This window comes from Pinus tabuliformis, chromosome 1_2, assembly GCF_031772625.1.
Source record: "Pinus tabuliformis cultivar Carrire ecotype Pingquan chromosome 1_2, CPIR1, whole genome shotgun sequence".
Taxonomy (NCBI): Eukaryota; Viridiplantae; Streptophyta; class Pinopsida; order Pinales; family Pinaceae; genus Pinus; species Pinus tabuliformis.
In genome coordinates this window covers 801,558,736-801,630,824 of record NC_142298.1, presented here as the reverse complement: position 1 = coordinate 801,630,824, position 72,089 = coordinate 801,558,736, and the positions used below count along the sequence as shown (strand labels likewise).

General features: G+C 38.6%; 1 protein-coding gene and 1 long non-coding RNA gene across 2 annotated transcripts; one reads left to right on the top strand and one right to left on the bottom strand.

The window, feature by feature from the left end:
* Positions 1 to 42,799: 42,799 nt before the first annotated feature.
* Positions 42,800 to 44,695, top strand: LOC149208323 (phospholipase D alpha 1-like). The gene is made up of 2 exons (XM_089394053.1): positions 42,800 to 43,205; positions 43,313 to 44,695. Exons 1-2 carry the CDS (start codon positions 43,098 to 43,100, stop codon positions 43,403 to 43,405), a joined length of 201 nt encoding a protein of 66 aa, XP_089250179.1. The 5' UTR covers positions 42,800 to 43,097; the 3' UTR covers positions 43,406 to 44,695.
* A 26,294-nt stretch (positions 44,696 to 70,989) lies between these two features.
* Positions 70,990 to 71,949, bottom strand: LOC149208322 (uncharacterized). Its single transcript, XR_016252083.1, has 3 exons — positions 71,586 to 71,949; positions 71,187 to 71,260; positions 70,990 to 71,020 (listed from the first exon to the last, which is right to left on the bottom strand). It is a non-coding gene; the product is annotated as an uncharacterized LOC149208322 (long non-coding RNA).
* Positions 71,950 to 72,089: the final 140 nt, after the last annotated feature.

The following is a 72,089-nucleotide window of genomic DNA, read 5'->3' as shown; positions in this document are numbered from 1 at the left end:
TGAAAATTGTGCTAAAAAGGACGTTGAGAAAATGTATCATTGTTATGCCTCCTTCATTGTCATCCCTTCAAAATCGGTCTTTTGTTGTCGCTCCTTCCTTCTCGGGTATCCTCTTGAAATTTGTTGATAATGAAACCATCAATTCTTTAGTTGTCAGAAATGATGATTTCGCTGATGGGCCAAATGTCAACACTTTCTTTCAAACTATTTTCCAAAATAAACTAACAATGAGATTGTTAGCACTCCTATGCGCTCTTTTGCGTTAAAATGCTGGCAAGCGCTTTATTAGTGACAAATCAAAATTTCACTTTGATAGTGAAAGATCAAAAGTTCAAAAAGATGGCAACTAGGTCTCAGCTAAGGTTACTGGTTGATTCCAGCAGAACGTCCACCTTAGCCAGCCTTTGTATTTTTCTCTAGCTAGTCTCCATGGGGATTTTCTCCTTGGTTTCCTTTGTTTTCTTTGACCCTTTTGAACTTGTAGCTTTACCCTTGTTTATGATTTGGTAGTTTAGTGGAACATTATCCACATATATGACCTCTTTAGCAAGGTGAGGGTTTTGTTTCAACTTTATATTCAGTCTCAATTTGTGTAAGGGCCTAGTGTGAGGGTTTTTACCTCGTTCAAACATATCAAACAATGTGGGCTCTTTTTCAACTAGAACCCCTTCAACATGGGGTTCAACTCTCTTTCTTTTGGTTTGCTCTGATAGTTGGATTTCTGTAGGGGGATTTTCATTAGGTGGACCTTCACCATGAGGATTTTCAGTAGGAGAAATATTTGTGGTAGGAGGAGGGTTTATAGTAGGATGTGCTCTTCTAAGCCTGTCACTTCTTCTAGAATACACTTTGGGTATTTTAGGAACATAAGGTGAGGGTTTATATTCCTTCTTTCAGTTTCTGGTTTTCTCAGTGGGAGTGCCCTGAGAGGAGGTTCTTGCCTGAGGCTTCTTGGTTTGTTGTGTTCCATTTTTCATTTATTGTTTAGCCTTAGGAGTTTGGGGTTAAAACCCTCCCCATAACAAAAAATGACCCCATGTTCTTCCAACCTTTGCTACTTGATGGTCAATTAATAATTTAATCAGAGCCTTGTGATAAATGAAGTGTGGAGATGGGTCGGCCCTAGCCCGAACTCAAGAAACCATATGTTTCATGCTTTCTAATAAAAAAGAGCATGCATTCATTCTCAATTGTCTTGCCAGATGATCTAAGAAATGAAAATGGTACAAGTTTAACCGGTTATAGCGACCTTCACATGTGAAATACGATTGGGTAATTCGTAGTAGCCAATTCCATTTGTCTTCCAGCCAAGATCTTTGAATCCTTGTCTTGCAATTTATTTCTTTGAATTTGGCCTTTAGGAAGAAAGCCACGTTGATCCCAGCTAACACATGGCTCCTAAAATCTCTTTCTCCATCTGTAGGAAAAGTTGTGACCTCTAAAATCAAGTCCTCTATTACCTGGAACGAAACCCCTCCAACTTCCAAACATTGGCCATGGAAACCTTGGGAAAATTGTCATGCAACCTCGTCGTGGAAGCTGGTGTTTCATTTGAAAAAATCCTCCCATCCAGCCTATTGAAACTGTTGCTAAATGTTAGGGTAAATATCAAGAAGATTGTGCACCTTTGGTTCAGTTTTGTTTAACCTCCTTCTTTTCTCCATTGTCTTTACAGTTTGGTGATCACGCAAAAGAAAGGATTTGGATTCGATCCTGAATATCGGCCAAGTAACTTCAACTGAATGGGTTTCTAGTTATTAAAGTTAACAAAAATAACAATTGGAAAGGGATAATTACCATATGGGAAAACAATGGTTTTCAGGCATGTGTTAGATAATTGATTGACGGGTAAAACAAAGATTTAACCCTTTAATGATTACAAAATAACAGCATACCTCTTCGGCAGTGGAAAACACTCTTTCATCATGTACCTTTCACCTTTTGGATTTAACATGACATGATTGAATGATACTCGTCTTTTTGGTCATTATCATTTCTAGATGGAATCAGATGCACATTGGGAGTGTGCCTTGGAACAATGAGCTGGTACCTATTCACTGAGATGATAAGTGGCATAGGATTGTAGCATTGGGCATTGGATGTAGGTTTGACTTTGGAAGTGGATTCTGGACTTCCTAGGAAGGAAGTGAATCCTACTACTGCTTTTGAGGGTGGAGGTGTGAGCCTCTGGATTCCATTGTTGCGGATGCAAGAACTGTATCATTTTATTCGTTATTTGAGAAAATGTACATATGTGTATATGTGTATATTATTGTAAATACTGTATCAAGTTGGATTTATAAATCTCAGTAAAAAGTATCATTATTTGTCGATTGAAGCAAATGTGCATAAGTATATGTGGTTGTCATTCTAAATATTGTAATGAATTGTGTTATAAATCTATAGAAAATGGTATGATTGTCATCTTTTCAGCAAGATGTCATTATAAATGCTACAACACATTGTCTTATAAATCTCTATGGGAAGTATGTTTTGTTTTTCAGTGGTCTTGTTGATTATAGGTGTCATCTAACACCGAGGATGGTATTCCTCTAAGGGGGATGGTTCTATAATAACCCCGGGTTAAAAATCCATGCAATAAAGTTGACAAAGGAAAAATAATACCATGGTCATAGGACACGTATTCCAAGTTGAATGTTGGGAAAAACATCCTAGTGTGGGTGTTCATTTGGTTTATTATGGCGAAGGGAAATTGGCAAAGGCAATGGAAAAGGCTTTGAAAAGGAAAGAGGCATTAATTGGAATTTTATTTATGAAAATAATGGAAATTAGGAGAAAAGGAAGGTGAAAGGTCACAGGTTGCATGTGAGAAGGAAAATGATGGGAAATAAAGAAAATAGAGGCCTCATTGATAGAAAAGCTTCTGAGGATCAGTTCATAACCTTTGTCAGCTTTAGTTTGGAGCTCTCTTTATTTCTCTCTATCATACTCTTGCACACTTAGAGTTTTCTTGGAGCACTCGAGCATTGGATCAAGGAAAGAAAAAGAAGGAAAAAGAAGGCAAAGGGAAGCAATGATCAAGCAAGGAAGAGTTTGATCAAGCGGCTACAATGGGATTACTTGCAGATATCAAGTTGCATGTATGATTTCCTTGCTATTTTTGGCATGCATGGTACATGCATGTGTGTATTTGGTTCTATTGTTGTCATTGGCATGGGTTTTTCTAGGTGTGATAGTGGTTTTTAACCTTGCCTTGCCATTTCCTGATAGACATGATGAGATGGGGTTCTTTTACTTAGTTGAGCTAGATTGCTGGATGGTTTCGAAACTGAGTGGGTTGATCTCAAATCCAAGGAATCCCTTAACCAGTAATGGCAGGATACATGGTAAAGCTTGGTTGTGAATATCCTCGTAGGCCCATGAATCCCTTGGCTGGTAATGGTGGGATACATAGTAAATCCTAGAGGGTGGAGATTGCGACTCGTCTCAGAAAATTGGTGTTTTTCTGCGACAGTCTCGAATATTGGGTGTTTATCTGCGACTAGTCTAAAAAAATTGGTTTATTTCTGCGACGGTTGCAACTAGTCTCAGAAAATTGGTGTATATCTACGACGATCGTGTAAATCAAAGAAATTGCAAAGGGAGCCAAGAACAAGGCTGTAGTTGTCAAAGAAGCTGAGTGGGGAAGCCAAGAACAAGGCTGTAGCTAACAACAGGAGGTTGTCTGGAGGCTGGGAAGAAAGCCACGGAGATCTGCGCGTGTGTTGCAAGATCAAACAACAATGATCTGTCTCTGTCACAGATCTGGGGTAAATTTAACATCTTTTACCTGTCAAAATTTTTTTGCTAAATCGCCAAGATGAATAAAAATATTTTTAAAGCATGCATGAACGAGCATAACAAGCTCAATGGTTCTAATTATAATTGGAAGTTTAAGATGCAGACTCTGCTAGAAGCGTGGAGTGCTTGGATGATTGTGAATGGGGATGAGCCAAGACCCGCGACTGGATCAGCATCGGTCCCAGATTGGGAGAAAGGAGAAAGCAGAGTAAGGAAAATGTTAAAGATGTCAGTGAAATATTGCATTGTACCGCACATCAGAGAAGGTAAGTTAGCTAACGAGATTTGGGGAATTATGAAGGAACTATACGAGATCAGAAATTCAAATCGTCTTATGTTTCTCAAGAGTAAGATTATGTCCATGAAGATGGAGGAGAATGAAACAATTGCTTCATTCGTAGCAAGGATCAAGGATCTAAAAACCAAATTATCAGCTATTGGTCATACAATGGACGATATAGATCTTGTGACCATTACAATGAATGGTGTCACTGACGATTATCAGATGTTCATCATAGGGATAAATGCCAGAGAAAAGATCCCGCATTTTGAAGAGTTGACAGGTATATTGATGCAGGAAGAAGAGAGGAGATCGACTCTAAAGCCCTAGAGTGTCGATCTTGCATTGATGGCGAGGAAAAACTTCCACAAAGGGAAAGGAGGTCCACAACAGCAAAACGGAGCAAGTTCACATAAATGGCCAAATCTAACCCAAGGTATGCATCTGAATAAAAACTACTCTGAAACTAAATGTTTTTATTGCGGAAAATTGGGTCATATTGCCAGGGAATGTAGGAAAAAGAAGTATCATGAAGAACAGCAGAAGCCAAAGAGACATGCAGGTCATCTTGTGAATAGTGATTAGGTGCAGAATTTGAGATTGTTCATGGCAGATCATGATGAAAATGTTGATGCAAACATTTGGTATGTAGACTCAGGAGCATCAACACGCATGACAGGGAACAATCACTGGCTGGAGGATTTTAAAGAGATCAATGAAGGTGCACAAATTTACCTAGGAGATGACAGAAGTCATCAAATCAAAGGATGTGGAAAGTTTCTGTCATTCTACCTGATGGTAATATCAAACAAATTTATAATGTGATGTATGTGCCTGGCATAACAAAGAACTTGATTTCTATATCTATGATTACAGATAAAGATTTGAAAGTTGAATTTTTAAAATCTAACTGTTACATTAGAGATCTGCTAGATGGAATGAAGACAATTGCTATAGGAGTCCGAACAGGAGGACTGTACAAGTTTTTTGTGAGACCGCCACCGGTTCGAGCATTGACAGCAGCAAGCCTGACTATAGAAGAGCTTTGGCACCAAAGATTCGGCCACATCAATTACAATGATTTGTTGTTACTACAGAGGAAAGAAATGGTAAGAGATCTTCCTATGCTAAAGCAAGTACATAATGATTGTGAGGCTTTTACTTTAGGAAAAATGCATAGAGAAGAATTCCCTGTTAGAGTAGAAAAGAAACAGAGGGATATACCGGAGTTAGTGCACACAGACCTTTGTGGTCCCATGCAGATAAAATCATTACGAGGTGCAGTGTATTTCCTACTGTTTATTGATGACTGTACGAAGTTTTCTTGGGTGTATTTCTTAAGTAAGAAGAGTCATACATTCAAATACTTTAAGCAGTTTTAAAATATGATTGAAAGACAAACAGGGAAACAGATAAAAATTCTCCATTCTGATCAAGGGGGAGAATATAGGAAAGATGAGCTGATCAAATATTGTAAAGATCATGGAATTTTGCAGCAGTTTACAGTACCCCATACTCCACAGCAGAATGGAGTAACATAAAGGAAGAACAAAACTCTGGTGGAATGTGCGAGAAGTATGTTGAAAGGTAAGAATCTTTCAAATGGCTTTTGGGCTGAAGTAGTGAGTACTGCGATTTATTTAAAAAATAGGAGTCCTACAAGAAGTCTTGAGTTTAAAACTCCTTTTGAAGCTTTGTATGGATATAAGCCTGCAGTAAAACACTTAAGAATATTTGGATGTAAATCATTTGCCCACATACCCAAGGAAGATAGAAAGAAATTAGACTCAAAAGCCATCAGATGCACTTTTATAGGGTATTGTTCGTCATATAAAGCATACAAATTATTTAATCCCTCTACTCACAAGATCTTTGTTAGTAGAGATGTTAAATTCCATGAGCAGGATAGTGAAGAAACTGATGAGCACTATGATGGATGGGACATTCCGTACTTTGAAGAAGAGGATGCAGAGAACAATCAGGATCAGCAGCAAACAAAGGCAGAGGATGAACAACAACAACAGCAACAACAGCAGTAGCAGGAAGAAATAAGGTTTGAAACCACCACCCCACCACTCAGGAGATCAGGTAGGAAAGCTCAAATGCCTGCAAGATATAGGGAAAATGCATTTATAACTAGTATGATGAATGTTGTTGAACCATCTAGTTATAAAGAAGCAAATGAAAGTAATGAATGGAAAATAGCCATGGAACAGGAATATGATTCAATAATCAGAAACAACACTTGGGAATTGGTAGAACTCCCTAGAGGAAAACAGGTCATAGGTTGCAAATGGTTATATAAACCGAAAATTAATGCAGATGGAACTATAGAAAAACTAAAAGCTAGGTTGGTTGCAAAGGGGTACACACAAAAAGAGGGGATAGATTATGAAGAAACCTTCACCCCTATAGCTAAATTGAATACCATTAGAATGTTAGTTGCTTTAAATACCAAGAAGCATTGGATGATGCACCAACTAGATGTAAATTCTGCATTTCTGAATGGAGAACTGAAAGAAGAGGTTTATTTAGAGCAACTGGAAGGGTTTGTCCAGAAGGGAAAAGAACATTTAGTCTGTAGGTTGAAGAAAGCACTCTATGGACTAAAACAAGCTCCCAAGTCATGGTATGAGAAAATTGATTCATTTTTTCTACAAGTTGGCTACAATAGAAGTAAGAATGACCCTAATCTTTACACCATGAAAGATGAATAAGGGTGTCTAGTGTTGATTTCATTATATGTAGATGATTTGATAATTATAGGTGATGCTATATATCTAATTGATGAAATCAAGTAGCAGATGTCAGAGATGTTTGAGATGAAGCATCTCGGTGAACTCAGATACTGTTTAGGTCTTGAGATCTAGAGAGATTCAGGTCAAACATTTATGTCTCAAGCAAAGTATGTCAAAGGCCTATTAGAGAAGTTTAGAATGGATCAGTGCAAGCTGACACTGGTACCATTGCAGCAGAACATCAAATTGCAGTGTGAGGATGGCTCAAAAGTGGCGGATGCAACACTTTACAGACAGCTGGTTGGGAGTCTGATCTACCTAACCACCACTAGACCTGATTTGGCTTATGCAGTCAGCGTGTTAAGCCAATTTATGTCTAAGCCACTTGAAATCCATTGGAATGCAGCGAAGAATGTTTTGAGGTATCTACAAGGTACTATAGATTATGGAATTATTTACACTGACTCTTTTGATGTTAGACTGGTAGGATTTGCAGATTCAGATTGGGCAGGAAATGTAGATGATCGCAGATCTATAACAGGTTATGCATTCAGTCTTGGATCCGGGGTGATCACTTGGAGCAATAAGAAGCAGAACACGGTATTCTTATCCTCAACAAAAGCAGAGTATCAAGCCATTTGTGCAGCAACGTGCGAGGCAGTTTGGTTGCGGAGACTTCTCCAGGATGTTGGGGAAGAACAGACAGTCGCAACAACAATCAGATGCGACAATCAAAGTTCAATCAAGCTGGCCAACAATCCGGTGTTTCACAAAAAAACGAAACATATTGATACTCAATTCCATTCTGTAAGGAAGAAAGTGCAATCTAAAGAAATTCATCTGGAATATTGTAATACATGTGATAATGTTGCGGACATTTTCACTAAACCCCTTGGAAAAGTAAAATTTCAAATGTTTAGGGAGATGTTAGGCATATATGTGAACCCATTATCCATTAAGGGGGAGTGTTGAAGATAATGGAGAATATCCTAGAATAGGTAGAGTTGGTTCACATAGCCTCAGGATAGGAATTAGTTTCTATTTCTTATGATGTTGTTCTAACTTCCCTAAAACCATGTATTCTATTTAATGTGTAATTTTGATGGACAATGCAGAGCCAGACTCTCCTAGTTCAGACTCTCTTTCGTGGAGCTGACCAGTGGGTTTTATTTTCATTAATACAAACATTGCCATTTTTATCAGGCATCCATGCTTGTTTAAGGCCTAACGATCCTTTCATCGGTATATGGTAGGATTGCAGCAAAGCCTGTAGTGTTTTGAAATATGGCAACAAGAATATTCCAATTTAATTTGTCCTTGAATTAGCTTGTGAATTAAAATCGAATTTGGTCTTAACAGCTACTTGGAAATAATTAATTTATTTATTTTAAATTAATTAGTTGGAGAAATTCAAGTTAGAAGTCTTTCTGAAGTCATGCAAGAGTTATCCCTTAAATTAAGGAGATAAGATTAAGTTATATTTGAGTTGTAATTAGTTAAATTAATTTACTGAGTTAAGTCCTGTTAAATTAATTCCAAACTGTTTGAGGAACTAATAGTGTGTTGGAAATAATACTGAGAGGGGGGTGAATCAGTATTATCAAGCAATTTACCAAATCTTCCTTATTTGATCTTTTGAATTATTCTTGCATATCAGTACCATAAAATAATGAGCATGAATAAAGAAAATAGACAGTCACACCAAAGAACACAAGATGTAAGGTGGAAACCCAATGCGGGAGAAAACCACCTGCTGCAATATGTCTCTATCTTCTTTCAAGAAATTCTTTTTACAATGATTTTGTACTGGTGCAGTCCTTTACCAGCACGCAGGCTGCAACCTGCAGAGAGCTACAACTCTCTCTCGTTTTCCAGTCTCTCCTGGAAGGGAGCTACAACCCCCTACTTCTTTTCATGAAGAATCAAATGATCAACAAGTATACAACAGATACAGTCCACTACAGATATCAGATCAGTAATTACAGAAATAACCCAGAACACCTTATGAACAGAAATATACAGTCAACAGATCATCTTAAGACAGGGACGCATATTTTCTTTCTGTGACCTGCGACTGGACGCAGTCTACCTTCCACTGTTCTGCGTGCTGACGCACTGTTCATCTATGCTTTGCTGCGACCGGCGCACTCAGAAACACTATCGCGCCGCGTCTTTTGCTTCAGAGACGCACCCAATAACACAGTCGCGCCGCGTTCTTTGCCTCAGAGACGCACCTGCGCCTTTACTGTACTGCGTCCCGGCGCACTTTCCCTTCACTGAACCTGCGTCCCTTCAGATATAAAAGATATGAGGACTTCAGAACCAACCCAAACACTCAGATCCACAGATCTGATCATGCGCCATAGAGATCACAGTCCATTAGAAGATTCGCCCTCATAGATCTGGACTAGATCTCACCAAAAGATATTCAACCAAGATGATGCCTAATCCAAATGAACTCCTTTGCTTTATATAGGCGAGCTTCTCCCCAAAACATGGAACAAAACCACGAGCCGACACCATAGAAACACAAAACCGTCGGCTAGATACCACACAAGAAACCCCCACGTGCTTTTCTTTGCCTTGAAATGTGTGCACTGGGCGGACGCACCTCCTGAACGGCTGGCCTGCGTCCCTGGACGCGGGTTCTGTATGGTATACCTGCGGGGACGCACGCGCTGAACATATTTCCTGCGTCCTTCTTGATTTATCACCTGAATGGGTTTGCCATCAAGGACAACACCTGAATCATAATGCCAACAATCTCCCCCTTTGGACTTGATGGCGACCACATAATCTTCAGCTTCATTCTCCCCCTTTGACATCAAGGGCAAAGGGTATGCTCCCCCTATGCTCATGCATCTCCAGATTTGTAACCAGAAATCCATCATGAAGGAGATAGAGACATATTGCAGCTATTTCCAAGATCTCCTTCTCCATAATGCCAACAATGCATTATGTGCTCCCCCTGAGCCTATACCACCAATAGGAAGATGATCAACAGTAAGATGATGCATCAACAACCCCCAGCTTTTGCCTGAGGTATTCAAAAGTGTCCCTGGGCAACGGTTTGGTGAAAATATCAGCAACTTGTTCCTTAGAGGGAACATACTCCAACTTGACCTTCTGTTCAAGTACTTGTTCCCGGAGAAAATGGTACTTGATTGGTATGTGCTTGGTTTTTGAATGCATAACCGGATTCTTTGAGATGCTGATTGCACTTGTGTTGTCACATAAGATAGGAATAGGAGGTGTACAAGTGATGTGATAATCCTGCAAAGTCTGCATCATCCAAAGAAGTTGGGTGCAACAAGATGCAGCAGCAACATATTCCGCTTCAGCTGTAGACAAGGCAATTGAACTCTGTTTCTTGCTGAACCAAGATACCAGTCTGGAGCCCATAAAGAATGCACCGCCACTTGTGCTTTTCCTGTCATCCACGCTTCCGGCCCAATCTGCATCTGTGTAAGCATGAAGAGTGAGATATGTATCTCTAGGATACCATAAGCCATAATTTTGAGTCCCTTGAAGATATTTGAAGATTCTCTTCACTGCTTGAAGATGAGTCTCCTTTGGATTTGCCTGAAATCTTCCAACTATTCCAACTGCATGCATGATGTCTGGTCGGGTACCTGTCAAATATAGTAAACTTCCAATCATAGATCTGTAGGTTGGTTGATGTACTGCTGCAGATTCATCATTTGCACTGAGACTACATCCTGTGACCATGGGTGTACATACTGGTTTTGCATCTTCCATGCCATATTTTTTCAAAATCTGCTTGAGATACTTGGTTTGAGATAAAAAGATTCCTCCTTCCTTCTGTTGGATTTGCAAACCAAGGAAATATGTCAGTTCTCCTAGCAAGGACATTTCAAATTCTTTCTGCATGACTGAGGCAAAGCTTTGACTCATAGCTTCTTCATTGCTGCCAAAAATAATGTCATCTACATACACAACAAGTATTAGCAATTTGTCATTTTCAACTTTTATATACAGATTGCTATCTGCTGAACCTTTTAAGAAACCTTGTTGATGAAGATATTTGTCCAACCGGTAGTACCAAGCCCTTGGAGCTTGTTTGAGACCATAGAGAGCCTTTTTCAATCGGCATACAAGATTTGTATCATTTCCAAGAATGAACCCATCTGGCTGTTCAATGTACACTTCTTCTTCCAAGTCTCCATTCAAAAAGGCTGATTTCACATCCATTTGAAATACTTTGAAGTTCTGAAAACTTGAGAGAGCAAGGAACATTCGGATGGCCTCAAGTCTTGCAACAGGAGCAAAAGTTTCTTCAAAGTCTATTCCTTCTTGCTGCGCATACCCTTTACAAACGAGTCTGGCTTTGTTTCTAATTACTTCTCCATTTTCATTCAATTTATTTTTGAAGACCCATTTTGTTCCAATAACATTCTTATCTTTTGGTCTAGGAACCAGCTCCCAAGTGTTGTTCTTTTCGATTTGCTCAAGTTCTTCATCCATTGCTTTCACCCAACATTCATCTTTGCATGCCTCTTTCACATTTTGTGGTTCGGTGGAGGAAAGTAATGCCAAATAGCTTGAAGCTTCTGCAACTGTTCTTCTAGTTTGTATACCTGCTTCTTTTTGTCCCATGATCTGAGATTCTGGATGGTTCTTCTGAACATATCTGGATGGAGTCTTTTCTTCTATTCTTGTCCGTTCTTCTGCTTCTTCGTGAGGTTCTTCTTGAGATTCTTCTTGAGGTTCTTCTTCTTCATCATTCTGTCTTTGAGGGTAGCTCTCATCTTCTTCGATGTCTTCACGATGTATTTGCCTAGGAATATATCCCTTTTCATCAACCACTACATCAATGCTGTCAACAATTCTGCCAAGTCTTTTATTGTAGCATTTGTATGCTTTGCTATGTGGAGAATAGCCAAGAAGAATGCCTTCATCTGCTCTAGGATCAAGTTTGCCAAGCTGCTCCTCAGTATTCTTGATATAGCATTTGCTCCCAAAGATTTTGAAGTGCTTTACCGAAGGAGTTTTACCACTCCAGAGCTCATGAGGGGTTTGAGTGCTGTTCACCCGGACATTTGTCTTGTTGAGAATAATAACCGCAGTATGTGCAGCCTCACCCCAGAAGGTTGCGGGGGTTCCTGATTCATCAAGCATAGCACGAGCCATTTGTTGGATTGTTCTGTTCATTCTTTCAACAACTCCATTTTGCTGAGGCGTTCTAGCTGTAGAGAATTCTCTCCTTATCCCATGTTCATCACAGAAATCGAAAAATTCATTTGAAGTAAATTCCCCACCTCTGTCAGATCTGAGGCACTTAATTTTGTGACCTGATTCATTTTCAGCCAAGGCTTTGAAGGTTTTGAATTTTTCGAATGCTTCATCTTTGTGCTTCATAAGTCCTAACCAAACAAACCTGGAGAAATCGTCAATAAATAATATCAAGTATTCCTCTCCTCTAGGTGTTCTTTTTCTGAATGGTCCACATACATCTGTATGTACTAGCTCAAGAGGCATGCTGGCTGATCCTTCTTTCTCTGGAAAGTTAGTTCTGGTTTGTTTTCCAAACTGACATGATCTGCATATGGTGTTGTCAGGAATTTTGATATCTGGAAGATCGCGAACTGCCTGATATTTGCAAGCTTTCCTTATTTGTGAGAAGCTTAGATGTCCCAACCTTCGATGCCATAACCAGTGCTCTTCATTCTTGCTTAGATAGCATTGTTGTTGTCCTTCATCAAATATGTATAGATTATTTGGAGTTCTCTTTCCTTTGAGAACTGTTTTACCTGTATCAAGATCACGAACAAGGCATCCATTTGATCTGAATATAACCTCGGTTCTTTGATCACACATCTGGCTGACACTTAGTAGATTATGCTTCAATCCATCAACAAACAAAACATTTCCAGCCTTAACATCTTCTTTTAAAGGAGCAATACCTTTTCCTTTTATAGTTGCAGGAGTATCATTTCCAAAAGAGACTTTCTTTCCCTTTTCTAAATTAGAATAAGACTCAAGTTTTTCTTTATCACCTGTCATATGCTTCGAACATCCACTGTCAATGTACCATAGATTTTCTTGTCCTTCTGCATAAAATGCTATCCCACATCTTTCTGTTTGAGGTTCCTTTATTCTCCATGTTTTGGCGCCTGAGGCTTGTTCCTTTTTCTGCTCTTGTACCTTTCTTTCCGGAAACCTGCTTCTGCATTCAAAGTCTTTATGTCCAAAATTATTGCAAATAGAACATTCAACTTCATTTTCAAGAGCTAAAAAGTTGTTATAGGTCCTTTTTGTAATCCCTGTCATACTTCTTTGTTTTTGAGCTTCCCTAGTCATGATTGTTTTATACGCAACACATTGAGCTGCTTTGTGACCAAAGTTATGGCAAGAAAAGCATTGTCCATTGAAGAAGCTTCTGCGATTATTGGATCTACCAGCCAACTGATTGTAATTTCTATTTTCATCTATTCTTGAACCAAATTGAGAAGATTTTACCTGTGGCTGGTTGTGGCTTTTGTTCACCCTTAAGCTGGATTGCCCCTGATAGTTTCTGCTTGACATTTGTCCCTGCTTTACCTGATGATCTTCCTTGTGCTCTTGCTCATTTCTTCTTGCTGCATCAAGATAACTTTTTGAAGTGGATGCTTGAGAAGTTTCTCCATTATAGCCAAAACCTGTCTTATTTAGTGGAGACCGCTGCACACTGATAATCTCATCCAAAGTTTCAGATCCTTTGACAAACTTGAGATTAATAGTTTTTGTTTTCTCAATTTCTTTTCTAAGACCAACAATTTCACCTTCTAATTTTTCAAGATGTTTTTCCTTTTCATCAATTTGGAATTGTAGAGTATCAATAATCATGTTCTTTTCTTCTATGCATCTCTTGAGTCTAGTAATTTCATCATAAAGGTTATCCACATCTACAGCATCCTCATAATCATCATCTTCAAATGCCATTAACAACCTATATTTATTACCTTGTTCATCTTCATCACTGTTTGATAAGCCATCACTATCTTCATGGGTGTAGTAGCTTTTCTTATTTGTGCTTTGTTTCTTGTTCCATCTAACTGGTTCCTTTCCTTTATCCTTATAAGAGCATTTTGCAGCATAATGACCTACTCTTCCACAAGCAAAGCATTTGAAAGGTAGCTTACCTCTGAACCTTCCAGAACCTCTTTGAAGATTTCTGACAAAATTTGATTCTTCTTCCTCTTCTTCTGGATCATGGCTTGCTTCATAGTAATCTTCTTTGCCTGATGCTTTAAAAGCAGCCTCCCTTCTGTCTGATGGTCCTCCCTTTCTCATTTCATAAGCAGTTAGAATTCCATGTAGCTGAGACATAGTAAGAACACGGAGATTTTCTTTTTCTTCTATTGCAGATACTTTGGATTCAAACTTGGGGGATAATGATCTTAGAATCTTTTGAACTACTAGAGACTCCTTTACTTCTTCACCCAAATTTTTCATACAATTTACAATCTCATCTACCCGAAGAAAATAATTAGCCACACTTTCATCATTATACATCTTGAGAGTCTCATATTGAATTCTGAGAGTTTGAAGTTTGGCTTGTTTTACCTGTTCATCTCCTTCATAGCTTGTGATCATTTTGTCCCATATTTCTTTTGCTGATTTGAAGTGCATTACCTTCATGAATTCTGTTTGGGATATACTTCCTAATAGAGTACTGACTGCTTTTGCATTTGTTTCATACTTCTTTTTCTCAGCTGGATCTGTAGGAGTAGCTGAAGGAAAAGCATAGCCTGTTTCTACAATGTCCCAAACTTCAGTACCAAGAGATTGAAGATATGCAGTAACTCTTACCTTCCAATAATTGAAGTTTGTCCCATCAAAAACTGGTGGCCTGATTGATGCTTCTCTCTCGTAGTTGCTCATGATGAACGATCTACCTTCAAGCGATCAAGCTTTTCTGAAGGACCTGCTCTGATACCAATTGTTGGAAATAATACTGAGAGGGGGGTGAATCAGTATTATCAAGCAATTTACCAAATCTTCCTTATTTGATCTTTTGAATTATTCTTGCATATCAGTACCATAAAATAATGAGCATGAATAAAGAAAATAGACAGTCACACCAAAGAACACAAGATGTAAGGTGGAAACCCAATGCGGGAGAAAACCACCTGCTGCAATATGTCTCTATCTTCTTTCAAGAAATTCTTTTTACAATGATTTTGTACTGGTGCAGTCCTTTACCAGCACGCAGGCTGCAACCTGCAGAGAGCTACAACTCTCTCTCGTTTTCCAGTCTCTCCTGGAAGGGAGCTACAACCCCCTACTTCTTTTCATGAAGAATCAAATGATCAACAAGTATACAACAGATACAGTCCACTACAGATATCAGATCAGTAATTACAGAAATAACCCAGAACACCTTATGAACAGAAATATACAGTCAACAGATCATCTTAAGACAGGGACGCATATTTTCTTTCTGTGACCTGCGACTGGACGCAGTCTACCTTCCACTGTTCTGCGTGCCGACGCACTGTTCATCTATGCTTTGCTGCGACCGGCGCACTCAGAAACACTATCGCGCCGCGTCTTTTGCTTTAGAGACGCACCCAATAACACAGTCGCGCCGCGTTCTTTGCCTCAGAGACGCACCTGCGCCTTTACTGTACTGCGTCCCGGCGCACTTTCCCTTCACTGAACCTGCGTCCCTTCAGATATAAAAGATATGAGGACTTCAGAACCAACCCAAACACTCAGATCCACAGATCTGATCATGCGCCATAGAGATCACAGTCCATTAGAAGATTTGCCCTCATAGATCTGGACTAGATCTCACCAAAAGATATTCAACCAAGATGATGCCTAATCCAAATGAACTCCTTTGCTTTATATAGGCGAGCTTCTCCCCAAAACATGGAACAAAACCACGAGCCGACACCATAGAAACACAAAACCGTCGGCTAGATACCACACAAGAAACCCCCACGTGCTTTTCTTTGCCTTGAAATGTGTGCACTGGGCGGACGCACCTCCTGAACGGCTGGCCTGCGTCCCTGGACGCGGGTTCTGCATGGTATACCTGCGGGGACGCACGCGCTGAACATATTTCCTGCGTCCTTCTTGATTTATCACCTGAATGGGTTTGCCATCAAGGACAACACCTGAATCATAATGCCAACATAGTGAGTTAACAGTCAGTTAATGCATTAATGCACTCAACTAGTGCTACTCCAGTTAATTGAAGATTCCCTCATCAGAAACTCATGCATGTCTATTTTGAGAAAGACCCAGTTGAGATTAATGTTCAAGGACAGTGTAATATCAATTGCATGTGTTTTCTCATGAGAACCAGTTGATATTAATGTTCAAGGACAGTGTACTATCAATTGCATGTGTTTTCTCATGGAGAAAACTCATGCATGCAGTTAAGGATTCATCCTTGAGGATTGCGCAGTTTTGAAGGCTTGTTTTTCCACTTGGTAATAGGAAAATCATCCACAAGGAACAACGCAAGGAAAGTGGAAGGTTGGAGAGAAGTCAAGATTGCCTGTGAGCATCTGTGAGGATTGTACTGAGAGTTGGCTAACTGTGAGAGCTAAGGCTTTATATAATTCCTATGTATTTCCACCATGTATGATAATACAATAGTGTGGGGTTTTTATCTGATACTTTCCCCAAAGTATTTTCATGTATTGTGCCATTGATTCTTCTTCTTCTGGTTATATTTTTCAGCTCGATCTTTAAGCTTCTGCAAACTGATAGTAGAAGTACGTTATAGTATTCTTCTTTGATTTATATTGCATTATCGGATTCACCTATCACAAATTTTCTACATGGTATTGGAGCTGTGAACAGTATACTGAGAAGAGAATTCAAAGTTGAAGTTCGGGGTTGCAAGTGCAAATCGAATTCAAATCATACTTCAAGGTTGGCCAATGGCATTCTATGGCTTGAGACTCGAGTATGCCTTGGAAGCTAGCTCGAATTACATAGCATGGAAAGATAGAATGGAGGTTGTATTAAAAGACAATGGCTTGAAGGAATTCATTGATCAAGAAATCCCAAAGCCAGCTTCAACTAATGCACAAGAGTTGGCTGAGTGGAAGAATTGTGTGGTGAAGGCGAGACAAATCATCCTTGAGGGAGTTCGAGACCATATTATCTTGATTCTCCATGGGAAGGATACTCCATTTTCAATGTGGAAGACATTGAAGGAACTCTACCAGAACAGTAGCGACTAGAGGAAATTGGCGCTCAAGGATAAGCTTCGAAGAATCAAGATGGAGAAGGGCGATACTATTTCCACATATCTGGACAAGCTCACCACCTGTAGAGATGAGCTTGGCAGTGTGGGAATAACTATTGTCGATGATGATATGGTGAGCCTTGCTCTCCTTGGCCTTCCAAAGGGTTGGAATAGCTACCAGGACTCTGTGAATGGAAGGGAGAAACTATCAGATTGGGAATGACTGTGGTCGGATCTTATGCAGGAGGAGATCAAGAGGAGCACACAAAATGGTTCTTCATGCAAGAATGATGATGAAGAAAATATGGCCTTAGCAAGTAAGGCAAGGAAAGGGAAGGGGAAGGCTTTCCATTTCAAATTGAATTCTTCTCATGGAGGGAAGAAGGGTGACATGTCTAAAGTAAGATGCTTTAATTGTCACAAGATGGGACATTATGCGACTAATTTCCCATCGAAGAAGTCCAAGAAGGGATCCTCAGAAGGATCGGAAGGTGAGGCATTAGCCTCTCAATTCAAAATGGACTTTACCCTCATTGCATGCATGGTGTCATCGATGATGGGTTGTGTCTGGTATCTTGACAGTGGAGCCTCATTCCACATGACCGGTGATAAAAATTTATTCAGTGCCTTGGAGGAGAAAGACCTCAAGATGTGCATAGAGATGGGTCACGACGAAAGGTATAGTGTTTCAGGAGTGGGCACGATTGCTTTTCAGAGGGAGCATGGAGTTCCTCTCACCTTGACACATGTGATGTATGTGCTTAGACTAAAGAAGAATTTGGTATTGGTTGCAATGTTGGAGGACAAAGGCTACGATGTTGTCTCCAATAAAGGAAAGGAGTTCCTAAGACACATAGCCACGTGTCAAACCAAGAAGATATGGATTCGGGTGAAGAATCTCTATAAACTAGAGGTAGTTGATTGTGCATCATTGAGTACGAAAGCAGAATCGGTGCAAAACCAAGACATTGGCAAGTTGTGGCACAGGCGGTTGGGCCATTTGCATCATGGGGTTTTGAAGATAATGCAGCAGATATCTACAGGACTTCCCAAAGGTAAACTTGAGCAAGTTGACACATGCAAAGGTTGTACCTTGGGAAAGTACACCAAGTCTTCCTTTCATGATCGAGACAGTCGAGCAGAGGCTATCTTAGAGCGATTTCATACTGATTTGTGTGGACCATTCTCGACGGCATCCACAGCGAAGAAAAGGTATTATGTGATTTTCATTGATGACTATTCTCGTAAATTCTGGATTTATTTCATACAGAAGAAGGACCAAACCTTCACAAAGTTTTGTCAGTTCAAATCTTTGGTCAAGAAAGAGTCAGGGAAGAAGATCAAGGCCTTGAGAAGTGACAATGGTGGAGAATATGTCTCTCAAGAGTTTAAGGACTTCTGTGCAGTGGAAGGAATTAAACGAGAGTTGACGGCACCTCATAACCCACAGTAGAATGGGGTGGCCAAGAGGAAGAGTAGAACTATTGTAGGGGCAGCACGGGAAATGTTTCATGACCAAGGCCTACTACTTCACTTGTGGGCTAAGGCATGCAACACAACAGTCTATTTGCAGAATAAATGCCTGCATCGCATACTCAGGATGAAGACACCAGAGGAAGCTTTCTCCCGTAAGAGACCAAATGTGGGTCACTTCAGGATCTTTGGCTCATCGGTATATTACTATGTGACAAAGGATGCACAGAAAAAGCTTGATCTGAGAACAGAGTTGGGGATATTTGTGGGGTACACTAATACACCTTACAACTATCAGGTGTACTTGCCTACCAGTCGGAGGATAGTGATTCGCAGAGATCTCAAGATTGATGAGCAGAAGGCCATGCGAGATTCCCTTGAGAGGGAGCTCCAACTACACGCTATGGAGGAACTGTTGGTTCCTAAGGAGGAGGAGCCTCAGACTGATGCGAAGCAGCCGCATGCAGAGGTTCCAGGAGTGGAGACATCCACTCAAGCAGAGTCTTCCAGAGATGGATGGAAGCGCACAAGAGAAGCTGACAGATTGTTGGAGGATGCGAGAGAGAATGTGGGATCACCATATTCTCAGCGCAGACAAAGGATTTTACCTGAGAGGTACACTGCATACATGGCCCTTGCTGGGGAATGTATTGAGACTAAGCCATCTTCATTTGAGGAAGCAGTGCAGCAGTCGATTTGGGTTGATGCTATGATGGAGGAGTATGACTCCATAGTTCGTAATAGTGTTTGGGATGTGGTTCAAAGACCGGAGAACAAGTCGGCTGCGAGTTCTCGTTGGCTTTACAAGGTAAAGCAAGCTGCTGATGGTAGTGTGGAGAAGCATAAGGCAAGATTTGTTGCCCATGGATTTTCACAGGTCGAGGGGATTGACTATGATGAGACTTTTGCTCCTATCGCAAGGTACTCATCTATCAAATCTATGTTGGCACTATCAGAACAGATGAGTTGGAAGATCCATCAGATGGATGTGAAGACTGCATTCCTCAATGGCCAGAATGAGGAAGAGGTGTACATAGAGCAACTGGAAGGTTTTGAGACCTTCGATTGTGAGTCGCATGTGTGCCAACTCAAGAGAGTTTTGTACGGGCTAAAGCAAGCACCACGTGCTTGGTACACTAGGATAGACAACTACTTCACTGGGTTGGGCTTCACAAAGAGTGAAGCGGATGTGAACCTGTACCACATCGTGGTGAAAGGTAAGTTGTTGATCATCGTACTTTATGTTGATGATCTCATATTGCCTAATGATGATCAGTTGATCGTGTCTTGCAAGGAGGACCTTGCAAGAGAATTCGAGATGAAAGACATGGGTCTCATGCATTACTTCCTTGGCATGGAAGTGTGGCAGAAGGATGGGGGGTTGTTTCTGTCTCAGGGCAAGTATGCCAACGAGATACTAAGGAGATTCCACATGGAGAAGTGCAAGCCCATGCAGACTCCTCTAGCAAGTAACTGGAGGAAGGAGGTTGTTACTTCAAGAGAAGTGGTAGAGGCTACTGTGTGCAAGCAGCTTATGGGTTCACTGATGTACTTAATGAAAACACGACCAGATTTGTGCTATGCGGTGAACCAGCTGAGTCAAGTGATGGTTCAGCCTACCAAGATGTTTTGGAAGGCGATAAAACATGTATTGAGATACCTCATAGGTACATCTCAGTATGGATTATGGTACAGACGGACAGAGGGAGTGAAGCTACAGGGCTTCACTGATGTAGATTGGGCAGGGAGTCCATCAAATCAGAAGAGCACATCAGGAGGGATTTTCAACCTTGGATCAGCGACAGTTTCTTGGTACAGCAAGAAACAGAGGTCGGCTACACTCAGCTCGGAAAAGGCAGAATACATGGCTGCAAGTCAGGCAGCATGTGAGGCCATCTGGATGCGGAAAATCCTAGTTGGTTTGTTTGATTAGAGGATGGATCCAACCATGATTTGTTGTGATAATCAGAGTTGTATCAAACTCTCTGAGAATCCAATATTTCATGATAGGTCCAAGCACATCGACATCTGGTATCATCATCTCAGAAACTATGTAGCGAGGAGGATCATGTTACTACAATGTATTTCGATAATAGAGGGAGTGTTGAAATATGGCAACAAGAATATTCCAATTTAATTTGTCCTTGAATTAACTTGTGAATTAAATTGAATTTAGTCTTAACAACTACTTGGAAATAATTAATTAATTTATTTTAAATTAATTAGTTGGAGAAATTAAAGTTAGAAGTCTTTCTAAAGTCATGCAAGAGTTATCCCTTAAATTAAGGAGATAAGATTGATTTATATTTGAGTTGTAATTAGTTAACTCAGTTTATTGATTTAAAACAAATTAATACTTAGTGCTAATGAACATGGGAAAATTTGAGGATAGAATAGAAGGCATGTAACTTCAATTATTTAGTTTGACACAAGGACCTAAATAGATTACACTACTGCATTCCCTAATAGATATGATAAAAAGATAGGGAGGCACTTAAGAACATGTTAAGTGCACTTGGTAGAGATAAACATAAATTAGAAAAGGCTATGCTCTAAGGGAAGATTATGAACATAATAATGGAGTCAAAATAAAGACATGGTTCATGAACACATGAATGCAACTCTACCATTGGCAACCATAGACTATCATTCTCCAATGAATTAACTTGCAGATTCTATGTTGTTGAGGCTTTTAATTAGCATAATAATGTTAAATCCAACCCACTATGGTGGCCAAAAATGTCAACAAAAGTGAAAAGACACCCCTTCTCCTTGATATGTAGTCATAAATGTATGGCCATATGATACACTAACTTATATTTGTAAGTCCATGAATCACCTTAAAACTCTAATATTTTTTGGTACAACCTTGTTCTTTAAGTCTTGCAATGAGATTATTGGATATAAATTTCAATGATTTTGTGCATATCATTTATTTTATGCATATCCCTTAAGATTTTTTTTTTATCTATGTTGTTGAGGATTTTAATTAGCATAATAATGTTAAATCCAACCCACTGTGGTGGCCAAAAATGTCAACAAAAGTGAAAAGACACCCCTTCTCCTTGATATGTCGTCATAAATGTATTGTCATATGATACACCAACATATATTTGTAAGTCCACGAATCACCTTAAAACTCTAATTTTTTTTGGTACAACCTTGTTCTTTAAGTCTTGTAATGAGATTATTGGATATTAGCTTCAATTATTTTGTGCATATCATTTAGTTTATGCATATCCTTTTCTTTTCTTTTTTTAATGAAACTATTTTTTTTCCATAGAGTTTTTTGAAAACTTGTTCAAGTTTTTCTTTATTAGTGTATTGCAAATTATTTTACATTGGTGTAATATAGTTTCCTACTTGGCATATTATATAAATTTTTATTTTTTCGATACAAATTTTTGTTTGTGCTTCATAATGATTTCATCTCTAATGAAAAATTGCCAGTGTGAATATATGACTCCTATTTAAGGAGGTGTTGTCTTCACTTATTATTTAATTTTTCAACCCAGGGTCTAATGACTTGCGATGCTCTTGGTGTTGCATGCACAAGTATCAAAATTCCTACCACTTCTACATGTCTCAAACTTAACTCAAAGAAAGCTCATTGGTGATATGAGTCCTAAGTCTAAATAAGGCTCAACATAGTAATCCTAGTTCAGCCATGCGGTGTACTGTGTATTGAGATCACAACTCCACACTTAGCTCAATGTCATTCTACTTATTATAGTGAAACGACTTTGTAGGCTTATATTTTCATAACAGCTGCTATGGATTTCATAGTAGCTGGATTTCATAGCACAACTACGAAATAATCACCCTACAAACTTGAAATAAAAATGTGACTCGATTACAAAATAGCTAATACACACTCAAAATGAAATTCAGAACACCATTTACCAGATTGCAAGAAAATGAAATTAACAATTGATTTATAGAATGAGCATGAATGTACCAAACTAAATTTGTAGATAAAACAAAACATAAACTAATAAGATGAAGTAATACAAGAGCTAATGCTATGCTAGAAGAAAAATTGAAAACACATTTATGTAATAGCCCTGGTTAAAATTCCATGTAAAAATATATAAATACCATGGATGATGGGACACATATTCCAAGGTCAATGGTGGGGGAAACATCCTAGTGGGTGTTGATTCGGTTTATTATGGTTAAGGAAATTGGCAAAGGCAATGGCTAAGGTTTGGAGAGGCATGAGGTATTTTGGCGCATTTATTTATGAAAATAATGGAAATTAGGAGAAAAAGGAGGTGAAAGGTCATAGGTTGCATGTGAGGAAAATGAAGAAAATAGAGGCCTCATTAATAAAAAAGGCTTCCAAGGATCAGTGGGCAAGCTTGGTTAGTTTAGCTTTGGAGCTATTTAATTATTTTCTTTCTCTCTGTCATAATCTTGGACACTTAGAGTTTTCTTGGAGCACTTTGGCTTTGGAGCAAGAAAGGAAAAGAAGGTAAGAGGAAGCAAAGATCAAGTAGGAAAAGGCAAGATCAAGAGGCTACAACAGGCTTCATTGTAGGTATTGACTTGCATGTGTATTTTCCTTTCTAGATTTTTCATGCATGGGTTTGCATGTGTTTCTTTTCTACCATGGCATGGGTTTTTCCAGGTGTGACAGTATTTTCAGCCTAGCCTTGCCATTTCTTGATAGTTTTGATGAGATGGGTTCTCTCATTTGGCTTATGTGGGATGGCCGAATTGGATTCGATGCTGAGTGGGGTGGATCTCAGAATTGAAAAACACATGGTGTAGTGGTCCTTGAACCAAACTGAGGATGCATGAAGCCACTGGCCTAGTAACCCCTAGACCAGACTGTGGGTTACGGTAAAGCCAGATTGTGTGCCTCGGTGGGGCTAGGAATCGTTGTCGGTGAATGGTTGGATATACAGTAAAGCCAAGAGGTGGATTTTCTCTCCGTTGGGCCTAGTGATTCCTGGATGGAATGCATGGTAAAGCCTGGAGAGTATGTCTCAGTGTAGGGCCTAGTGATCCCTGGATAGGATTGTGGATGCACGGTAAAGCCCGAGAGACTAGGAGGCACTCAAATTCCTCAAGGTTTAGGTGGAGAACTCTGGTGGAATCCATATTGATTGGGGTTTTTGATGTGTTCTATGAGTCCCACATTCATTCTTAAAATATGAAACAAGGGTTATTGGTTGAAGAGAGACTTGGCTTACCCAATCTACGATCGGGTGGAATTTGGTAGTCCCATCACTGGTTGGTTCATTGTATTGATTAATGAGAAATGCATTCCATTGATTTTATGTGTAAATGTACTGGTGTATATATGGATTTTGATGGTTGATATGTTTATTGTATTTATGTTCCTATTATGCTAGTTATATGTACATTTTATGGCAGCAACTATGTTTGGCTCTCAACATGTTTTTACTTGTATTTGAATGGATATTGTATCTATGACCTAATAAGTGATGAGGCATCAAAATACATGAGGAAACAATGGTTCATGGCAATTCTCAGATAACTATGAGATATCTACACTTAGTTCTGTTATTTACACTTGTAGGTTACATGTTGACAATATGTTTGATGAAATTCTTGTCATGGCTAGTAGGGGTCTGGTTAAAGTCTTGATCAACTATTTACTTTTGCAGCATTGTTTCCTTGTACTTTACTTTATTCTGAGCTTTAATTCCATTGTAGGTAGTGGCCTGGGCTCTGGGCTTGAAAAAGTGGCTTAAATCCGAGGGTCGCTGGCACAAAACTAGCAAGTTTGGTCCACAGTCGTTGGCATCTAGGCCTATGAGAGCGACTTTAGGTCTGTGGTCACTCCCTTGCACATAGCATGAGAGTGACTATGGCCTCAGAGGTCTAGAACAACAGTAGGACCTGGGGATAGTCTGTCTGATGGCTAACTTGTCTCATGAGGGTTTTGTTGATGATGTTGGATGACTGTGTGTAACGTTTCGTCGATTTTACTTCCTTAAGGTCGCCTAGGAGGGTCAATCTGATCATAGTAGCCTATCGTCTCATGTTTACCCTAGTTGGCATGGTTACTTGGGTGGATGTGGGAGGAGGGTGTTACAGAGTGGTATCAGAGCATGGTTCAACTCTCGGATTAGATGGCTTGAATGTGTTAGTCATGCATGCATGTCAGTTGCATGTGTGTCTCTAACACTTATATACTTGTTGCATCTGCTTGATGTTCGATTATGGTTATAATATGGTTATCACGTAGAATTTGATATTGATTTCGTGAAATGCATTTTCATAAGTATGTGACTGATTATGTATGAATTATATGTCAATTATATCTTGATTTTATGTCACCTACTTACATCCTTGTATGTTAGGTACATTCTTGAATATTTTGGATTACATGTATCAGTCTTGTAGGTTGATTACAAGAATTGATTACTTATGTTCGACTACATGTGTCTATGCGCATGTGTGATTGATTTGGCATAGCTTATGCACATTGTTGGTTGCATGTGGAAATGTATACAATGGGGTAATTGTTATTGTCTGTTGGAAATAATACTGAGAGGGGGGGTGAATCAGTATTATCTAATTCTTTTAATGAATCTTCCTTATTTGTTCTTTGAATTATTTTTGCATGTCAGTACCATAAAATAATGAGCATGAACAAAGAAAACAGATAGTCACACCAAAGAACACAAGATGTAAGGTGGAAACCCAATGTGGGTGAAAACCACCTGCTGAAATATGTCTCTATCTTCTTTCAAATTAGAAACTCCTTTTACAATGGTTTTGTACTGGTGCAGTCCTTTACCAGTACGTAGGCTGCAACCTGCAGAGAGCTACAACTCTCTCTCGTTTTCCAGTCTCTCCTGGAAGGGAGCTACAACCCCCTACTTCTTTTCTTACAAGGACCACTTTTCATAAATTTTCAAACTGGATCCATAAGCATCAAATGATCATCAAGTATAAGAGAATCACCCAGTCAACTGTAGTAACCAGATCAACAATAATAGGACCAAACCCAGAACACAACAATGATAAACAAAGATTTTAAGAGAAGTAAGCACCCTGCTCAACTACTCACCTGCTTACGTAAGCACCCTGCTCAACTGCTTGCCTGCTTACAGTACTCACCCTGCTCAACTGCTTGCCTGCTTACAGTACGCACCCTGCTCAACTGCTCGCCTGCTTACGTACGCACCCTGCTCAACTGCTCGCCTGCGTACCTCGCTCTGAGTCCATTGAACTGCCTGCGGACCTCCGCACCTGCAACCCTTCTGTGCCTGCGTACCGGCGCACCTGAAACCCTTCTGTGCCTGCGTATCGGCACACCTGAAACCCTTCTGTGACTGCGTACCGGCGCACCTGAAACCCTTCTGTGCCTGCGTACCGGCGCACCTGAAACCCTTCTGTGACTGCGTACCGGCGCACCTGAAACGCTTCGTTCCTGCGTATGTACGCACTTTTCTCTCACTGTACCTGCGTACCTTCGGGCATAGATGATTTCAAGACTTCAGAAATAACCTAGACAGTCAGATCTACAGATCTGAACATGCGCCGAAGAGATCTCTGTCCATCAGTAGATTCGCCTTGTTTAGATCTAGACCAGATCTAGCCCTCATAAGATATTCAACCAAAAACATGCTCAAGCCAAATGATCTCCTTTGCTTTATATAGGAAAGCTCTTCCTTAAATCATGGATTAATACCACGGGCTGACACCATAATAACACAAAACCGTCAGCTAAATACCAAGAGTAGAACATAAGAAAACCCCACATGTGAATTTCTTTGCCTTGAAATGTGTGCACTGGGGGTACGCACCTCCTGAACGGGATAACTGCGGGTATGTACGCACTTTATGTAACACTGACCTGCGTGTACGCACCTTATGTAAGGTGTACCTGCGTACCCCTTATTTTCTTCAATATTTGATAGCTGATCATCAATCTCTGTTGCTGACTTGAAGTACTGTGATCTATCACCTGAATGGGTTGCCATCAAGGACAACACTTTAGCCATAATGCCAACATTGTCATGCATGAGGTCATGGTTTGTGTGGTTGAAATGGTCATGCATTCATGACTGGGCTCTAGCTAGAATGATGTGTGTATGGTTTGGTACTCATTTGTTATATGTCTATATACAGGTGATATGCATGTATGGTCTTGATTATAGTTTGAATATTAGGTCAAACATGCCTTGTGAAGTCATGGTATGCAGTTTAGGTCATCATGGTGTTATTTTTATGTTATGATGCTAATGTGTTGAATGTGGTAAAGCAAGAGATGAAGATCATCATAATGAGGTTGCAGCATTGGACTTTGGGGTAAGAGCAGATCGTCATACAAGTAATGTATATTTGGCATGCAAGTATGTAAGTCAAGGATTGTTATATCCATTAGGTTATATACATTAAGTTTATGTACATGTTTTTTGATGTCATGGTTACATACATGATAGATGATTGTTGATTAGTGTATTTATATGCACATGTGTCAGATAGTCAAGAGTGATAGTAACATGTGGTTGTAAGCATTGCTATTGTTGGTTAGGTTAGATAGCTTGATGATTATGTTATATGATATGTTGCTGATGAGTATGTTGTAGGTTAACTTCTTGTTGCTATATGACAATTAGCTCGATGATTAGGTTTTATGTTGTTGATGAGCATGATATATATCTTATTGTTGTTATGTGCTATTAACTTGATGATTAGGGTTATTTCATTGGGATCTTGATGTTGTAATCTAGGTTGGTCATATGCGTGATGGTTATGTTCATTGAATTGAAGATCTTGATGGTATATGTATTATGTTAACCTAGTTTGATCTATGCAGATGGTTATGGTTACGATATTCAGGTATGAGCCGACATATTTTTGATATGGTGATGTACTAATCTAGATTGACTTTGCATATGTGTGAATGGTGATTGATTATAAGTTTATGATGTGAACATGTTAGTTAAGTGATCGTTACGGATAGCATGATCTCATTTATGTTTGAGTTGATATCTCGTGAAGTTATATCATGCTAACTAGATTGATTATGCAGACAAGATTGCCTTCCCTGATAGACACTAAGGTATGAGTTTTCTTATGTTGTATATTTGGTGCTTGGTTGTTTGATTATGACATATATTTGGTGCTTGAATGTTTGGTGCCTAGTTGATTTATTTAGCATGGTATTTTGCAAGTGGGTTCAATTTTTGATGAATTTCGTAATATGAGTATATGTTCCAGTGATCTTGCTTTAAGATGGTTTTACTAAAACATATGTGTTAAGACAATTGATATGTACTTGAGTGTAGTAGGTAATAATTGATGTGTTTATATAACTAACAGTTGGGTGACGTGATAGTATATAGTAAGACTCAGTTGCAACAAATGTAAAAGAAAAGAATTGGGTAAGAATTCCTTTGGCTATGTTTGAAAACCCTAATTCCAAATGAACGAGTGCTTTGCATACATGGAGTCTTCTTAACCTTTATTTTGTTTGACATTATGTGGATATGTGCTAGATTCATGAAAATGTATTTGACAGGCATATTAGCTAGTCTTTAGTTACAGGTGGATCTGTCAAAGGATTGGAGTCCCTTGAGAGATGGCGTGGATGCGTTCAGTTGCAAGCAACGTGCTTGGCACAACAAGATGAGGTAACAGATGTATTGTTATGTTTATTTATACACTAAAAATTATGTGTTTATGGCAATCTGATGCAAGGGACTGCATGGCAAAGAGAGGTTGCCGTGAAATATTGAATAAGGCTCTCGTTGAGTTTCCCTGGGAACCATGGGGATTGATACATGGTGTTTGTTGTTAGTCTTGTTCTTTTGGTCCTTTTTTATTTGCTTGCACTTAATTTACAACTTTATTTATGTCTAGAATATGGCCATACCACTTCGTTTGCAAAGTTTTGTTATTATTGGTTTTCATGGATTTCTTCTTGTTGTTGTTTTCGTTCTTTCCTTTTATGTTTTGAGTCTGGAGAATTGATTGGGAAAGAGGAAAAGTTGATGGAGCTCGAGGAGAGCTATGTGGTACCCAACATTAATGTAAGACACAAATGAAGCTCGATATATGAGTAAGCACAACGAAAGGTAAGACTATGACATTCGGTTGGATTGGTTGGGTCGATTGTGGTAAATGGATGATGACAAATAAATAATGGGAAAGGTAATCAAGAAAAGTTAAAGTAAATGGATCTGAGGTGTCAGATGCCTTGGCTATGTTGGGAACAATTTTTCTCAATGTTGTGTATGAATAAAGGAAGTTTTCTTAACCTTGACCTTGATATTTAGTAATTATGTTATGATCATGATTGTGTTGATGTTTATACATGTAGGTGTGTATGTATGTCATGTTTGATAGGGTCATCATGGATCATGATTATTAATGCTAACATTTATATGTATACATGTATGTATGTTTTTTTTTGTCTGACAGGATGATGATTGTTTTATGTTAATGATTATATATGTATGTATGTGTCTATGTATCTATGTCACTGTCTGACAGGGTCATCAGGAATAATTCTTGTGGAGGAATGATTTCTTATGTAGGAAAATGACATGAATAGGTTCCTGGTCTATGCAGAATCAAGTGGGAAGAGTAGTCATGACAAACATATGAGATCAATATCATGTGAATATGAATTTATATTGTATGCTTGCATTTTTCCTATGCTTATGTTATGGACAGTTTATACTGAGGGATACATTAGCAAAGTGAAGGCAGTGTGGTCTGCAGCATGCTAGGACAAGCATGATAAGACACTGGAGGCAAGGTGTCTAAGTAAAGACAGTATGGTTTTCAAGGTGTGGTACTATTGTTGTGGACATGTTGTATATGTTGTACATGTTGTATCTATGATATTGTGTGCATGCCATGTTGTGTATACATAGCGTGTGTAAATGTTGCTTATGCAACATTATGTACATGATGGTACAGATAGTGTTGTGCGAATATTGCATATGCAATGTTGGGTTTGGATTGTGCTATGAAGATGTTGGATATGCAGTGCTATGTACATATTGTATTGTGCGCATGATGTATATGCGGAGTTGTGTGCATATGGTGCTTTGTGCATGTTGGATATGTGGTGTTGTGTACAAATGATGTTATGTACATGTTGGATATGTGGTGCTATGTACAGGTGGTGTTGCATGTATGTTCTACATGTGACGCTATGTATATATGATGTTGTGTGCATGATTGTACAAGTGGTGTTGTGTGAATGTGGTGTTGTGTACATATTGTACAAGTGGCACTATGTGCAGGTGGTGTTGTGTACATGTCGTGCATGTGGCGATGTGTATGTATGATTTTGCGTACATGTCATGCGTGTGGTACATGTGATATTTTGTACACGTTGTACATTGGTGCAGTGTACATATGGCGTTGTGTACATGTTGTGCAGGTGGTGCCGTGTACATGTGATGTTGTGCACACGTTATGCATGTAGTTCTTGGTACATGTGGGATTGAGTGCATGTCATACATGTTGTGTTGCAGGCATGCGATACTATGTATGTGCATTGTGTAGTCATGGGATCATGACATATGCACTCATTGTGTTGCATTCTAAATATGTATTTGAGTTGTGTTGTACACCAGGTGTAGGTGTATGAGTCGTTTTGTATACCAGGTGTATATGTATGCATTTTGTGGTGTCAAACATTGTGTGTGGATGTATGTCTTGTGATTTACATTGTGCATGTATACGTATGTACACTAAGTGTAGGTGTATGTGTTGTATGTCAGGTATTGGTACATGCGTTGCATGGTGTTGTATGGCATGTGTGGTTGTATTTGTGTGACACACATTATGCGTATGTGCACCTGGTGGAGGAGAAGGCATTGGATGTTTTTCTGGTGTGGCAACTAATCTAGAGTTCATACGGAATAAAGACAAAGGTAAAAGCTAAGGATTGATGAAAGGATAAGTATCCACATTTTATTTAAGTTTTATTATGCAGGTGATTTATGACTATGGTATATGATGATTATATGTGATCTATGATTCTGATTTATGATGGTTACATATGATTTATGATGTTGATCTATGGTGGTTGTGTTTTGAGCTAACCATATGTAATATGTTTATACATAATGTTTTGATCAAACCGTTAGTTTGACTTGTTGTAACAGGAAGCGAACAGGATTGAAAATGTACTTTATTGACGAGATACCCATGAGGTATGATTTGAAGTTATTTCAATTTATTTTTTAATATAATGGAAGTTATGTGCTTGGTACAGGAAGCACAAAAATGCCTAATTGGGTGGTTAAAATCAACTGCAAGAATCAACAGCAACATGGAAAAGAATTGGAATATGCAACAGTATGTTGGTAAAGCACATCAAGAACAGGGCCATTGTGGGACACTTGTACCCTATTGTGTCCATTTATTTCCATGAACATGCTATGAATGGTATGATGGTTTTGAGACAGGTATATGCCTTTGTTTTTGTATTTTCTGATGCGAGGAAGCATTGCCAAGGGATGCACTGCCTGGGATGGGGATGCCAGTGGAACTTGGAAGGTGAGTGATAGCATGGAAGGGTTCACCAGATTTCTCGAGGGACTGTGTAGCGGAGAAGGGAAGGTCGGGGATGGATTTTTTTTGGTCATGAGAATTTCCAGATGGAATCAGATGCACATTGGGAGTGTGCCCTGGAACAATGAGTCGGTAACTATTCACTGAGAGGACAAGTAGCGCAGGATTGCAGCGCTAGACATTGGATGCAAATTTGACTTTGCAGTGGATTATGGACTTCCTGGAAAGGAGGTGAATCCTAGTATTACTTTGAGGGTGGAGGTGTGAGCCTCTAGATTCTCTTGTTTCATATGTAGGCATCATATCCTTCTATTTGTTGGTTGAGAAAATGTGCATATGTGTATATGTGTGCATTATTGTAAATACCATAATGAGTTTTGTTATAAAGCTCCAGTATGTGGTATGGTTGTTATATTGTCGTGTTGTCATGATGTTTTTCTTTTGAGAAGGTATTTCATTGTAAATACTGCAACGAGCTGTGTTATAAAGCTCCATGGGAAATATGTTTTGTTTTCAACAGTCTTGTTGGTTATAGGTGTCGTTGAACACCGAGGACGGTGTTCTCATAAGGGGGAGGGTTATGTAATATCCCTGGTGAAATTCCATGTAAAAATATATAAATACCACGAATGATGGTACACGTATTCCAAGATGATTGGTGGGGAAACATCCTAGTGAGTGTTGATTCGGTTTATTATGGCTAAGGAAATTGGCAAAGGAAATGGCTAAGGTTTGGAAATGCATGAGGTGTTTTGGCAGATTTATTTATCGAAATAATGGAAATTAGGAGAAAAAGGAGGTGAAGGTCACAAGTTGCATGTGAGGAGGAAAATGAAGTAAAATAATGAAAAATGAATAAAATAGAGGCCTCATTGATAAAAAGGCTTCTCAGGATCAGTGGGCAAGGCTTGGTCAGTTTAGCTTTGGAGCTCCTTCATTATTCTCTCTCTCTCATACTCTTAGATACTTAGAGTTTTCTTGGAGCACTTTGGCATTGGAGCAAGAAAGGCAAAGAAGGCAAAATGAACCAAACATCAAGTTGGGAAAAGCAGGATCAAGGAGCTACAACAAGGTTCATTGTAGGTATCGACTTGCATGTGTATTTTCCTTGTTATATTTGGCATGCATGGAATTGCATGTGTTTCTTTTCTATAATGGCATGGGTTTTTCCAGGTGTGTCAGTATTTTCAGCCTAGCCTTGTAATTTCTTGATGGCTTTAATGACATGGGTTCTCTCATTTGGTTTATGTGGGATGATCAGATTAGATTCGAAGTTGAGTAGAGTGGATCTCCGAATTGACAAACACATGGTGTAGTGGTCCCTGAACCGAACTGAGCATGCATGAAACTGTTATCACCAAAAAATTGATCATCTAGCCTAAGTTACTGGATGGATCGAAGTACACCATGTAAAGCCAATTTTACCATAGTAAAATTTCTTTCACTATGAGAAATTATTTAATAAACCACCTTTGTTAAGTAATTTATAGTTAAACCCACGAAGAATAATTAAATAAATCACTATTTATTTGATTTTCTTCTAGGAATAATTAATTAAGCCATTGTTTTATTATTATTCCTTTTCAAATTTGACCCAATCTTGAAAAATAAACAGATAAATCATTATTTTTCTTATTTTTCTCTAAGAATAACTAATTAATCATTAATTAATTATTATCCTTTGTTAAATTTGACTAAATCCCTTAGGAATAATTAAATAAATCATTATTTGTTGATTATTCCTTAACTAATTCCTTGAGATGATAAATAAATCATTTATTTATTTATTATTTCTAAATAAAAGTTTAAATACTTTTTCTCTCATAAACAAATACAATAAAATATTCCATGAGTTTATTCCAAGAATGGGATCAATAATATTTTATTATTGCTCATTATTAGAGGATAACTCAATATTTTGTTATAAATACAAGGGTTTTCCATTCATTATTCACATTTGATTATTTTCATTGTTGCACTCACTGTTGTAACTCTGATTTTTTTCATTGTCGCACACCCTCTACAGACGCTGAAGATGCTTGAGGATAGCCAAGAACCCATCCCATAGAGGGGGACTTGTAACATTTATACGTTCTCTTTACAGGTGTTATTATAAAATTATTCTTTAAATATCTGGTTTCCATTAGATAATTGGGGTTATTACTCTTTCTTTCGTTGTTTAACTATGATCATAGCATAGATCAGAATTTTGGCAGGTTTTGTTTCTATCAATAGCTACAAATCTACAATGTTTAGAAGCCATTCATATTGTTGAGATTGTTTGTCATCCACAATCTTAAGTGGGTTTTTTTCGTACATCATTAAGAAGAAAACACTACAACAAATTGGCGACTACACTCGGTTTTATACTTTAGATCCAGAAACCTGGGTGTCCTTCGGTTTTCAGCTTAGGGTTTCTTCTTTTTTCAATTCTATTAATGTTTCCTATTTCTTTAACCCTAGATCTGATAAATTTCTAACTTCTGCAAGCTTTCTGGTCATTTCCGCAGGTCACAGGAACCAGCTGCGACAAAGGCAACACTTTTTTTCGAAATTTGCAAACCGGGATCCTCGGAATAGAAATCAAAGTTCTCATCCCAAAAAGTGTGATCTGGGCTTCAGAACGCACCTTTCAGCCCAAAAAGTGTGATTTCAACAGAAAACATGTCAGTACCTGCGATTTCTGGGTTTTAGGGTTTTTCTCAGATCTGTTTATGGGTTTTGCAGAGAGTTTTCTGTTGGGTGTCTGACCTTTGTCTCATCCTGTTTAGGCCTTGATCCACTCTGATTTACTCGTCGAAGTTGAATTTAGCCTCCCCTAGGACTTCTAGTACACTTCCACCTTTCTAGGAAGAGTTTAGCTGAGTGAGAAGTTTGAGTTTCTGCAGAGCTTTCAGTGACATTTTTTAGATCTGTAACCTTTTGTTTCAGATATGTTAAGATAGGTTGCTACCATCCATATTTTCATATTTAAACTTGTTTGGTCATTCCCTTAGGGTCCCATCGGTTTCCCTAGGTGTTTCACCCATCTCCCTATATTTTTGCAGTGATCTTCCCCTTTGGTTTGTTGTTGTTGTTGCGCCACTTTCCAGTAGCTTAGAGTCACTTGATCCCAGTCACACTAACATTTAGATCTCTTGACCGTTTCAGTGTATTTCCCATCGGTTTAGCCACCAAGAAGTACAGTGTTTGCAAACCCAGTTTGGGTGGGGTTTAGTTAATTGTTTTGCTATTCATTTTCTATTATTTATTTTAGTTTATTTGCAGCAAGATTTTTTCTTTTTTACAAACACGATCTAGGCTTAATCAATTAATACACTTGCACACATAAGCACACCTTAAGCGAAGGGCGCTTGGTTTACACCGCCAAGCCAAGACTTAACATAATAAATTTATCTCACTGCATCAGAGACAAAAGATATATTGTTGATCTCCCTTCACTGTTTCCGTGTTCCGTGTGTCCTTCCATCATTGTGCCACGAAGGCATGTGTCGCAGAGACTATTAGGCCTTCACCCCTAGTTTCTGCTTCACCATATTACCCCTCCCTGTCGGGTTCAAGTTCATAGCCCTTTGAGTCCCCATACTGACTTTTCTCCTGGTCCTTCTGATTCCTCATCTGATTCCAAGCCTCCTTCACCGCATATCGTCACCATGTTTGGAACCACAGCTAGTGCAAGAACCCAAACTGGTGTTGGCTCTGGTTCTATACCAGTGGCCACATTAGGCGGAACAGTCTCAAGAACCGTTCCTGCAACCCCCATACTCCCCTTTATGGATGGGTTAAGTCTACCGAATCTTAACCAGTTGATAAACGACCCCATACACCATGATGCTGGTTGGCCCCCTAAGCCAACTAAGCTTCCCTCAGACATCCCAAAGTTTGAGGGTATTGTCGGAGAGGATCCTACCAACCATATCTGATCCTTCCATGTGTGGTGTTCGTCCAACTCCATACCCGATGACTCCATTTGTCTTCGGCTCTTCCAATGCACGCTCACTGGAGACACTACAAAATGGTATGTAGACTAGCCCTCCGCCTCTCATTCCGTTTTCGCGACGCTTGCTAAAGCGTTCCTTTCATATTTCCAGTTACCTCTCTGGTACGACACTGGTATGAAGATATTGACCACATTCCGTCAGTCCTCTGCCACTTGCCTTTCTGACCATGTTCAAGAGTGGCGTCAAAGGAGGAGCACATGTTGTGCCCCGCCTTTCGAAGACCGTGTCTATCTAGATTGGTTTCTTAAGAGCCTTTTATCCCCCATCGGGAAAGATGTCGCGTCCCATTTTCCTCAGACCAAGGAAGAAGCTCTCCAGACCGCTTTGAGATATGATTTGATTTATGCACAATTCGGTTATGTCTATACTGTCATTTTAGACCTCTCTCGTCCTAGAATTGCCAATGCACCGGGGGCATCTCATGTCGCTGACAGTATCATTGGATCCCTTTCACTCTTTGCCATATTCTCAACAGAGTTATGGCTATCCACAAGGGGGCACGAGTTCCTCCAACATTTATGCCCCTCCTACTAGAAACATGTTTCCAGGACCCTAACCCGTCTACCAAACTGTTTCTCCTTCTTATGCACAACCTGGCGCTCCAACCCCTCAAGCATTAGCGCCACAACCTCCCACGCATCCTCAGCCCCAGCAGCAACTGCCCCATCAGGGCCAAGTGTTTGCGCAACAGAGTGCTACCAATCCCCCAAATTCGAAGAGAAAGAATAAGGGGAAGGGTAACAAGGGTAACCAAGGTAACCAAGGTAATCGGCCTAGTGAACCCTAGGGGAACCAGTCTAACACCAACAACCAGCAACAGGGCGGCTAGCTCAAGCATAACAAGGCTATTCGTATGAACAAGCCTTGTGCATATTGTGGTGTACATGGCCACTATACACATGAGTGTTCTCTTTTACCCCAGATGCGCCAAATGTGGAAAGCTCAAGCAGCTTCTTGAGGTCAACAATCACCTCAGAATCCTGCACCATCTCAACCGGCCGTGCTCACAAAGCAAGGATTTGTTGCTGCTCAACCTCAGCCAGGTCAAGCAGCCCATCTCCTCCAACCTTCTGGTCCCGGTGACTACCAGATCCTTATGATGAACTCTTATGAGGTTAACACCTCTAATATCAACCTACAAACTCGGTCACGCCAATATGACAAGCCCTCCACTTCGTTTGCTACCGAGTCCAAAACCAAAGTATCTGTTGAGCCTCTTAAGACACCAAATGTTCCTTTACAGATCCCTTAACCTAAAGTTGAGGCCATTCCTAAGATCCCAAAAGGACCATTGTGCCGTAATGCGGCTTCTAACAGAGCTGCCCATACATACAATATAGTCGACGACTTGGCGCAATCACCTATTGCCATGTTGATGCTTGAAGTCCTCTAGTCATGCCCATCCCAAAAGAGATCTCTACTAACTGCCTTAGGTGCAGTGGATCCTTCCGACGATCGTTTGATTATCTTCCTGGTAGATACATCAGAGCATCCCCCATTTCCTTCATTTGTTTCTTTCCAGATACCAGTTAGAGTCTGTAATGCCATCATCTCCAGATGCATTATTGACGAAGGCACATCCACCTGTGTGATGTCTGCTGCTGTTTGGAAACAGTTAAATTCACCTGAGTTGTCCCCCTCCACCATCACTTTGCGTGCTTGGGATGGACACTCCTCCCAGCCCATCGACATGTAATGAAATTGTCCAGTGACCCTTGCGGGTAAGACTATCCATGTCGATATCGAAGTCATCGATGCCCCTTTGGATTACAACATTCTCTTAGGTCGTAGTTACACATATGCCATGTAATTTGTCACGTATGCGGTGTTCTGTAAGATGTGCTTCCCCCATGAAGGGAAGATCGTTACCATTGATCAGTTGACTTACTACGAGCCGACATCCGTGACCTCCCATGAGTCCATTATCTCATCGATGTCCGACAACCAGTCTTCAACTCCTTGCACCAGTGTCTCACTCGGAGTCTATAAGGATTCCTCATTATTGGGTGCCTTCCCTGGTCCTCCCCCTCCCATTTCTTAACCTACTTCCATGAGTATTTTCATGTTACAAGCGTCACGGTTTACCCTTAAGAAGTTTGGTACATCTGATCAACAGCTAGCTCCTCAGCATCCTGCCATTACTATTCCAGCTGAACCCTCTTGACCTACTCCCCTAGGACCTCCTCCATTTTTGGGTGCCTCTCCTATGTTCCCTCCAGGAACTGTTCGTCCAAGTCTTAACCATCCAGGAGTTATTCCGCCGAGACATTATCCTGCTAGCCAGATACCTTTCTTATTCCCCCCTCCAAGATTTTTTTCTATACCTATCATGGCTTCGCTGGTCCTTCCTAACATAACTCTAGGGATCCCTGTATGGTACATCGAGCCCCCTTCAAACACTCTGCATGGTTAGCCAAGACCATATCACGCTTTGACCCCAGTTCAACCGATCCCCATGACCCCTATCGCTGCTTCAATTCCATCATAACCTCAACAGGAACCAGTTCCTGTTGCGAAAGCATTTGGCCAGAGGGGGAAATCCAAAAGGAAGGATTCAAAGGACAAGGCTCCCCAAGCTCCTCCAACCCTTAAGGCCCTAAAGCCGACACCCCCGTGCGCTTTGTGCGAAGTTGTTGGGCACGCCACCAACAATTGTCCTGAAATTCCTCAACTTAAACTGTTTGTTGGTGAAGCGTTCCCTGAGTCGAATATTCTGGAAGTCCATGTTAATATACTGGTCCAACCTAAGAAACTCAAAACGCTTTGCAGAAACCACCCTTATGCCCTGTGTGATATTCATGGTCACTATTCCCATTGTTTCCCTCGTCTCGATGAGTTCCACGATTTCCTTGGGGCGATTTGTGAATACGAGGCCACTCATAGTGGAGCCTATGCTCCTCTACCTATGGATTCTGGTACCACCAATCAACCAGAACAGGGAAACTTTGACCCTACTATTGTGATCCCTCCCCCCAATGTCGAGATGACGGACACCATAGGCCCCATTCTTTACCTGTCGTCATCCTTGAGGTCCTCGCCAGAAAACCTTTTTGAGGTTGCTGCGCGCGTTTGTTCGATAGAATCCTAGGTCTCAACATCCGTAGATCCTCCATCTACTAGTCCGTCATCTACCATTCCAGACGATGCGTATGTGAACCTTATTTCTCGGGTTAATGCACCAGGTAATGCCGCCACATCATGTAGTCAGTACTTCTCTCGTTCGCCCATCTCCCATCTTGATGAGGACACAATGGAAGCTATGTTTACCCCTGATTACCCCTACACTTAAGTAAGGGGGCATTTCTTTAGATAATTTCGAAGGCAATTTCCTTCCTAATTCTCCCAATGCGCTCTACGTCCAGAAATGTTACTCACAACACATCCCTTTGATTTGTGTGTCTTTATTTCTGCCATTTAGTTAGGTAGATTGCATCATCTCATCTGTTGCCTTTTGCACCTTTCATATGGATCCATCATCCACACCATATATCGATCATGCCGACGGTGCAAGTCACTTCTCCCAGAATCTAGCCTCGGCCATTTTTACCCCCTTACATAAGTTAGTCCTTTCAAACAGCATGTGCATTGGATTTGCCACCAATAATCAAGCCGAATATGATGCAGTGATAGGTTTGTTAGTTGATGCCCTCGCTCATTACATCCTTCACCTTCATGTTCATTTAGATTCCTCGCTATTTGTCATGCAATTGAATGGTGTGTATCATGTGCATAACCAAGTCCTATTTAGAAAATATCTATGAGTGAAGCTATTGGTATGTGAATTTGAAACCATTACTTTCAGTGATGTGCCTAGAGCCCAAAATCACTATGTAGATACCATTGCAAACAACATTATAGATTGGCATTTATCACATGTATACCACAGAAGACAACCATAAACAAAACAAATGGTGAACCATCATCGTCATATAAAATGCATAATAATATTATGTATCATAAAAGTGTTTGGAGCCATAGTTCTAAATACATCTGACATCCCCATAGCATGTTACAAAAATCACAATCAAAGGGACCCACATCTCCCTGCATCTAGTCACAGTCCAGCAGATTTCGTGCCAAAGGCTCTACTCAACCTACACGTAGATCACATAGGACCTGACCTGCCATCGCCACGCGCCGCATGATACCTCGCCACTCTGAGGGAAGACTGGTGCATTCATCTGTGTACCGATCCTCTAAATCGTGCCATCCACGCTCTGAAACCCGGGTCAAGAGTACATAAAACCTACAATGCAAATCAGCAAGTAGCGCAGTATCCTCTGGACCCTGTTGTGATGTCCCCCGATCTGCAGCGCCCGGCACTGTGACTTAGTCTGGATATCTTGCCGATTTCAGTGGTGCTATGTCTGCATACAACATATTTCACACTTAGTACCACATAAATGTGACAGAAATATAAAATGCACCATAAAACATAGCAACTTAACACTTACTGTCAAGTCCCCATGCTCTCCCAAGTGGAAGTGGTAAGTCAAGTTCCCCTGATAGTTCATCCCGCTATAAGGGTAATCATCAATGTAAAGAGGCATATCATTGCAATGTGTGAAAAAATCGGCTCGGAACACCCATCCAACTCCCCCTCCTCCCCCCCTCCACAGTAGCTGCCCCCAGCAGTGCATCCTAAGCTCCCTTGGGCCCCCATCTCAAATTTTTACAAGAGGACAGATAGTGGGTATCTTCTCAAAGAAGAACGCACATAGTACTGTACCAAAAGTGCAATCACGATTCACTTGTCTCTTGCAAATACTCAACTATCGTTTCACTAACGACATCATCATTTGGGCCCACCCATTGTAGGTCCCAACCAAAACACTCTCAACTAACACCATCTGCCCTCCATTAATGTGGTGGAACGCCTGGCTACCCAAGACCTGTAGCATAGTTGTGGCAACATCTTGTGCCTCTAGCCTCTCTAGATCAACAAGCGGGATAGTCGTGCCCTTGACACAAACACCCCGTCGACAATGGCACTCCACAAACTCAGTAATGTTCCTCCCATGAGGTAACACATGATGAATATCCCCCACCATTCTGAGGGGAGGTAGTTCGGTCAAAAGTAAATATCCTATAATGTGAGCTCGATCTTGTGCCCCTGCACAATAAAGACCTCATGGTCTGGATTCCAATAGCTCACAATTCTTGATAGCAAGGACTCACCTGCCCTCATGAGTGGGTTCTCTACCAACTTGAGAACCCCATAACGAGCCAATGCCCCTCGAACCGCTTCATCCCCCTAGATCTCGGATCGAAGAGTATCCAAGTCTCATTCACGCCAGTTGATTTTCAGCTCTACCATATCTGCAAAACACCACATGTCTTGTCAGTTCAGAAAATAAAACAACTGGCTACACTGATCAACCTGCAACCCCCTCCAGGCCAACAGACCAACCCTTCCTTCGGCCACAAATTGTAGTTTTCAGCCTAGAAAGTGCAATCTCAGAGGTTTCCAATTGTTTCCTGCGAGCCAGATCACATTTCTGGACCCATAAAGTGTGATGCAACTGTGAGCAAGGGCAAGAGTCTCTAAGGGAGCTTTTAGGTGCCAAAAATTAGGAAATAAACCACTGAAATTTAAGGGATGAGTAAGGCCACCTACCTGAAAGACGCAGATCCTGATTCCGATGGTCGGTTGGTCCGCTATGATCTCCACAAGATTTAAGGCCTTTTCCTCCTCTCTAAATTCACCACAACTCACTTAGCAAATGAATCCAAATTGGACGGAAAATGTATTTTCATAGAAAAATCCACAATTTCTTTGTCGCCCATTGCGACTAGACCGTAGCTCAGTTTGACGAATCATCAGTGCCGTTAGAAAGATCTCATTGAACTATATAATGGGTCTTCCTCATTTTTTAATGATTTGACACCTCACTAGGAAGCCTTTATTCCACAAAAGGTCACTTCGTCACCTCTCAAAATTGAATTTCATCATAAAGCGACACTTGTACTTTTAGGTCCACCTCCTCTTAATACTTGTCGTACCATATGATTTTCGTCATGAGTAACCATCATTTACTCATGCTTTCATGGTCCCCACTGGGCCTATTTTGTGTGGCAGTGTCATCAAGTCACCCTTTTTCAGAGCATCTGTGATGAGTCACCCTTGCATTCTTGGAGTCTATTTCATGTCCCATCATATCATGTCACATTATTCCATCCATATTTGCATACCGTTCATCCTGTGTTGCCCATTTTTGGCCTCTAGTCATATTGTCCCCATCCCCTCCGGAGTTGAGTTAGTTGCTGCCAAGTCAACCATGAACTTTATGCTCTAACAAGGGTAGTCGTATGTTTATCCCTCATTCCCATTTTCCCCATTATCCCTGGTGTCAGTGCATCAGTCACATTGCTATTTTCCCTCGTGATTTAGTTGAGGATCCTCATTGCCTCATCTATCACAAGCCCTATTCTATCGACATCATCTCATTTATTCCATAAGAATGGCCTAGAGGGCGGTGTATCTCGGTTCCAGCTTCCATTCTTGTTCGGTGCCTTGGATCGAGCAAAGGGTCTCATTATTGCCCTTTTCCTTGGTCGTTTCATGTTCGTGATCCATACACGTGATGGTCCAGTGATTCCCGGGTGTGTTTGAGATGTTTGAGACCTCATGAGGGGTTGGCCCTTCAAGTAGCCCACCACATGCCCGAATGCATACCTACCATGCTACATCCTCAAATGCAGTTCTGCAGAGTTGATGGGTTCGATCCCTACTGATTGCAGTGTTCATAACATGCACATCTCCTCCAGACGATCCATTCAATTTTGCAGAGCCCGCCCTTGTTTAGCAGGGTTTCTCCGGTTGTTATACCCTCCCTCCCATCCATTTTTTTAGGGAAGGGGCTTTGTATCTCATGTACTCATATATTATTGTATTCAGTCATGGCTCATGTTTTTACTAGGTGCATTATGTATGTGGGACACATTGTATTATTTTTTGGCTCTGTTATGCCAACATGTCATGTACCATTCATCATGTACTTTATTGCTTAGTTTCATATTTCTGGGTGAACCATTATTTTTGTACTATAGAGTGGCATTTTGTTCTACGATTCTTCAGATTGTTATGGATACCTCTCAATTCATTTGGGAATTTTAATTATGTTTAGAGTTTTTTTTAAATGAAGGCAATGAAAATATTAAACGTTGGGCCTCTTATTATTTGATTATATTATTATTATTTGATTATATATTTTCTCGCCACTAAAGAACTAATGAGATTTGTTGAGCACGGAATTCCATAAATGGGGTTGACAACATTGGGCTACTCAAAAAGATTAAAGCTTTGGAATAATGGGCATTTTATTTATTATTTTAATTAATATCTTATGTGTAGAAAGGATGGAATTTTTGTTCATATTTTGTATAATAGTGAATATTTTTTAAATTTGAAATATAATTTGGATAATTTTTTTGTTAATAATTTTTTTTTATGGTAACATACAGATTTAAATTTGGAGGGATGGGATATATACACATGTAATTTGAATAGTTATTAAAAAAAAAAAAAAAAAAAAAAAAACTTTTGTTTTATAAACAATAAGCCACACTAGTTAGCTCGAAACGCATTTACGTCGAAGTTCTACTTATAAATAATAGTTCTACTTATAAATAATATGGATCATAGAAGCCTCAATTCAACAAACAATAAAGTTTTATATATTAATTTGATGTTGAAATATATTAAAATATCAAAATTTATTTATTTGCGTTCATTATGCACCCTTTAATCTTTATGTTAGACCATAAAACTATTTTATACGGTCAGATTGATAACTCCATCACGCATATCCAGGGATAAGTGGCATATCCATGCGGTTATTAACTTCCAAGCAGCTGTAATGGTAAATAAAGCACACAATAAGTAAAGGAGAAGGGCAGGAGGGTTTCAGTAGATCAGCGATGGCAGTGATAGAGGAGGACTTTGTAACAGACTTGCTAATAACTATGGAAGCTCCTTTTCATGTGTATCGAACAAAGGCTCTATTTTTGCAAGGATTATCTTTAGATTGGCTCAGAAATCGCTCTAATTGGTTGTGATCACTAGATCAGTAATGGATCAAATACTGATTCATGGAACTCTCCATGTAATTGTCTTCGAGGCAGATTCACTGAGTGATCCTGGTCGAGTAACGGGAGGAACTTCCAAGTTCTTCAGAAAGGTCAAAAATGGTGTAATTTGAGTTTTAAGATATAGAACGATCGAATCCTCTGTGATTCATTTTGTCTGTTTTTATTTTTTGATTATTGTTTGTGTCTGTGGTTACAGTTCGTTCAGAGCATTGAAGAGACTATAGAGTTTGGCAAAAGAGCTAACACACTGTATGCGACCATCGATCTGGAGAAAGCTCTAGTGGGTTGAACTCGGTCTGGAGAAAGCTCTAGTGGGTTGAACTCCAATCATCCGTGACAAACCCAAAAACCCACGATGGTATGAGTCCTTTCACATTTACTTTGCTAACCAGTTGGTAATGTAAGAGTTCTCTTTCATGTACAGGGGACTATTGAATCTCGACTGCAATTTAAATACTTGGATGCTTGTATTTTCTTCCATACTGGTTCTAATGAATATATTTGGCAATAGATCAGGACAACCCAGAGACCCCATCTAATAAGCTTTGCAGGTGTCCCAAGACCCAACAGTACAAAAGCCATTCGTTCCGTCCTCACGGAACATAGGCAGACCAGAGAGTTGCAATTTTTTGAATTGCAATTCCTGCGTTTTCCTAGGTCCCAAAAACACAGTGAAGCTCTTCATGTAATCCGAATTCTGCCTTCAGCCTCTTGGTGATAGCCTTGGAGATCCCTGTTTGATTCTCTTATAGTTGGGTGCATTCCTGTGTTGTTCAATCCCTTTACAACATATTATCAGTATCCATGGCATCTGCCTGCTAATGAGAGCTCCTATTCAGTTTACATAGAAGAAGAGACAGTTGAAGAAAAGAATATAAATGTGATAGAGGCTCTTCAGAAAATCCGAGAGGAACAGAGGAAGGAAATGAGAAAGACCATAATCTAGGAAATTATGTCTGCTCTGGTCTATGGTGACACAGATCCAAGATTTAAGGTTTTCCACGATGCATTTATGATTTCTTTGAATAATATTTTCTAGAAAACAACTAATCCCTCCAAGGATGAAGCCATTTGAATCCATGATGCATTCCATTATGGAGGGGACAATGCATCTGAGTTGAGTACAAATTTTGAAATTTACAGACAACTAAGCTCTTGTAAAAAATTGTTTTGAACTAAGGATACATGAACAATCAGCCGTTCATGGTTTTTGTACTTGCAAATAAAAGCATGGGTCAGATTGTTATAGGTGTTATCTCCACGATTCATACGGCAAAAATTGAAGTGGAGTCTGCACCCAGCAACTTTCAGTTTGTTGGATGTTATTGAGTTATGTAGTGAAGAACATAGTTACTGGTTATTATTTAGTTATGTATTTGTGAACATAATTATCGGCGTTTTCTTTGGTTTTTGTTTGGTGGGTAAAGGTTACCAAAAGAAAATTGTTCAATGTCTAGAATTTAATTTCATGTATTTCTTTCTTTTAATATCATAAAACGTGCAAATTAAATCTATTCAATGTATCTATGACGTCTAGATTGCGGATTACTCTAATTGTGCTTGGCTTACTTCAAATTATTGTTTCATTATTGTTTCATTATTGTTTCATGGAGCAGGAAGTATGGAATTGGATGAGGTGGAGTAATTTTGAAACACAGTTGAAACGCTATTCAAAATTGATTCCATTTCTTCCTTTGACATAGTTTCTCCTCCATGAATGATGCACTGTCGGTCAGATTGAAATTCTTCAACGGGATTATCTGTCTGCCAATTAATTTTACAGATTCTTTATTTTTGTTTTGCAAAATACTTTAGACATCAGAACAGTTTTCTTAGGGCAAAATCGACTCAAAATTTGGAAGAAGTTTTGGAGTTGTTAAAGGGCTGTCATTTGACCACCCCTACTCAGTTTCGAAGAGTGGTTTGTCTCAACCCTAGTTTCTTCTTTTATAGATCCGAAACGAACCTGACGTTTAAGCTAACTTTCCTTAGGACCTTCATGGAGTAAGAGGATATCTCTAAGCTAATTATTACGTATGGAAGCGCATTTGGAGCTAGTGAGAAGAAGCTTAAATCTGCAATTTCACTTTTGAAAATATTGGGTGTTGAGGGTTGGGTATTATCAGAGTTAGTAGCTAAACATCCTCGTATGCTCTGGCTTCAGAGGAAAAGGTAATGAAGCCATTTAGACTTGCCGAGGATTTGGGTTTCAAGCCGGGATCAAAGAAGTTTGTATTTGCAGTACATGGAACGTTTAATCTAGCGAAAGAAACCTTAGAAGAAAGATTACAGTGTTTGAGTAGTTTAGGTTTCTCAAAGAAAGAAATTTCGCAAATGATAGATCGGGATCCGTCTATTATGTGGCTTTCAAACGAAAATTTGAAGCGTCATGTAGATCTTCTCATCAAAACTGCACTTAGTTTGGAGATGAGGGTGATTCCTCGGCATAGCTGAGTAATGGAGGCATTGAAGTCTATGCAAGTGTTGAAAACAAAAATGCATTTTATATCGATTCTTTATTTGACAGAAAAACGTTTCATGGAGATATATGTGGATTCGAATGCAGAATCCTCAGTTCTGCGAGATATTTACCACCATGTGAAGGGTGGAGTGTTCAACATTGACAAGGAGACATCTAGTGAATCAGATATAGGGCCAAGGATATTCACCACGCGCCAAGGCATGAAAGCTGGAAAGTTGAGCGTGGAGAAGGAAACGCTTATTGAATCACATGTAGGGATAAGGCTAGGTCATGGAGAGAGTCATCCTGAATGAAAAGAATTTAAAAATCTGTGGCAGGCTGTTTCAGTGAACGAATGGTGAGATCACTCACACTTTCCTCAGATTCAATGGTACATCAGCAACATGGAGATCAAGCTTGTCTACACATGTCAGCATATAGTTTACAATGAACAAGGGATAATATGGCTACTGTTTAGTGACCAGAGGACAAATATGGCTATGGCTACAAATAAGCTCTATTATAGAGAAGCAAATTTTGTAATCTATGTCTAAGTGTTTCAGAACCAAGTGCGATGTTAGGTTTTGGTGGATTACTTCTTTTTTTTTTTTTGTACAGATGATATTGCAGCTGGGAAATATTATGTTTAGTATGAGAATAGCTCGGCAGATAAAAAGCTCATCATTGTAAGTTGTATCTGGTTTGAACAAAATCCTTATTAAAATGAGACATGCATTGAATTTGTTAGTAAAAACATTTGCAAATATCTATGAGTGTTTCAGAACCAAGTGCGATGTTAGGTTTTGGTGGATTACTTTTTCCTTTTTGTACAGATGATATTGGTGGATTACTTTTTTTTTGTCTTTTTGTACAGATGTATGAGAATAGCTCGGTAGAGAACTGCCAGATTCTGCAATTCTTGGTCTCTGAAATTCATGAGAAAATTTGGGGTTAGATAAAAATCTCATCATTGTAAGCTGTATCTGATCTGAACAAAATCCCTATTAAAATGAGACATGCATTGAATTTGTGAGTAAAAACATTTGCAAAGATTATGAGAGATAGATCTTTAATATGATTTTTCTTATTCATAGTTTTTTTTGTTTTTCATCAAAGAACTCTAAGAACCCTCCACTTCTGGGAATTTTAATAAGGGGACATTTTGGCTATATAATCTTTATGATTACTCTTGCGGTATTTCAATATGATTGGTAATTTAAAAAAAAGTGTTGAGACTTGTTGTTCAAATGGTTTCAACTAAAGAGAGTTAGCTTGGATGGGACTCTAGCTTAAATTTGTCATACCTTGTCATAACAAGGAGTGCTTTCAGAAATGTCCCACTTGATCCATTTTGGGCGGGGAAAAGATAGAAATTTGAAGAGATTGGGTAGAACTCTACTATCTATAACAGAGTTCAAGTATAACTTGGACAATCATCTGCCTTTTTAAGTTTTAGGCTATGCTGCTCTCTGCAGTTTACCAAGTTTTGCTTCAGTTGTAGTTTGCAAAAGTAAACACCTCATCTTTGCAAAAGCTAACAATTCATTTCAATGAAATTGTAGTGGATTATTTGTTCTTAAAATTTTTTAGTCATGTTGTAAATGAGTAGTCCAAATGTATGATGCCTGCTTCATTTGTTTGACGAGATGGTTGATGGTCCTTACCATTACAGTGTTGATTTCTTATCTTTCAACAAATTTTGAAAGTGTGACCTAGCAATTTTAATAAGGGGACTTTCTCGCTATATAATCTTCATGACACTCTTGCCGTATTTCATGATGCTCTTGCGGATGATAATTTAGACAAGACTTGCTGTTCAAATGGTTTCAAGTTTCAACTAAAGAGAGTTAGCCTGGATTGGACTCTAGGTTAAATTGTTAATCCCTGTCATAACAAGGAATACTTCAACTATCTATAACGGAGTTCAAGTATTACTTGGACAATCATCTACCCTTTTTAGTTTTAGTCTATGCTGCCCTCTTTAGTTACAACATTACCAAGTTTTGTTTCAGTTGTAGTAATGGAGTAGTTGCTTTGATAACATCTAGTTTCATGTTTCCATCTTAACAACCTTTTCTTTGTTGGTGGCATTATAGTTATTACGAATCTTGTCCATCACGAACAGATGACCAAAGAAGGTGCTACATGGGACACAACCATAACAATATGGAGTCTACAATAGTATTATAGGGACCTAACATATGTTAACCCTAATCATCAAATCAAAGATTAAAATTGTTAGGATGGCATTATCGTTGAAGGACAAATTTATTTTACTTGGAGTATTGCCCCTTTAAATAGACTATATTCTTCACAAATACCATGGGTCAATACCATGGGTTGTTAAAACCTAGGGTCCAAAAACCACTGGTAATTTGACCGAGTCGAAATGTTTACAGGATGGGACATTACAACAGTCTTTCCCCTTAATTTGACCGAGTCGAAATGTTTACAAGACGGGACATTACAACATGTCTTCCATACTAGGTTGGAGAGCACCTCTTAACGCAATAAAATATTTATAAAATATTTTGATTTTGAAATGAATTATGCTTTATGGGCATGTGGTATTGATAAGCCATGGTATTGGTCCATGGTGTTGTAACAAAGCCTATTTAGAAGTTAATAATAACCATGGTAAAATGGGGGTGAATATATATGGTTAAGAATCTAGTTATATTGTAAGTGAAATGCCCCACTTGATCCATTTTGGGCAAGGAAAGGATTGAAATTTGAAGAGAGTGGGCAGAACTCAACTATCTATAACAGAGTTCAAGTATTACTTGGACAATCATCTACCCTTTTTAGTTTTAGTCTATGTTCCCCTCTTCAGTTACAACATTACCAAGTTTTGTTTCAGTTGTAGTAATGGAGTAGTTGCTTTGATAACATCTAGTTTTATGCTTCCATCTTAACAACCTTTTCTTCGTTGGTGGCATTATAATTATTACGAATCTTGTCCATTACGAACAGATGACCAAAGAAGGTATAATTTGAGGGAGAAATTTATCAGAGGTTATTGCAAAGAGGTTGTTAGAATAAAGGCTTAGGAATAAATAGTACAGAGAGAACTTAACCAACATAGACTTGGCTTTGGCAGCTGACCCATTCAACCTTGAACTACAATTACAATCTCCCCAGGTCAGCATGTCCTTGAGGTTTTTGAAGATAGAAACGTGTTGCGATTGGCTTTAGGATCCAATGGGTTGAATGGGGTAGATGCACTAATTTTATTTTTACGTCGTAAGGCGTTCCCCTCTGAAATCCACTCTCCTCTTATCTTACCTGTCAAACTATGATCCATTTGATCTGATGTTAGATGATTAAATTGTTTGCTACTGTTAAAATGTAGTTATAACTGAAACAATAACAGTCTAAACTTCATCTTTTTCTTTGACCAGCGAACCCTGAAGGTAGACAGCCATGGCTTGCGTTGTAGAGTGAAGGTAGAAGGCCATGGCTTGCAACGCTTGCATTGTAGAATGAAAGTAGACGACCATGGTTGCAACGGGCTTGCATTGCAGAATGACGGTAGATGGTTCTCCTTGTGTGAAATAGTGTGTGGAGAGAAAAAGGGTCTATAGAGGCAAAGGCAAGCTCTCTGTTTCAGTGGGAAGATGGCTTCAAGGGAGAGAAAAGTGAGGGTGGGTTTGAAGCTGCCAATCCCAGCTCAAGAAGATGCATTTTCTAAGCCTCTAAGCTCACCAAATTTAGCTAAAAAGGTATTTCCATTTTTACAGCCTTGTTAGGCCTTTGAACTTAGGGAGTTGGCATTTTAGCTCTTTTGGCAAAGGAAACTTTTATTAAAGCCGCCAAGCCTTGAACTACAAGACTTTGAACTCAATTAGTTGGCACCTTGGCTCCTATCATGAAGGAAAACTTAATAAAAACTGTGTTGAACCTTTGATTCACTAGTTCTCTGCTAATTCATTAAGGATTTTATCACTTATAGGGTGAATCAATCTTCACGAGGAGTTGGTTGGTTGCTAGGATTCCTTGGTTCACTGATGATCAATTCATGTCAGTAAGATTTTGAGATATACATGGTTCTCTGCACATTGGAAAAAGGTTAAATCCTCTAACTAAAATGCTTCATACTAATCACGTAAACCTTGTCTCCATGGCTCAAAAATGAAGCAAAAGGAAACTTGTCAAACTATTTTAAATTAACTAAAATGGAGACCAACAAACTCCCTTGGTTTTGGAGACCAACAAACTCCCTTGGTTTTTTGGCTTCATAAAACCATAACCCACTCTCATGAACTCGGATTTACAAATTGTCTATTGCACAATGTAGAGGACACAAAGATCTTTCAAATGAATGGTTGGACAACACATTTTGTGTTCAAATTGACAAGTTTCGTAATGTGGAATGTTGAAATTGCCTAGTTGATGGGATTTTTTTTTAATGTGCATTTTTGTACCTATGAGCCTTGAATTGGACTCTGTTAGTTGCATTGAGTTTATACACTTCAAAAACATCTATGAAACCTCTTCTAGAATTTCCAAACTCATTTAAGTGGATGTCAAAATATGTGCAAAAAAAAATTTGGTGCTTAGTCAGAGTGATGCTTCACTTGAATCAAAATTGTCTTTGTGGGAATGCCTTTTATGCTATATGGTTTTTAATCTAGGTAATTGATGTTACCGAGATCCTCACACATGAAACTAATTTTAAACAGTGAATGTGGCCTCTGGTGATCTGAAATGGGGCACTAAAAGCTTTTTGTCAGCTTACAAGAAACTCTCCCACTCCAAAGCTTAAATAATTTCCAAGATCTATGCTTATGATTGATAATTTGCAGAGATAAGCACTTGAAATAGGTATATGCTTGTGTTTGCCTTTAATTGCTTAATTGCCTTAAGTTTATTTGCTTAAATTGATATATAAACACACATAACAGTGAAATGCAGCAAATAAACAAACACATAAGACAACAATATAATATGGAGTTCACCCTGATATCTTGGGCTACGTCTCTTTGAGCTCTAATCAACTCGACTAGGGTCTTTAGGATTATGGTAATGCTTCTTTTACAAGTTACACACTCAACTCCATCGGTTTACAACTGTACCTATGGGCTTAGAATACCATCTTGCCCCTCGCTGTCATTACTCTGCAGACAGATCTAAGCTTCTCTGGACTAGACTCCTTCAATTAGTGCTCTGAGCTATCTTGAACTCTAGCTTGCACCAACTCCCTTAGAATTTTGTTAACTATCTCTGGAACTCCTTCTTTTGTCTTCAACACACATTGGACATCAGCAATAGCTTGATCATTTCGATCTCTTTGCTGTTCTGAACTTCACTGCAGCTTCATGGCTTGGAAAAGTCCGTTGAGCCATTTGGCTCTGCAGCTCTGCCTCCAACCTCTGGTGGCTATGCCTCTGTCAACGCTCTGGCTCTGCCTTCCAATCTCTGGTGGCTATGTCGAGTTTCCCCAAGCCTCTTCTTCACTCGGTAGTCTGACTCCTCTGGCATCCGCGCATCCTCGTTAATTGTGCTTTCTATGTGTTTATAACACATTTGTTTATAGTCGCCTCAAGCATGGGAAACAAAATGTTTCATCAAAAGAGTCAGTTCACAATTGAAATGAACCGGCGGGCACGAGCAACCCGGTCGTTTGGCCTTCTCCCTGCAGAAATCCCGAAATAGGCATATAACGAAAATACACAGGAAACTCACAAAAACACCATCATGAGCATTACAGTCGGAACTCAAATAGAATTTTGTCGCATCTATAATCCTCTTGGGTCCGTCCTTTTATCACCTATCGCAAGTCACATTGCAGAAGGCCAAAAACTCAATTACACGAGAATACAAAGAAAATCCTGTAAATCCGGATTTCAAATTATATGAAATCGCATCTATAATCCCATCGGGTCCGCCTTTGGTCGTAAAATCACAATCGCACAAGCGGGAGGTCAAAAACATCAATACACGAGAATACATAGAAAATCCGCAAATCCGAATTTCAAATATTATTAAATCGCATTTATAAACCTCATCGGGTTCGTGCCTTGATCGCTAATCGCAATCCCGTCTCGCATATGTCAACGGACCTTTATATTTTGGATTCATCGATCGCCAATCCAATCACAACAGTTGATCCCTTTTATCCCCCTGACAACTACAATGGAAGCACTCGTCGCAAGTCTTTAAGCTATGGGTCTTGGTTCTTCTCCCTTGGTTCATTGCAATGCGACTTAATCTGGTCCGTCGATTTACCTTTTAATCCGACGGTTCGCACTAAACCCGAAACATCAAGCAGTCCGCTCAATCTCCACCATTGATCTGCGATCTCCAATCCAACGGCTGTCAGCCCTTTTGGGTGGCCCACTTGCACGGAGATTACCTGCCCGAAAAACTGGTTTTCTCTCTCTTGCATGTGCTATGTGTCGGCTAGTGTATGGAATCGGGCAGAGCCTCTCCAATACTGCTTACCGCGTGAAGCGTGCCCGAAATATCATTTACCACAGAACTCAATTCCTTCGTTGTTTTGTTCAATAATCCTTCGGATCCGCTGAAAGACTTCACGCCTGTGTTAAGGCCTTCCCTTTGGCACATTTGCGATGGGATATAATATTGCCCGATTTCCTTTTTTACCAATCAAACAAGGCCACGTGTCCCAATCCCGGCCTGCCATGTGTCAGTTGTGGATTGGCCCATGAGCCTATACTAAAAATCAACATTTTCAATATAGTTTGAAGATTAATGAAATTGCCTCCTTTTCTAAGGACATTGGACAATTTTCATTTTACAATAACTCCTTCATCCGGACTCTGTTTTGGTCCATTCAAATTGTAGTAGATTCATAATGAAGAGATCTATGCAATGGGACTATTTTCATAAGCATTCTTTGACTTTCATTTTTGAGTAAAAAGTCATCTAGGATCATTTTCTAATCACGCCTTCCCACTAAAAAGCTTTTGGACTCCAAAATACTGATAAACTGATCTGAACAGTAAATGAGAGTACCTCACCCTCTTCTTTTAGCCTCCATACACTTGCCTTGCATAGTGCCTCTGAACCAAAGCCTTTGAACACTTCCTTCCTAGATGTGCTTGTCCCCCTGGGAAGAACTGTCTTCCTCCTTGACTTCATGCAAAACTCCTGCTGAGAAGGTTACAGAAGGTAGTTTAAACCTTTCTGCCTTGATCATTGATCCAAGGTGGCTCAAACAAATGTGAAGTTACATCTTCTTCACAAAATTTTACATTTGTACCTGTTTGACATATTGTCAACAACAACTGTTAAAAACAACAGAATTATAGACAACAACTAGATGGCCTAAACTCTTGCTTCATCAAAAGAAACAGATTTCACATCTTGTGAACACCTTCATGTCTTTACATCTGCATACAAATGATTGACTAGATAACAAGCCAACAAAACATGCCTTTAAAACAATTAACCCTTCAATTCAAGCATGTAGAAAAAGGAATTCTACAGTTCTTTTTCAAAGATGAAACGCTTCATCATCATCTCCATCTGGAAAATCAAATAAACTTTTCCCAACTCAATATTACATGCATGTTTAAAATAAAGAAATCAACCCTTCAAGTTAATCTCACATACATGTTCAAATACAAGGAAATCATCAACATCCCTGTGTTCATGCATATCAAACTTATGCATGCATTTTATCCTTCAACTTTCGCTTAAGTACATTGTACTTTCGAAGCTGAAATGAATATAATGTTGCGGAAATAAAGTGAGTCTCTTACTCAACTTTTCCATTCACCTTCTTGGTAAAACCTTGCAACTTGCATTCTATTAACAAAGAAATGCATTCTATTGATTTGATGCGTTTTCAAAAGACATGCAACCTTAATTGGATAAAAACTCTAACCATTTCTAACCAATCCGTTTCAAAGGTCCTTCCTTTGTCTGCACATCAACATCAACATGTGGATCATCTTGAAACACATCATTTGTTATGAAACCAGCTCAAGAAAAGATAGAAAAGATAGATCCACGCCTTAGAATTCAGCCTCTTCGAGGGGGCAACCTCCTGTACATTACATAAATGAACAATTCTTGGATGATACAAATGACAAAACCTCCTTTCTATATATAGGAGTCTAAGGAGTCACAATATAATCTAGCCGACCTAACAGTAATAATATAAAGCCACAAAAATAACAATAGAGAGATTCTATGGGGCACAGAAATAACAATATGGGGGTAATAGGGGCACAACAATATAAATAAGGGGTATAACTACAATAGTAATGGGGTAATCACTAGTATTATAGGGACCCAACATGCCCCTCTCCTTCAAAAAAGTGTTGTCCTCAACGCTTGAGTAGTTCTGGATACTTCTGCATAAAATTCTCATCCTCCCATGTGGAATCTTCAGCGGATAAGTTCTTCCACTTGATAAGATACTCTGAAATTGATCGATTTCGTAGCTGTCGAGTTCTTGTTTCTGTGACTGCTTCCGGTTCCAATATAATTTTTCCTTCCTCGTCAAGTTCTGGCAATATTGTTTGAACTGGGAGCTTGTCGCCTATAACCTTCTTTAAACATGAAACATGGAAAACTGGGTGCAATCGAGAAGCTGCAGGAAGCTCCAATTTGTATGCCATAGTACCAATCTTTTCCAACACCTTGTACGGACCATAATACTTTGGTGATAATTTATTATCCTTCTTAGCTTGCTTTAGGGACATTTGCTTATATGGTTGTAGCCGTAGGAATACCCAATCACCTACATCAAAACTTCTTTCACTGCGATGTTGATCTGCCTGTTGTTTCATTCTATTTTGTGCCAACACGAGGTTATCCTTTAAGAGTTGGAGGACTTGTTGTTGATGTTCGATGTGATGTTCCACTGCCTGAACCTTAGAATTTTCTCTTAAATATGATGTGATGGATGGTGGTTGATACCCATAAAGTGCCATAAATGGGGTCATTTTTGTTGCTGTATGGAAGGAAGTGTTATACCACCATTCAGCCAGAGGCAACCATTTGACCCATTGTGTCTGTTTATCAGATACAAAGCAACGAAGATATCCTTCCAAACATTTGTTTACTATCTCAGTTTGCCCATCAGATTGAGGATGATAAGATGAGCTATGAGCTAACTGAGTACCAAGACAAGAAAATAATTCTGTCCAAAAATTTCCAGTGAAAATGGGATCTCTGTCACTTACAATAATCTTTGGGTTTCCATGTAGCTTTTGAACTGTTTCCATAAATGCAGTAGAAACTGTACTGGCTTTAAATGGATGTGATAATGCACAAAAGTGTGCATACTTGGTAAGTCTGTCAACTACCACCATGATGACACTCTTTCCCTCAGACTTGGGTAAACCTGTGATAAAATCCATTGAAACCTCCTCCCAACGTTGGCTTGGAATGGATAAAGGTTGTAATAGACCCGGTGTCTTAATTGTTTCAACTTTATTTTGTTGGCAAACCAAACATTCCGCCACAAACTTTTGAATATCTGATTTAAGGCCATCCCAAAAAAATTCCTTCTTAACCCTGTGGTAAGTTTTTAAAAATCCTGAGTGCCCTCCTAAGGGAGAAGTGTGCAATTCCATAAGAATCTTTTGTTTTAGCTGGGAATTCTTACAGAGGTATAAGCGATCTTTGTACCATAACGAATCATTTTTCCAGCTAAATGTATCAGAAGTACTGGAATCTTGTTGTAGCTTTCGAATAAGTGCCCACACTTCTTCGTCATTCTTCCATTCCTCCTTTGCTTCGTTTATCCAATCTGGTTGGATAATAGAAATGGCACACAACAATGCTTCCACATCCTCATCCTTTCTTGAGAGTGCATCTGCCACCACATTTTGCTTCCCTTTTTTGTAGATGATTTCAAAGTCATAACCCAACATCTTTGTGACCCACTTTTGTTGCTCTTCAGAGGATAATCTTTGTTCTAAAAAGTATTTAAGGCTATCATGATCCGTTTTTACCTTGAAGTGTCTTCCCATTAGGTAGGGTCGCCATTTCTTAAGTGCATGGAGTATTGCCAACATTTCCTTCTCATAAATAGCTTTGCTTAAAAACTTTCCCTTGATTGGACGACTTTCAAAAGCAATGGGTCTTTCATCTTGCATTAGAACAGCACCAATTCCATTTCCTGAAGCATCACATTCCACAATAAAGGTTTTTGTGAAGTCCGGTGTAGCTAAGACCGGTGCTTGGCACATTGCCTCTTTAAGATGTTCAAAGGCCTTTGTTGCTTCCGGAGTCCATGAAAATGCATCTTTCTTCAATAATGTTGTTAGAGGTGCTGCTATTCTCCCATAATTCTTAACAAACTTGCGATAATACCCTGTCAACCCAAGAAATCCTCGCAGATGCTTTATGGATGTGGGGATTTTCCATTCCTTAATGGCTTTAATTTTGCTAGGGTCTACCTTAACTCCTTCATGAGATACAATATGACCCAAATATTCCACCTCCTGGACTCCAAAGAAACATTTGGATCTTTTTGCATATAATTGTTTCTCCTCCAATAGTTGTAGCACCTTGTCAACATGTTCAACATGATCCTTCCAAGACTTGCTGTAGATTAGTATATCATCAAAAAATACTAACACAAATTTTCTAAGGAATGGTTTGAAAATTGAATTCATCAAACCTTGAAATGTTGAAGGTGCATTGGTAAGGCCAAAAGGCATGACCAAAAATTCATAATGACCCTCATGAGTTCTAAATGCCGTTTTCGGAATGTCTTCAATCTTCATTCTGATTTGATGATATCCCGAACGAAGATCCAACTTGGTGAAGTAAATTGATCCATGCAATTCATCAATGACAGGAATGGGGAACTTATCTTTAATAGTGAGCTTGTTGAGCTCCCTATAATCGGACACATGCGCCATGATCCATCCTTCTTGTGCACCAATACTACTGGAGCTGAGAAAGAACTTTGACTCGGTTGAATTATACCAGCCTCTAGCATTTCTGCAACCATACGTTCAATTTCACTTTTTTGGACATAGGGATATCTGTACGGCCTGATGTTTGGAGGAACACTTCCTGGAATCAGATGAATAGCATGATCATGATCACGCATAGGTGGGAGACCTTTGGGAGTCTCAAATACCTTGGAATGATTGTCCAGGACTTTTTGGAGATCTGGAGAAATAGATGATTCCAATGTGGAAACATCTAGCGAACATAATTGTGCAATTACACCTCTTTGCTCCTTTTTTAGAAGCTTTGTCATGCCATTAGAGCTGATTATCTTTCCTGGTTTCCCTGCAATACCCCTTAATTCAACTTCCTTTCCTTCCACAGAAAATTTCATGAAAAGTTCTTGAAAATTAAAAGCTATTGTACCCAAGGATTGTAGCCATTGGACTCCTAGTACAACATCAGCACCTCCCATTGGAATGGAAAGCATTGGGCTAGTCAATACATATTCTCCCATGGATAGCTTGATATTATGGCACTTTCCAGAACAATTTATTGTTCCTCCATTTGCAATCATCACTTGACACTCTGGTGCTGGATATAGGAAGCAATTCAATTCTTTTGCTACCCTACAATGAATAAAATTGTGGGTGCTTCCTGAATCAATCAACACTATTACCTTTTTCTTCTTGATTTGTCCTTCTATCTTGATGGTTTGAGGAGTGGTAATTCCCGCCAATGCATTACAAGATATGGTCGGATTTATTTGTTCTTCATCTAGGCTTTGTTCCTGGAATATATCCTCTTCTTTTGACCTTTCTTGCTCCTTTTCTTCTTCCTCTTCACAATCTATGTAGAATAATTTCTTCTCAGCACACTTATGACCTTTTGTGTATTTGCTATCACAATTGTAACAAAGCCCTTTTGCTCTTTTTTCTTCCAATTGTTGTGGTGTCAACCTTGTAGGTTGTGGAAGACTAGGGGCAACAACACTTCCGTCTTTATAGTTGTGAATGGTATGCTTCCTAGTTGCCATAATTTTGCTTTCCATTTTTCTTGCTAACCTGAATGCCTTCTCTAATGAATCAGGTTCCCAAAGGCGCACATCATGTTGGATATTATCCTTTAAAGACCCTATGAACACATCAATCCTATGCTCCTCTGGAATATCTTTTACCCTTATGTTCAATTTTTGGAACTCCTCAATGTGCTCCATTATTGAACCCTTTTGTTTGAGACTTATCAATTGGCTAAAAAAAGTGTTGCTTTTTGTATCCTCATAATGTGCTATCAATTCTTCCGTAAAAATTGCCCAAGTGATAAACTGTTTACGAGAACAAAGCCATTGATACCATACAAACTGATTTGGTTCCAAATATAAAGTTGCCATACGTACCTTTTGTGTGTTTTGCACATTATTGAGATCGAAGAATTGCTCCATCTGTAATATCCATGTGGCGGGATCCTTGCCATCAAACTTCCTCATATCGATTTTTGGAACATGGTGAGTCTTCGATCCAACATTAGAGTCTATGGAATCATGATTAACATTTCTTTTGTTCTCATCATGAGTTTCCTTTAGTACCCTTTCACCATTAGTGACTATTTCTTGTAGCAACTTATTCATATTTATCTTCAATTCGTCCATGTCTGTCTTCAAATCTATCTTCAAATCATCCATCTTAGCTTCCACGTCAATCATCTTAGCTTCTACGTCTTTCTTTAAATAGTCCATCTTAGCTTCTACACCTTTCTTTAAACCATCCATCTTAGCTTCTACATCTTTCTTTAAACCATCCATTTTAGATTCTGTTCCTTTTTGTGCAAGGGACAGTTGTTGCACTTGGTCTTGTAATTTTGATATATCATGTTGCATTTCTTCCTCTTCTTCATGAGTCATGCTAGAGCTTTCAGGTTCCTTACTAGGTGTTTGCATTTTCTTTCCTCGGGGCATCAGTTACCGATAATAATGCTCTACTATTGCCTTTGAATTCCTTCAAAATAAATTTTCAAACCAAGCTTAGAAAAAATTTATGAAAATCTACACACCTTTTTTCACTTTGTAGGAGCTCGATATTGCCTCTGATGTATCTCTGTACTTTCCAATCATCTAGTTCTGAATTTGTGAGCTGTAGTAGCCCTCTGTGTCCTCTTTCCAATGCCACAAGTCTGACCCAAATTGGATTCTCCAAGGAAGAGTTATGTGAAATCTCCCACAGTGACTTGCTTATAGACTGGTTCAGTAGAGTGAACTTGTACGACGTGCCACGAGTCACTGTTTCGACCTTTGGATCTGAAACATGCATACAAGAAACTACAGTCCGTCCTCTTTCTGTACCTTTTTACGAAATTTCAATCTGATCCTTAGAGAAAAAGTTATGACGATTTTCCCCAGGTCACCTGTTTTGAATGTAATTCAGGAGTCTGCAAAAAGACCAACTTCCTCAGATCATATCTCCGAAAATATCGCGTGAAAAGCTCTGAAATTCGGACCCAAGGTTCAGTGCCAATTCTTCTCAAATGGGTTTTTTTGCGACTTCTGAAACGTCACAGAAAAAAAGTTATAGCGAAAATGCCACGATGACCTGTTTGGAGCAGCGAAACCCTAGAATCCAAAGCTCTGATACCAAATGTTATGAAACCAGCTCAAGAAAAGATAGAAAAGATAGATCCACGCCTTAGAATTCAGCCTCTTCGAGGGGGCAACCTCCTTTACATTACATAAATGAACAATTCTTGGATGATACAAATGACAAAACCTCCTTTCTATATATAGGAGTCTAAGGAGTCACAATATAATCGAGCCGACCTAACAATAATAATATAAAGCCACAAAAATAACAATAGAGAGATTCTATGGGGCACAGAAATAACAATATGGGGATAATAGGGGCACAACAATATAAATAAGGGGTATAACTACAATAGTAATGGGGTAATCACTAGTATTATAGGGACCCAACATCATTCATGGAAACTTCCTTTCCATTTCTGCCATTTTCTCTTTCCACCTTCTTCAACTTTTGTAGAAGCATTGTTGGATTCAAAGTCCAACATTTTGCAGCAACATGTCCTTGCTTATTGTAGTAAGTGCAATGCATGTGCACCTTCTTGATAGCATAATTTGCCTTGTCAAGTGGACCTTTGGCTTTTTGTTTCCTCTCCTTCAAAAGTTTCTTGTATGTGGCCATTCTCTTCCAACATCTAGAAACATTATGGTTGTCCAAACCAGAAAAGGAACATGCAATTCTTTTCCCATGCTTATATGGAAATTTACCATGCTTTACATAATAAAAAAGAATATGGCTTGACCCAGATTTATACATTTCTTTTTCACCTTTATTACTTTCATGAGGAGGTGAATCAAATGAAGAAGTAGCTTCCTTTGGAACACCATCAACCTCTTCAATGGTTTCATAGTTTCCACAACTTTGTTTCAAGTGTATGCTTATTAACACCACCTTCCTGAAAATGATGTTTCAAGCTATTGCATTCCCCAAGAATACAATCTTCACACTCCTAAGGGAAAAGACCTGAAATGAAACTCTTTCTTAGAACTGTTTCAATTGTTTTCATGGCAGCTTTGGAACTTTCTCCATAAGATTGTCCATAGCCAAGACCCAAATATTTAGGTCTTTCCTCAACCATTATTAGCTCAAAAATACCTTGTGCATGTCTGCCCAAGCCTTTTCCTTCATAGCCCATCTTGGACATTAACTTGGAACCTATGCCTCTAGTATGTTTTTCAAAAGAACCAATATAAACATTCTTAGAGGAAATTGAAGACAAATTGGAATTATTTACCTCTTCTTCAAGCTGATACTTGACCAAGGCTTCCTTGGCAACAAAGAGTTGTGTCTCCAACTCACGCATCCTTTCCAGGGTCATATTTGTAATATGAAATTGTTTCTCCATTTCCTGCAATTTGTCAGAAAACAATTGCTTTTCTTCCTTCATGGAATTCAACTGCTCTCAAAGTATGATGCTCTTCCTTCCATCCTCATACATTTCTCTCACCATATCCATCATGATGAACAAGTCTTGCTTCATGTCTTCATCAAAGAATCTTGTGATGAAGGAGGAATTTGAGGATTCACTTGTAGAAGTTTTCATTATGCAAATGAGCAAAAGAACTTCAACAAAATTAACAAAGAGCTTATTCAAGTGACCTTTTGCAACAAACCTCTTGTGCTTCAAGGATTTCCTTGAGGTCCTTTGGGATAAGAAGTATGCCTTCAACCCTTCTTCCCCTCTCCTGGACTTAGCTATCAATAGCTTTCACCTCGGCAAACTCACACAACAGTTAATTTACAAACAATCAAACAACGAAATTCTTTCTACTGTTTGAACACCTTTCAAGTCAAACAAGCATATAAATTTCTCTGTCAATCAAGCATTATGATCTGATACCACTTGCTCCATGCTACCACCTGCTCTGTTAACTTAAGCTCTGATATCACCTTCTTTGAAGGTGGGGTTAATCAACATGATGCTTTGATACCCCCTGATCTGAAATGGGGCACTAAAAGCTTTTTGTCAGCTTACAAGAACCTCTCCCACTCCAAAGCTTAAACAATTTCCAAGATCTATGCTTATGATTGATAATTTGCGGAAATAAGCACTTGAAATAGGTGTATGCTTGTGTTTGCCTTTAATTGCTTAATTGCCTTAAGTTTTTGCTTAAACTGGTATATAAACACACATAACAGTAAAATGCAACAAATAAACAAACACATAAGACAACAGTATAATATGGAGTTCACCCTGATATCTTGGGCTACGTCTCCTTGAGCTCTAATCAACTCGACTAGGCTCTTTGGGATTATGGTAATGCTTCTTTTGCAAGTTCCACACTCAACTCCATAGGTTTACAATTGTACCTGTGGGCTTAGAATACCATCTTACCCCTGTTTTTCCTTACTCTGCAGACAAATCTAGGCTTCTCTGGACTAAACTCCTTCAATTAGTGCTCTGAACTATCTTGAGCTCTAGCTTGCACCAACTCCCTCAGAATTTTGTTAACTGTCTCTGAAACTCCTCCTTCTGTCTTCAGCACACATCAGACATCAGCGATAGCTTGATCATTTCAATCTCTTTGTTGTTCTGAACTTCACTGCAACTTCATGGCTTGTAGAATTCCATTGAGCTCTCTGGCTTTGCGGCTCTGCCTCCAACCTCTGGTGGCTACGCCTCTATCAGCGCTCTGGCTCTGCCTTCCAAACTCTGGTGGCTATGTCGAGCTTCCCCAAGCCTCTTTTTGACTCGACAATCTGACTCCTTTGGCATCCTCGCATCCCCGTTAACTGTGCTTTCGTGTGTTTATAACACATTTGTTTACAGTTGCCTCAAGCGTGGAAAACAGACCATTTCATCAAAAGAGTCAGTTCACAATTGAAATGAACCAGCGGGCACGGGCAACCCAGTGGTTTGGCCTTCCCCCTGCAGAAATCCTGAAATAGGCATATAAAGAAAATACACAGGGAACTCACGAAAACACCATCATGAGCGTTACATCGGGAACTCAAATAAAATTCAGTCACATCTATAATCCTTTTGGGCCTGTCCTTTTATCACTTATCGCAAATTGCATTGCGTAAGGCCAAAAACCCAATTACACGGGAATACAAATAAAATCCCATAAATCCAGATTTCAAATTATATGAAATCACGTCTATAATCCCATCGGGTCCACCTTTGGTTGTAATATCGCAATCGCACAGGCAGGAGGTCAAAAACATCAATACACGGGAATACATAGAAAATCCGCAAATCCGGATTTCAAATATTATTCAATCGCGTTCATAAACCTCATCGACTCTGTGCCTTGATCGCTAATCGCAATCGCGTCTCGCATATGTCAACGGCCCTTTATATTTGGGATTCATCGATCGCCAATCGCCGATCCAATCACAACCGTTGATCCCTTTTATCCATCCGACGGCTACGATGGAAGCGCTCGTCGCAAGTCTTTAAGCTATGGGTCCCGGTTCTTCTCCCTTGGTTCATTGCGATGCGACTTAATTTGGTCCGTCGATTTGCCTTTTAATCCGACGGTTCGCACTAAACCCGAAACATCAAGCGGTGCACTCAATCTCCACGGTTGATCTGCAATCCCCAATCCAACGGCTGTCAGCCATTTCGGGTGGCCCACTTGCACAGAGATTACCCCCCCGAAAAAACGATTTTCTCTCTCCTACGTGTGCTACGTGTCAGCGAGTGTATAGAATCGGGTGGAGCCTCTCCAATATTGCTTACCCCCTGAAGCCTGCCCGAAATACCGTTTACCACAGAACTCAATTCCTTCGTTGTTTTGTTCAATAATCCTTCGGGTCCGCTGAAAGCCTTCACGCCTGTGTTAAGGCCTTCCCTTTGGCACATTTGCAATGCGATATAATATTCCCTGATTTCCTTTTTGACCAATCAAACAGGGCCACGTGGCCCAATCCCAGCCTGCCATGTGTCAGCGGTGGATTGGCCCATGAGCCTATACCAAAAATCAACATTTTCAATATAGTTTGAAGAGTAATGAAATTGCCTCATTTTCTAAGGACATTGGACAATTTTCATTTTACAATAACTCCCCCTTCCAGAGTCCATTTTGGTTCATTCAAATTGCAGTAGATTCAAAATAAAAAGATCTATGCAATGGGACTATTTTTAGAAGCATCCTTTGACTTTCATTTTTGAGTAAAAACTCATCTAAGATCATTTTTTGATCATTTGCGACACCAAATGCACCGAAGGAAAACACATTAAAACTCATCGCCTGCCTTCAAAAACTTCAAAACTTACTATAGTTGGATTTATTGGCATCATAATCTCAATTTTTGGAGGACCTACAAATTTTGTTTGCTAATTGGAATTCAATTAATTCATTAAAGGTAAAATTGCACTGTCTAAGGTATATGCCAAAGAAAAGCAAATTTCCCAACCCAGCGATTTGTCTTTTAGAGAATGAATGTCATTGAAAATAACCTTTTTTGATGCTTTCTCAATCTATTTTCAGTGAATTTTTCCCAATTCAAATGTTAGAGGGTGAATAATTGGTTTTGGGAGGCAAACACACCTCTGAGCTCACCAAATTTAACTAAAACAATATTTCCGGTATTACAGCCTTGTTAGGCCTTTGAACTTGGGGAGTTGACATTTTGGCTCTTTTGGCAAAGGGAACTTTTATTAAAGCCCCAAGCCTTGAACTACAAGCCTTTGAACTCAATTAGTTGGCACCTTGGCTCGTGCCATGAAGAAAAACTTAATAAAAACCTTGCTAAACCTTGATTCACTGGTTCTCTGCTATTCATTGAGGATTTGATCACTTGTAGGGTGAATCAATCTTCATGAGAAGGAGTTGGGTGATTACCAGGATTCCTTGGTTCAGCGATGATCATTGCATGTCAATAAGATTTTGAGATTTACATGGCTCTCTGCACATTGGAACAAGGTTAAATCCTCTCCCTGAAATGCTTCATACTAATCATGTAAACCTTGTCTCCATGGCTCAAAAATGAAGCAAAAGGAAAGTTGTCAAACTATTTTAAATTCACTGAAATTGAAACCAACAAACTCCCTTATTTTTTGGCTTAATAAAACCATAACCCACTCTCACGAACTCAGATTTACAAATTGTCTGTTGCACAATGTAGAGGACACAAAGATCTTTCAAATGAGTGGTTGGACGACACATTTTGTGTTCAAATTGACAAGTTTCGTAATGTGGAAAGTTGGAATTGCCTAGTTGATAGGAATTTAAGTTAATATTTTGGGAGATTGCTTGGTTAAAAGAAACACAAGAAGCTCCATATATAGCATTGAGAAATGTTTTGTATTAATCACTATCAATGTGTGCATAGAGAGAAAAATATCCATACTCATTTCATAATTGTGAACTCTTTCAGGGTTAGTGTGGCTCAATAAGTTGAAATATAAATCAAAGTTGCACGAGGTAACCACAAGAGAACCACAGACAAGTAGAATGGAATTGAACAATTCTTCATATTTTCAATACTTCTTTTTGTGGAGTGGTTCACAATATGGTCATCTATGTTATACTTTATTTGAAGGTGTCTGGTCTGTGGTTGTAGAAGGTGAAATTTAGACCTTTGACAACTTTGAGATGATATCTCCATAAATTAATGCTAATTTATTATTAAAGTGAGTGCCTTAATAATTAAGAACGCCTTTGTGACTATGGTTGGTCATCTGTGTTATACTTGATTTGAAGGTGTCCGTTACTAGTATGTGGTTGTAGAAGGTGAAATTGAGATCTTTGACAACTTTGCAAACATATCTCCATAAATTAATGCTAATTTGTTATTAAAGTGAGTGCCTTAATAAATTAAGAACTCTTTTGTGACTATGGTTGGTCATCTATGTTATACTTGTTTTGAATGTGTCTGCAACTGCTCTATGGTTGTAGAAGGTGAAATTGAGATCTTTGACAACTTTGAGAAAATATCTCCATAAATTAATGCTAATTTGTTATTAAAGTGAGTACCTTAATAAGTTAAGAACTCCTTTGTGACTATGGTTATCAAATTCCAGTAAAGTTTTAGTAGAATGAAATGTTCATATTCAATGATTCTTTCTATGTCACAATGCCTCTTGAATTTATGCTTTGGTAGAATGAAATGTTCATATTCAATGATTCTTTATATGTCACAATGCTTCTTGAATTTATGCCTTATGACATTTCCTTTGCAACATCTAATGCAACTATTAGTTATTATTATTCCAAAAAATATATACTATAAACCACAATATCATCAATTTAATAGGCATTTATTAATTTTAATTAATATCATGTGTAGAAAGATAGATTTTTGTTCAGAATAATGGGTATTTTATTTATTAATTTTAATTAATATCGTATATATAAAAAGGATCAAATTTTTGTCATATTTTGTATAATAGTGAATATATTTTAAATTCTAAGTATAATTTGAATAATTTTTTTTGTTAATAAAATTTCTTTCTTTGTAGTAAGATATAGATTTGAATTTGGAGTGGTAGAATGTAATTGGCAAACCGCTTGACAAAAACATAAAATAAACTTGTATATATATATATATATATATATATATTTCAAAGTACCAACTTGATTTCTGTATCTCTGTCCCTTGTGATTGTTGGTTGTAATTTCTTTATAATTTTGAAGTGCCAAGTAAACAACTAAGGTTGCTATTAAACATAATAGATACAAATATATTTTTTTGTCACTGTGTTAATTTAAAGAGATGTGACAAGTGGTATCAGCGCTGAAGGGTTCAACACTGAGCCCTGAAGGGTTTAGCATTGAGGCTTGTTAAAAGGATAATAACAGCAAACTGAGCTATGTTCCACAAAAATAGAGAAATTGAAAATATGGAAACCCTATTCTACTCCCTTAAGTTAAATCTCGAAAACGTAAGTGCTAGAGAAGAACCCCAGATCCATACCCACCATGGTGATATAAAATAGGGGTCGATTGACACTGACATATTAAGCGCATAGGAGGTGAACAATTGTTTGGAAGATTTATGCAATAACACAGTGATTAATCAAATTATAGTATGCCACTATTGATAGTGCACAAGTCATGCCCCAACAAATCAGAATATGAGTACAAGAATAGCTTAAGGAAAGCGACATTTCCTAGATTGAAGATATGTTGAAAAAGAAGGTGGGATTGTTGTATGTAAGATTAGGAATTGCTGTAATATGATTCCCTGTTAATAGTTGAAGAACTCTTTTGGTTAATTTGCACAAAGATTATTTTAATACATAGTTTATAAGATTGATATTCATAATAATATCATTTATAAGGAGGATTTTATCAAGGAGGTAGGCAAGGAAAAGGGTTCAATGAGTACTATTGAAGTTAAATAACATTTCATTGTAACACCAATTATGTTAGGTGAAAATAATAATAATAATAAAACGAATAAATAAGTCAATAAAAAAATAAAATAAAATAAAAAATACTTCTCTACACCTATATTAGATTCTAACCAAGAACCTTGTTGAAAGAACGAGTAAGTAAAATCATCAATGGTTAAGTGAATTTTCAAATATAATTCCTGTAAGGGATGGAAGTTGTAGCTATATTACAAAACATTCATGATGATAAATACATTCTATGTTAAATAGGAATTTACACAACATAAAATTTAAAAAAGGGGCATACATGTGGTATATTGAGACATCATTGAGTATATTTAAGGTAACTTCTATCAAAGATGAATAGGGATATATCACAGTTCTGATTATGTATGAATATGAGTTGAATGGAGTTATCTCAGGGCATTGGTGGGAATGGTTAGAAACCTATAACCAAATAAGCATTAACAAATGATAGAGATTGAAAGTGATGATAATGAAAGATAAATTAACAGTGTAACTCAGATATAATAAATCCATTACAGTTAAACCGACAAGTATAGGTCTCATAATTGATGAAAAAAAACTAAGGAAACCAAAGAAAGACTGATCAAAATACTAAAATTATTGGCAGAAACCATCAAGTGATATGGTAATTGGATTGGGTTATTTCAAGGCTTTGGATTGGAATTGTCCTACTGATACAAAAAAACAAAATATATCATCTTACACCAAATTTAATAAGCATAAAGTGATCAAGATTAAAGTCATTCCTGAGAATATGGAATCTTCTAGGTAGGAAATGCAATGCCCTCCCAAAAGAAATTTAGACAACTTCCGAAAATTGTTGAGTACATACTTGTAATATCGAATCATGAAATGATTTGCTAATTCGCTGCCTTGTTATTGGTAAGGCTAAATTTGATCAAAGCTAAGATGGCGCGAGAATCTCAGTTATGACTATTAGATGTAAATTTTAATCATTGAAGATTAACATAAGCTGGTACAACACGACAAATAGAAACAAGCTAGGTTCCATGAGTAATCTAGCATGTCAATAGGAAACTATAAATTAAGACCAAACAATGCAAACCAAACAATGCAACCATCAATTACAGAGGAAAAACTCCTAACCCAGTTGATGGTAACATGGGAAGTATATATATATATATATAAAATACCTCTGAGGGGTTTGATGTCCTAAAATGAATTGAGGAAACGATGATGGAAATAGATTAACATATATATATATATATATATATAATTAGACACCTACAGATAGTCAAATAAGATAAAAAGGAAAATGTGACATTTAATCTTAGAAAAAAAAATTGATATGAACAAATGGTGATAGCATAGTGGTACCCATGCATGTTGACGTGGAAAGGCCAACATGTCCCAATCAACGCTACCCCGGATAAGTACCACAAGGAACTTCAATATGATTTCTTTAGATATCAATGAAATTTTAGTCAAATAAATTTATTAGAAGTAATTTTTGCTTAAAAGATCAATATGTCAATATAACTACATTAAAATTGATGTGTTGAGAAATTTGAATGGCTCAAAAGATGCATCGCCAGAAGGATTCCCTAGATCAATAGTTTTACAAGAAGGAAAGGACACAAACCCCAAGGAAATAGTCCATAGGGACCAAGGGGTGAGGCACATCGGAAAATTATTGTTGCAGGGGTGAGACACATCGGAAAATTATTGTTGCGAGATTTGGTGACATGAATTCCTTGTGATATCGATAATTCTAAGTATGCCCAAACTATTCCAAGTGTTCTATTGATTTCTTATAATGATTTTATTTAATATTTCCTTGTGCTTTTAAGTCTTAATGACATTAGATAGAAAACAATGAAACAAGGGAAATTCATTGAATTATAAAACCTTGATCAAGACTTCTATAACCCTGATCAAGACTTCTATGGATAACTAAAGTGAACATAACTAGATTCACTTAAGCAAGGACAAAGACAATATATACTATGAACGTAGTAAGAGGTTGTAACATTTAATGTTGGGAAATTTTGAGTGTCTAAAGGATAAATCATATTAAAAGGAGGAAAGAAAAGAAAGAGAGAATAATAACAAGTATGATTACTAGAGAAAATATAGACATATATATATATATATATATATATATATATATGATAATAATAATTATTCTTGTGTTGGGATAAGATAGTTTGGGATAAGATTGTGGTGTACTAACACTTCATAGGGATCCTGTAGGTCAAATGTGTTGAAGTAACCTATTGAGAACGATATTTTTATATGAAAAGAACTCTATTATAATTAGGATGAGACAATAATATGCTTATAGAAAAAAAAGAACTCCCATGGCCATACACAGAAGCAAGGTTGTGTACAACTTTTATCAACATCATGTAAATCATGTAACACAGTATGACAGAAGATGACATAGGATGAATTGAAACTAAAGGAACATTTGAAATAACTCAGAATAAAAAAAACTAAGTGTACTTGGGCAAGTAGCTACTGTGAACTTGGTAAGAAAGAGAAATAATCCTAAATTTTATGCATACGTGACTAATATGTATATAACATTTGAAATGAAAGCATAATAATGCTACCAAGTACAATAATGCATTGGCTGCAACCTTTCATTTGATTTCTAAAATATTAGTATCTTTACACAAATAGAGCAAATGGAATTGATACCCCTAAATTGAAATCTATAATAAAACTACACAATGGAATCTTTGTCGATAGGCACAACCTCTCATTTGATTTCTGAAATATTAGTATCTTTACACAAATAGAGCAAATGGAATTGATACCCCTAAATTGAAATCTATAATAAGACTACACAGTGGGATCTTTTCCGATAGGCATAGTTATTGGGTAAGTGCATATTTTTTTTTTTAATTGCTATGGGTAATAAGCCTACAATAATGAATGTAGGTTGTTAGCACTTGTTGGGTTGTGAGGTATGTTAATGACCCCTACTAGGTCCATAAATAATATTTGATAATCTTGTAATAAAATTCAAATATATATATATATATATATATATATATATATAATTTATATGTTCTTAGATAGTAACTAATAGAGACTAATGGAAGCCATAAAAATTGTGCAGATTGGTTAAATTAGACAGGATACTCTTGGCCAAGTCTCCGCACATTGTTGGGGAGAGAGAAACTAAACTACCAACACAGATCTGTGTTTAAATTAGACAGGATACTCTTGGCCAAGTCTCTGCACATTGTTGCGCAGAGAGAAACTAAGCTACCAACACAACTAATCATTCAGGATAGAGTGCAATGGAAGCACCTTAGAAGGAAAAGGCTACATGGAAAATGGAAGTTCATCCGTACAAGCATATTCCAACCTATTTCAAGGGAAAGAATATTCCAACCTATTTCAAGGGAAAGATCAAGCATATTCCAACCTATTTCAAGGAAAAGAATATTCCAACCTATTTCAAGGAAAAGAATATTCCAACCTATTTCAAGGGAAAGAATGAACACTAGGGACATGGACAGTGTTTCGCGAGACAGTGTTTCGCTGGAGGAGGGAGGGCAGAGAGAAACTAAGCTACCAACACAAGTAATCATTCAAGATAGAGTGCAATGGAAGCATCTTAAAAGCAAAAGGCTACATGGAAAATGGAAGTTCATATGTACAAGCATATTCTAACCCATTTCCAAGGAAAGAATATTCCAACCTATTTCAAGGGAAAGAATGAACACCAGGGGAATGAACACCAGGTTTGATGGAGGAGGGAAAGATGTAACACCCCTTGGAGGAGGGAAAGATGTAACACCCCTTGGTATTGGGTCAATAATTTTTTATTTAATTTTATTTCAGTATCGTGTAAATAATTTTTTTATTTAATTTTATTTCGGTATAGCTTAAATAATCTTTTATTTAAGATCAATAATTTTTTATTTAATTTTATTTCGGTATGTGTAAATAATTCTTTATTTAATTTTATTTAGGTATAGCATAAATAATCTTTTATTTAAGGTCAATAATTTTTTATTTAATTTTATTTCGGTATCGTGTAAATAATTATTTATTTAATTTTATTTCGGTATAGCGTAAATAATCTTTCATTTAATTTTACTGAAGTAATTGGCAGACTGCTTGAAAAAGACATAAAATAAACATGAATATTTATTTTTTTATTTTGTTAATTTAATTTCTTTTTTGACATGCCAAAGAATTACTAGGGAAAAGATGCTAGAAGAGAGTTCAGACAATTAATCCTCTCCCTAGAGAGGAAACATCTAAACTTGGGAAAAGGGGGCCAAAAGTAGTGAGAGGGAAGAAAAATCTGAAGTGGCGAGAGGGAAGAAAACTCTGAGGCAACTGAAAGACTCGGTACCTAGTTGGCAGGTGTTGGTAAACATTACAAGCCATTAACTAGGATCCCCAGGGTGGAAATTACGGATTCTATAGAGGTGTGGTGATTCTTCCAACACCCCCCCTCAAACGCAACTTGGGGGAATCGAACCTGGGTCCAAGCTCTGATACCATGTGGAGGTTTGCCGTTACACCAAAACCCGCAGGTATTGGTAAACATTACAAGCCAGTAACTAGGATCCCCAGGGTGGAAATTACAGATTCTATAGAGGTGCGGTGATTCTTCGAACAGAACCTTGCAACTGGCATAGAGAAAAATCTAGCACGCAAGATGAAGCTGCGGAAGCGAAATTCTCTTTATAACTACACATTATAAAAAAAATTAACTGGCAGCAGTACTGAATAGGTAAAACAGGAAAAGAAGAAAGATAAAGGAAGAAGGGTAAATACAGTCTTTAACTCTGAAAATCAAATGAGGATTATTTAACCGGTTCTGGGTGGAAGAAATAGACAAGGAGGAGGAATTAACCTGAACCCTGCAACTGGCATAGAGAAAAATCTAGCACGCAAGATGAAGCTGTGGAAGGGAAATTCTCTTTATAACTGCACATTAAAAAAAAAAATTAACTGGCAGCAGTACTGAATAGGTAAAACAGGAAAAGAAGAAAGATAAAGTGGGAAAAACTACGAAGCTTCTGTAAACCCTTGATCTTTGATAGTGTGGTAAGAGGTTGGGCCACTGCATGGGAAAAATAGTAACTGGAAGATTGAAAACATTTAATGAAAATCTAGAGATGTGGTAGCCTCGAAGGAATAGGCAAACTGAAGAATTTTTCTTACCTGAGGGTTCAATCAGAGAAAACATTTAATGAAAACCTAAAGATGTGGTAGCCCCGAAGGAATAGGCAAACTGAAGAATTTTTCTTACCTAAGGGTTCAATCAGACCGTGTAGCGTTGACACGACTCCAGAACCATGAACAATTGCCATGGCTAGACTGCAATAACCTTCAGAACTGGTAAACCCTCTTCAACAATAGGAAGCAAGATGCAGAGCAGGGAATGAGTAAATGATACCCAACAGGAAAAGAGCGAGGCTGAGTTAGTTGCCCTCTAAATCAATCCCCACCGTCCGATGATTCCAAATCCAGAGAGACGTATATCTAAAAGTAAAACCCGAGATCGATCTGCCAAGTGGACAGACTCAGTTCTACATCCAGAAGGTTCTTGACTGTTCATGTCAGCCACGTCATGGCATTCCAACCCTACTAGGGTTGTGAAGTCATCTGGTGCGAAACCTAGAGTATGAATTTAAATGAATATAATTAATGCAGCCAAATGGTTCATAAACTTGTAATGGTTATAATGGTAAAGGCCTACGAGGGTAGGTGAGTGCATTATATTTATATATATACACGTCGAAGTACCAACCTC

Excerpts from the sequence above, each read along its gene's own strand:
- LOC149208323 (XM_089394053.1), top strand. The coding sequence starts at position 43,098 with ATGGATCAAATACTGATTCATGGAACTCTCCATGTAATTGTCTTCGAG. Across the intron at positions 43,206-43,312 it reads CTTCCAAGTTCTTCAGAAAG|TTCGTTCAGAGCATTGAAGA; the intron begins GTCAAAAATGGT and ends CTGTGGTTACAG.